Source organism: Rhinoraja longicauda, chromosome 22 (genome assembly GCF_053455715.1).
Source record: "Rhinoraja longicauda isolate Sanriku21f chromosome 22, sRhiLon1.1, whole genome shotgun sequence".
Lineage (NCBI taxonomy): Eukaryota > Metazoa > Chordata > Chondrichthyes > Rajiformes > Arhynchobatidae > Rhinoraja > Rhinoraja longicauda.
In genome coordinates, this window is record NC_135974.1 from 19,127,433 (window position 1) to 19,188,380 (window position 60,948).

The window sequence follows — 60,948 nt, forward strand, 5'->3', positions numbered from 1 at the left end:
TTCTTACACTCAGTATTCAATAGGATCATGTATGAATCTGTGCTTTTAGTTCCCTTTCCCATAGGAATTCTGAATCTCCTGCCCTATCAATGTGCAAATTCAGCAATGAGTATACTCAACAACTGAGCAATCATAATCTCAAATAAAGAATACAAAGTTCACAACCAAATGTAGTCAGGTCAAAGATGAACAGTAGAAGATGGAGGTCGAAAGTTCAGAGGGTATATAAGATATGTCATATTGCAGGAGAGAATGGTGACTACATGGCATTGAAAAGGGACCAGCAAATTGAGCAACTACATTTGGGAACATGAGAGGCAAACTAGGTATGAGATTGTTAAGAGTAACAACATTTTGAGTACTGAGAATGAGAGCTATGTTAAAGCTTTTTGCAAATTGTGATTTGTTATCTCTCTTATGCTGAATTAGTCATGTAAGGCTCATGGCAAGTGTAATCCTGTTCAATGGCCCACACTATTGGTCATTAGTGGATCAAGATCATGAGGGGAATAGATAGGGTGAATGCAATCTTTTACCCAGAGTAGATGAATCAAGAACCAGAGGACAAAGTTTTAAGCTGTGATGGGGAAAAATTTAATAGGAATCCGAGGAACATTTTTTTCACATGAAACGAGCAACAAGAAGAGGTAGTTGAGCCAGGTACGATAACAACATTTAAAATACATTGAGACAGGTACATGGATAGTAAAGGTTTAAAGGAATGTGGCCAAATGTGGGCAGGTGGGACTATAGTAGATGGGACATCTCGGTCAGCATAGGTAAGTTGGGACGAAGGGCCTGTTTCCGTGCTGTATGACTCTACGACTATGATGGGCTTCTATAAATTAAGGAGTATTGTTTAAAATATAACAATAGTACTAAGAAAAAGGGGGGCACCATAGTGCAACAGTAGAGTTACTACCTTACAGCGCCAGAGACCCGGGTTTGATCCTGACTACGGGTGCTGTCTGTACAGAGTTTGCACGCTTTCCCTGTGACCGCATGGGTTTTCTCCTGGTGCTCCAGTTTCGTCTTAGATTCCATTCCTAAGGAATGCAGATTTGTAGGTTAATTGTCCCTCGTGTGTAAGATAGAACTAGTGTACAGGCGATCATTTAATGGCGCAGACACAATGGGTCGAAGGGCCTGTTTCCACAATGTATCGCTATCTGGACCATAATAAGTATCTATACCCTGACCAAAAAGGAATATCGCCGTTATGTTCCCAGAACCATTACCCCATTGTGCACAACAAAAACCTTTGGTATTCTCTTTCTTTCTCGTGGAATAAAATTGCTCACATCTGTCCAAGAGCACCCTCTAATGGTCTTTGTGGGGAATCTGTAGCTCCAAGCTGAGCCATCTGCTCCAATGTTAATTTTGATTGATGGAAAGATGCTGCATGTTAAAAGGCCCTTTGGCCCACCAAATCCACGCTGACCATCAATCACCTGTTCACGCTAATTCTATGTTATCCCACTTTCGCATCCACTCCTACTGGGGGCCATTTACAAAGGCCAATTAACCTATCATCCCGACCGGGTGGAAACCCAGGCAGTCACACCGAGAATGTGCAAACTCCACACAGACAGCACCCATGGTCAGGATCAAACCCAGGTCTCTGGCACTGTGAGGCAGCAACTCCACCAATTGTGCCACTGTGCCGATGGCTTTTGATTTTTTATATGCTTAACGGAGTTGGAATGAATCTTGAAAAATATCATAAAATTTAATTGTGCTGAGTTTCCTGTTTTTATAAATCACCATGGATCAATAGTAAAAACAAGCAGAGCTACACAGATCATTTAATTAGTCTGGTTACAAAATTAAAGGTTATAAAAGAAACTGAGTAAAACACAGAAACATCACGCATATGAACCAATGAGTAACTTGCATGATAATGAGGACAAAGAGATCAATACTCCTCAGGACTCTGTGAGGACTCTGATCTCTTGGAAGAGTTTTTGTTATGCAGCTTACAAACTAATGTGTACAGAAGTGAATGGAAAATGTTGGGAGGGCGGTGAGATTGTTGAAGAGGAGGGGGGATTGAGGGTTTAAAAAACTATCTGTCTGGATGTGAAATGTGTGCCTATCGTGTATGCATGTGAAATGAAAATAGATTGTAAAAACAAGTGTTTGCGTAAATATATACATTGCAGAGATTTGCGAAGAGTCTGGAGAATGATGCAAGGGTCCTTGTCACGGTTTATCCCGATCAGCCTTGTAACAGTGGACTCTGATTTATGGACTGTGACATTCGAAGACAGACATCAAGTGTTGCTGGAAGGTCATGTAAGAAGGAACTGCAGATGCTGGTTTACACCGAAGATAGACACAAAATGCTGGAGTAACTGAGTGGGGCAGGCAGCATCTCTGGAGAGAAGGAATGGGTGAAGTATGATAGAAGAATAGGTGAAAAATGCCCTTTGGTCTGCCCAAAACGTGTTAATCTCCAAGCAGAATGAGATGTCCATCAGGGAATATTGCCGACTGGACCATTCCAGAATGCAGGAGTATGTGCTGAGGAACGCACTGAAGCTTGGTGCACCCAATGTTAAGGCTCTGTGGGGGAGGACCAGTCTAGGATCCTTCTGCTGCTGCACATTGTGGGGCAGGAGACATCCCTTCTCTTGTTTGAGGGGCATCACCCGTTTTATCTGCATTAAACTCCATGAATCAATCCTCTGCCCACTTGCCCAACTAATCAAGATCAACCGGTTCCAATTTATTCAGTAGACACAAAACACTGAAGTAGCTCAGCGGGACAGGCAGCATCCCTGGAGAGAAGGAATGGGTGATGTTTTGGGTCAAGTCTCTTCCTCAGACTAAAGAAGGGTCTTGACCTGAAATGTCACCCATTCCTTCTCTCCAGAGATGCTGCTTGTCCCGCTGAGTTACTCCAGCTTTTTGCGTCTATCTTCGGTTTAAACCAGCATCTGTAGTTCCTTCTTACCCAATTTATTCTCCATAACTCCTACATAATAATGTTGTAATCTACCTTACTCCAATTTAGTACCTTCTCCCAAAGTCCAGACTTATATCTATTCAAAACAATATTTAATTCGGTGGGCGATCTCTCCGGTAGGTCCTTTCTGAATGCAGCTGTGACATTCTCCCTGATTAGTAGGGCAACCCATCCACCTCTCTTACTCTCCCTTTCAGTCACATCTGAAACATCAAAAATCTGGAACGTTCAGCTACAAGTCGTATCCCTCTCGCAAACCAAGTCTCTATAATGGACGCAACATCAAAGTCTCGAGCACTGATTCAGGCCCCGTTCATCTCTGTTACCCACAAAACTCCTTCTGCTGAAATAAACACACATCAACTCATCAGCTTCGTCATAAGACTTATCCACTCCCTGCCCCTCATTCTTTTGAGAATTACTAGTCCGAGCCAGTCCTTCCATTTGTTGATCCTCTACTGTGCATTGCAGAATTAAGAATACAGAATAGAGCAGATATTATAAGAACCTAGAACCTGCTGAGATGTAATATTCAAACAAATGGATAAAGTGGAAAGAAGATAAATCATTAAAATACAATTTTTAATAAGTAAAAGTGGAACGAGGAAGGGAATTCTACAGGAAAGGATCAAAATGAAAGTGTTTTAAACACAGGAAACGTGATTGTAACCAAGACTTTAAGATTAGCTGGGAATAATATTAAATGTTTGGACCAGATATAATTTAGAAATCACTATATTTAATTACAATACTAAATATAATGTAAAATAAACAGGCTGACTGTAAAGTTACAAATGTTTATTATTATATCTATTGTTAAACATATAACTAAAGTGTTGGGATAGAATCTATTGCCAAGGGCTACTTACAGACAATAACTGTGATCACCCTCACTCAACCTTACCTAGTCCAGATGTTGAGTCTGTAAATTGTTGGCCCACAGTATCCTGGACCATTGCCACAAGGTTTTAATATGCCATTATTGACCCACTAATGTAGGTCTGCCCATATTTCTTTTGATAGCCTGTCACAATTGGTAAAACACGCTCTCAGATTTGTTGGCTATCAGTACTGTGACATTCAGAAGCATTTGCACATTATCAAAAATGAAATAAAGAATCTAAAAATATTTTAAATGAAATTAAGAATTATATGTTAAAATTGGAAAAATAGTTAAAATATTTCTAAAATCAAAATCATGGTGTTAGCTAAAACCATTTAATAACATTTTTACATAATTAATGATGTTGGAACAAAACACAAAACAAATAGAAAAAATAAACTTTACAATCTCCTTAGCATTTTCCCCAAAGCACTACAATTGAGATCAATGGGTTGGCAGATCCAGGTCAAACCTGATCTAGGATCTGCGAGTTGATACTTCAGTGAAATCCTTGGGAATCTCAGCGAGATGATATTCCACTGCTGGAATTTATAGGCAGTTTTTAAATGGAGCACATGGAAATGCATGTATGTTTGAGACAGGCAAACGCCTCCGCTGTCACGCTGTGAAAACGGAGAGGATGAGACGGAGCTTCTTCCCACAGGCCATCAGGACTGTCAACTTTGATAACCCCAGAGACTAAATTTTTGTCGACACTTTTGGTGCTATGTTTAGTAACTTATTAACTTTATTTATTGTAACTGTAATTATTTTTGTGCACAACCCGCAGGCATTGCCACTTTCATTTCACTGCACATCGAGTATGTGTATGTGACAAATAAATTTGACTTGACTTGACTTGACTTGACTGGAAGATCTGGACTTACTTGCATTTGCTGGGAAAATCTGAGCCATTATTTTTTTTTCTCATTCAAATGTAAGTTACAAATTACAGACACTCATAAGTGCACAGGCGAATCAGACCTTGCCAAGGCACTCGTTATGTCATTACTTTTCAACAGGCTTTAAAATGTCAATACCAAGTGTTTCAGATTTCTCCAAGAGTCAAGAGAGGCATTTCTTGCCTCTGCGTAGAGTATCTGGTGAGCCATTGGAAAATTTCCTGCTGGAATCCCTTCAAACATTTTCCACTGGCTTAACTATTTGTGAATCTTCTGAAAACTTTTATTTGTGGCTGAATTATATTCTTGCAGGGGTTTAGTTTCATCAGCAGCCATTGTTTGGAGAATACTAAACATATATTTATCCTACAGATACATTTCAAGTTGTGGGGTAAGTGTTGTTGAGTTGAGGACAACCTTGATGACAAATGCTTGTTTGGTTGGGTTAGTTACGAAAAGATTTTGATTGCATTGCTGGATATACATGACTATTAATCAATGTTTTACTTAGTGCTATACAAATCAACTCATAAAAGGAAACAGGGTAGCACAGTAAGTTTAAACATCATTCTTTCATTGGGATATTGGCCTGAATTCAGCCCAGAGCGATGATATCAATGTCTTTCCCATCTGTCCCCTATGAGAGAATTTAGAGCAGCTGGATGAATAATGAGGATTTTAGTTTGATTAGCTTTGGGATTGGGGAAAATTGGTGTGCAATTTTCCTTTGGATAATTAACTGGATGAAGTAAATTTGGAATAGGATTTGTGGAATAAAAACTAAAAAGTACTGGAAACACACAGCAAATCATTTAGAAATCTAAAAATTGTCGATTTTAAAAACCTGCAACAAAAGCATAAAGTACTGAAATATTCAGCGGATCAGGTAGCATCTGTGGAGATAAAAACAGGTTTAATATTTCAGGTTAATAACCTTTCAACTGAACTGAGGAAACTTAGAAATCACACGTTTTAAGTTGCAGAGAAGGGAGAGGTGAAGGATGGGCAGAAAAATTAGCAGATCTCTGATAGATGGGGGACAGACACCTCCTCCTACTAATCCTTGGATCATGATCCCACAGATAAGCACCAGGCCTTAATCTCAAACACCATTACTGATTTCATCACTGCTGGCTGTCTGTCTTCCACAGCCTTCAATCTTATCGTTTCACAGCCCCGCACAGCCCGTTTTTACCTTCTCCCCAAAATCCACAAACACAACCGCCCTAGCAGACCCATTGTTTCTGCCTGCTCCTGTCCCACGGAAATGATTTCCACGTACCTCAACTCCATCCTATCCCCCCTGGTCCAATCGCTCCCGACCTATGTCCAAGATACTTCACATGCCCTTCGTCTCTTTAATGACTTCCATTTTTTGAGCTCTCACTCCCTCATCCTTACTATGGACGTTCAGTCACTCTACCTCCACTCCCCACCAGGAAGGCCCTAAAGCCCTCCGTTTCCTCCTCAACCGCAGAACCATCCAATTTCCCTCAACTAACACTGTACTCCGCCAAGCGGAGCTGGTCCTCACCCTCAACAACTTCTCCTTTGACTCCTCCCACTTCCTCCAAGTCCAAGGCGTAGCTATGGGCACCCGCATGGGCCCCAGCTATGCCAGCTTCTTTGTAGGATACGTTGAACAATCCCTGTCCCGGGCATACGCTGGCCCTATCCCCAAACTCTATCTCCGTTACATTGATGACTGCTCCAGCACCCATGCAGAACTCATGAACTTCATCAACTTCACCACCAATTTGATTTCTACACTCAAATTTACTTGGACCACTCCGACACCTCCCTCCCCTTTCTTGATCTCCAACCTCATCTACTGTATCTGTTGTTCAAGATGTGAACTTTTATACATCGGCAAAACTAAACTCAGACTGGGCGATCGTTTCGCAGAACACCTTCGCTCAGCCAGCGTGAACCAACCTGATCTCCCGGTTGCAGGACACTTTAATTCTACTTCCCATTCCTACAGACCTCTCTGTCCTTGGTCTCCTCCATTGTCAGCATGAGGCTAAACGCAAATTGGAAGAACAGCATCTCATATTTTGCTCGGGCAGTTTACAGCCAAATGGTGTGAATATTGATTTCTCTCACGTAGCGTCAGCATTCCCTCTCTCTCTATCCCTCTCCCACCTAAGTCGCACTAGCATCTCATTTTCATCCTACAGCTTACTATGGCCTGTTTTCTTTATCATCCTTACTTTTTTGCACATCTTTCATTCATTGTTCTTTATCTCTCCACATCACCATCTATATCTCTCGTTTCCCTTATCCCTAACCAATCTGAAGAAGGGTTTTGACCCAAAACATCACCCATTCCTTCTCTCCAGAGATGCTGCTTGTCCCGCTGAGTTACTCCAGCTTTTTGAGTCTATCTTCGGTTTACGCCAGCATCTGCAGTTCCTTCTTACACCCTTTGGCCCAACTCCTCCAGGCACACCATGATGTCTATTAAGGTATCCCTTTTGCCTGTGTTTCACCCATATCCCTCCAAACCTTTCCTATTCATGTACTTATACGGTCGTAAGGTCATAAGTGATAGGAGCAGAATTATTCCATTCGGCCATCAAGTCTACTCCACTATTCAATCATGGCTAATCCATCTCTCCCTCCTAACCCCATTCTCCTGCCTTCTCCCCATAACCCCTGAACCCCGTACTAATGAAGAATCTCTGCCTTAAAAATATCCATTGACTTGGCCTCCACAGCCTTCTGTGGTAAAGAATTCCACAGATTCATCACCCTCGAAAAAAAATCCTCATTTCCTTCCTAAAGAAATGTTCTTTAATTCTGAGGCTATGACTTCTAGTCCTAGACTCTCCCACTAGTGGAAACATCCTCTCCTTATCCACTCTATCCAAGCCTTTCACTATTCGCTTTCACCATACTTATCCGAATTTCTTTTAAATGTTGTTAATGTACCTGCCTCAACCATGATCTCTGGCAGCTATTTCCATATATCTAATACCATCTATTTGAACAACTTGCCCCTTAAGAAGGTTCCCCATCTCACCATAAATCTATGACCATTCATTCTTGATTCCACATTTCTCTGGGGGAAAAGACAGTGTGTATTCACCCTTCGTGATTTCATACACCTTTGTAAGTCACCCTTCAGCCTCCTGTGCTCCATGGAATAAAGTCCTAGCCTCCCCAACCTCTCCATATAACTCAGTCCCTCAAGTTTTTATCAACATCCTTGTAAATGTTTCCTGCATCCTCTCCATATTAATGACAACTGTATTACAGCAGGGTGACTGAAACCGAACACAATACTCCAAGTGTGGCCTCACTAACATCTTCCACAACTGCAATATAACATCCCAACTGCTATACTCAATGCCATGACTGATGAAGGCCAGTGTGCCATCATGATTCTTCATCACCTGGTCCACCTGTGACACCACGTTCAGGAAACTCTGTACTTGTACTCCTTGGTCCCTCTGGTCTGCAAAGGTTTCGAGCGATATGGACCAAACATGGGCAAATTGGACTGGCTTCGATGGAGTATCTTGGTCGGCATGGATAGGTTGGGCTGGAGGTTCTGTTTCCATGCTGTGTGAATCTATGGCTCCATGACTCCCCAGGACCCTACCATTCACTGTGAAAGTTCTATGGTTTTACTTCCCAAAATGCAACACCTTGCACTTACCTGAAATAAACTCTATTTGCTATTCCAGCTGATCAAGATCCCGCTGTAATTCTTGAAAACCTTTTTCACTATCTATGGTACCACCTATTCAATAGTCAATAGTCAATAGTCGTTTATTTGTCACATACACATAAATGTGTAGTGAAATGAAACATTACCCGCAGTTGAACAATAAGACCAATAAGATTAATCAATAAAAATGCAATAACACATACAATCACAACTAACACCAAACAAAAAGAAACATCCATTTTGGTGTTACCTGCAAACTTAAAACCATGCCTTGTACATTCCCATCCTAATTGTTGATATAGATGACAAACAACCAACCCCTGAGATACACCAGTAGTCACAGATCTCCAGTCGAAAAACACAACCTTCCACCATCACCCTCTGCTTCCTACCATCAAGCCAATTACTAACTTTCCCTGCATCCCATGCAATCTAACCTTCCAGAATAGAAATACTATTTGAGGACCTTCCCCATCTCATGTGATTCCAGAGATGACACCTTTGGTTTCTTTAACCCCTCCCTACACACCCTCGTTCCTTTAATGTACTTTAAACATCTCTTTGGATCTTTGTTGATATTTTCTGCGAGTTTCTTTCCATCAACCATCGGGCTCTTGGACCATCTGCACAACCCTCACCACAACCCTACTTCAGCACTAACTATGGCATTTATATAAGATTGCACTAGTATAACTGATAATTTATTGTATTATTGTTTATTGGTACAATATTGTATATTTATTTGTTGTGTTGTTGCATTAATGTGCCCTTAAGATGCAGCAGGTAAGAAATTCATTGTTCTGATCTTGGTGCATGTGACAATTGAACTCTCTTGAAATACTGCCACAAAGTTTTTGTGAAAATTAGCTCAACTACTAACCCTGCTGGATAATGGTGGTAAAGCAGTCAAAGAAACAGCAGATTTAGTTACTAATTGCTTCATACATTTTGCATAAAATGTTGACATTTAAACAGAGGGGAGGTACAGTGCTTTGATTTACATTTCTAAGCAATACTTGTAATTATAAAGCAAAGGTTCACTATTATAAACACAAATAGCTTGAGCTGAACCTTACTAATAATGAATATTCCAAAAGAAAGCATCCGGTGTACTTATTAAGATGGAGCTTATATTTCATTTTCATTTTTTTAATTACTGCAGCTGGCTTCTTTATATCATGCCATGATCATTTCCTCAGACCTTAGGTTATTTGTTTTCCTGTGTAAAGTTTCTGTTAGAGATCCACAAAGACAAAAGCAACACATGGGATGTGCACACTATGAGAGTTCCATTTGTAATCTGTCGTAAGTTAACTGATCTCAGTCAAGTTGGCAACACAGATGCTACAATTACTCATGGTGTTGTAACCTGGGAAAGGATTAACGAGTGCCTTTGTTGTCATTCACTGATTTCAAGTGTGTCCTTCTATCTGCTTATTGTTGAGAGAATTGGTATTTTTTAATATCAGATCAGTATTAAGCAAGCAATTGAAAGTGATTAAAAAGCAGAAGGGATCCTGGATTTTATAGAGGCACGCAACACAGGAGTAAGAAAGTTATCAACTGCTCCACGTATGGCATTCATTTCCAGTCATTGCTTTTTTGGATAAATATTTGAGGTTGTATGAAGGACTTCAGTTCAAGGATAAAATGGAGAAACTGAGAATGTTTCCCATCGAGCACCAAATCTGTCCATGCCTATAAATGATGCTTGACCCACAAACTTCACTGTCACTGAGTTAAAGTCCTGGAACCTCCACCATAATAGCGCTGTAGGAATACTCAAACCTCACAGACCGCAGTGGTTCAAGAAAGCAGCAAACCATCACCTTCTCAAGGGCAATTAGGAATGGGCAGTTAAATCTTGGCTCAGTCTGTGAAGCCCATGTCTTATAAATGAATTTTAAAATTGCAATCTCTTTCAAATGGAATTGGACATGTAATTATCTACCTCATTCAGAATGAGCTCGGATGGATCAAGAGTCAAGAGAGTCAACCGTGTTTAATTGTCATATATGCCGACAAAGGAACAATGATATTATTATTTGCAGCACCATAACAAGCATGGCACACAGACAATATATAATTAGAAAAAAATTCAATAGATTAGCAACCACATTACTAATGCAAATAAACTCGCAGCCCTTAGCTTAGCAATGGTTCAATGGTTTCTGTATTATCATGTGTACCAAGGTTCAGTGAAATACTTTTTTTGCATACGGATCAGCAAAACTATCACCATACATAAGCACAATCCCCTTGTTAGTACAGAATGTACAGAACAGCCCACTGAGTCCATGTGCAAGAGGTGCCATTTTGGCACCATTTTATATTCCCAGCTGCAGCTGGCCTCAAAAGCCCGTTGCATCCGTCGCCTCAATTCCGGTCCGGTGATCCATCTTCCCTCTCCTTGCACTGTCCCCATCAGCCCTTGGTCCCTGGCAGCCTCACATAGCCAACCTTGGGGGCATGGAAGATTAGACCCCACCCACTCAGTTCTTCGTAGTTGGTCTTTTGACTAGCGTCCATCGCAGTCGGCGGCTCCCTCCACCCTCCTCTCTGATTCACAGTCATTAGGGGCTCATAGTGGCTGTGCTCCCCTCTCTGGTGGGTTTCCGGTTCCACAGCAGGTGAGCCAGGCCTGCTGTTTGGGGCTATAGCATGACCCTGGAAGTCCATAGAAGTTCATGATTGAGGCGAGTATTGAGTAGTGTTCAAGAGCCTGATGGTTACAGTAAGAAGAGTCGTACAGCGTGAAAACAGGCCCTTTGACCCAATTTGCCCACACCGATTAACATGTTCCATCTACATTTGGCCTATATCCCTCCAAACCTATCATATCCATGTACCTGTCTAAATGTTTCTTAAATGTTGTGATAGTACATGCCTCTACTACCTGCTCCGGCAACTCATTCCATCCACCTAATACATTTTGACTAAAAAACTTGCTCCTCAGGTTCCTATTAAATCTTTCCACCCGGCACAAAAGGTTGTGGGAAAGAAGCTATTCATAAAACTGATGGTCACAGTTTTCAGACTCCTGTATCTTATCCCCGATGTTTGGGGTAAAATGAGAGTATGGCAAGAGTGATGTGGGTTTTTGATGATATTGGGCACTTTTTTGAGGCAGCATCTCCTATAGATCCCTTTGATGGTGGGGAGGTTAAGGTTTAAGTTTATTATTGTCACATGCACAGATGTACAGTGAAAAGCTTTGTTTTGCATGCTCTCCGATGAAGTCAGATAATAATATACATAAATACAATCAAGCCAAACTCAAGTACAATAGGTAGAGCAAAGGAAAAGGAACAGAGTTCAGAATATAGTTCTCAGCATCTTAGTGCACCAATTCCAGAGACAAAGTCTAATGTCCGCAATGTAACAGAGGTGAATCCGACAGAATCCGAGCCTATGGAAGGACTATTCAGGACCTGATAACATTGGGGAAGAAGCTATTCCTGAATCTGGTGATTCGCGCTTTCAAGCATCAGTACCTTCTGCCAGGCGGGAGCAGGGAGAAAAAGGAATGACCAGGAAGGGACAAGTCTTTAAATATGTTGGCTGTTTTTCCGAGGCAACATAGAGTGTAAATGGAGTCAACGGTGGGAAGTTTGGTCTGTGTTAGATCTTCAACTCTGCAATTTCTTGTTGCCTTGGGCAAATCTGTTCCCAAATTAAACTGGGATGCAACGTAACAGTATGTTTTGTATGGTACATTTGTAAAAGTTTGCAGGAGTCATTGGAGACATGCCGAATTTCTTCAGGCTCCTCAGGAAGTAGAAGTGTTAGTATGCATTCTTGGCTGGCACATCAATGTGGTTGGTCCACAACAAATCATTTGTAATATGAAAGCCAAGGAACTTGAAGCTCTCAAGCATTTCCACTTTGGCACCATTGATACTGATTCAGGCATGTACTCCACCATTCTTTTTGAAGACAATAACTAGCTCGAATATAGACACAAAAAGCTGGAGTTACTCAGCGGGTCAGACAGCATCTCTGGAGAAAAGGAATAGGTGACGTTTCGGGTCGAGACCTTCTTCAGATTGAGAGTCAAGGGAAAGGGAAACGAGAGATATAGACGGTGATGTAGAGATATAGAACAAATGAATGAAAGATATGCAAAAAAGTAACGATGATAAAAGAAACCATTGTTAGCTGTGTGCCAGGTGAAAACGAGTTTTGACAATGAGACTCAACAAGACGACTTTGAAGCTGGCACGACTTGGGTGGGGGAGGGTTGGAGAGAGAGGGGATGCAAGGGTTACTTGAGGTTAGACAAATCAAAAGTCATACCACTGGGTTGGAAGCTGCCCAAGCGAAATATGAGATGCTGTTCCTCCAATTCGCGTTTGGCCTCACTCTGACAATGGAGGAGGCCTAGGACGGAAAGGTCAGTGTGGGAATGGGAAGGGGAATTAAAGTGTTTGACAACCAGGAGATCAGGTAGGTCCAGGTGGACTGAGCGAAGGTGTTCAGCGAAACAATTGCCCAGTCTACGTTTGGTCTCTCGGATGTATAAGAGTCCACACCTGGAATAATGGATATAGTAGATGAGGTTGGAGAATGTGCAAGTGAACCTCTGCCTAACCTGTAAGGACTGTCAGGGTCCCTGGATAGAATCGAGGGAGGAGAAACACGGATAGGTGTTGCATCTCCTACGGTTGCTGGAGAAGGTAGCTGGGGAATGGGTGGTTTGGGAGGGAAGGGATGAGTTCTTAGTAACTAGTTCCTTTGTCTTGCTGAGGTTAACGCCTTGACACTATGTAACTAGGTTTTCTATCTCCCTCCTGTACCCCGTCTCGATATTGTTTGTGTTCTGGCCCACCACAGTGGGGTCATATGTAAATATGTAGATGGAGTTGGAACTGAATTTGGCCGTACAGTTGAGAGTGTATAGGAAGCATAGTAGAGGACACATCCTTGCGGCGTACTGGTGTTGACAATTATTGTGGAGGCCATGTTGTCACCTATTCTCACTGATTGTGGTCTGTGGGTCAGAAAGTTGAGGACGCAGTGGTAGATCCAGGAGTTAGGAGATGAGTTTAGATGGGGTCATGGTGTTTGAAGCGGAGCAATAGTCGATAAATCGGAATCTAACATAGGAGTTCTGGTTGTCTAGGTGTTCCAGAGATGTTTTGAGAGCCAGGAAGATTGCATCTGCTGTGGACTTCTTGCAACAGTAAGCAAACTGCAGTGGATCAAGACTGGCTGAGAGGTTGGAGTTAATGTGCCCATCACCAGTTTCTTGAAGCACTTCATGATGATGGATGTCAGAGCCACTGGATGGTGGTCAGTCAGACATGCTACTGTACTTTTCTTTGGCACTGGGGTGATAGTGATCTTTTTGAAGAAGGTGGAGACCTCAGAATGGAATAGTGAGATCTAGTTAAAGATGTCTGTGAATACCTCTGTCAGCTGATCCACACAGATCCTGAGGACCCAACCCGCGACTCCATCCAGACTAGTTCTTTCCGCGGATTCACTCTCAGGAAGGCTAATCTTACGTCTGCCATAGTAACCGTTGGTACAGCGCACCCGAGACTCGCAGGGTGGGTGGTGTTCCTACATCAACCTTCTCTTCAAAGTGGGCGTAGTTGAGGCATATATAATAACAACATTTAAAAGACATTTGGACAGGTATGTGGACAGGAAGGTTTAAAGGGATATGAGCCAAACACAGGCAGGTGAGACTAGTGTAGATAGGGTATCTTGGTCGGCATGGGCAGGCTGGTAAAGCAGCCTTGCCCTTATATCCTTAACCCTATTTTCTAGCGACTGTACATTGGCCAGCAGAATGCAAAGGAGTAGGGTTTGTAGTCCCCTGTGCTTCATTCTTCAGGCTGCCCCAGGCACATTCCCAGGTGATTCCAGTTACTGTACCTGCTGTATGTGCAGGCTTCCATGGGATTTGGTATTCCCCTGCTATTTGGGATTCCCTTGCTGTCAGATTGGGTAGACAGCCAGAAAAGTTTTCCCGGGATGGAAAAATCAAATACTAGAGGACACAGTTTTAAGGTGAGAAGGGGAAAGTTTAAAGGAAATGTGTGGGGCAAGTTTTTTTACACAGAGGTTGGTGAATGCCGGGATGGTGGTTGAAGCAGATACGTTGTGCATATGAATATTCAGGAAATGGAGCAATATGGGTTATGTGCATGTGGATAAATGATGGTCTTGGCATCATGTTCCACACAGACATGTTCCACACAAAAGGTTTGTTCTTGTGCTGTACTCTTCTCTGTCCTAAAAACTACATATATGCTATATACATCGATCAGCCAAAACATTATGACCACTGACAGGCGAAGTGAATAACATTGGTTATCTTGTTACAATGGCACCTGTCAAGGGGTGGGATATATTAGGCAGCAAGTGAACAGTCAGTTCTTGAAGTTGATGTTTTGGATGCAGGAGAAATGGGCAGGAGTAAAGACCTGAGCGACTTTGACAAGGGCCAAATTGTTATGGGCAGATGACTGGGTCAGAGCATCTCTGAAATGGCAAGGCTTGTGGCATGCTCCCAGTCAGCAGTGGTGAGTACCTACCGACAGTGGTCCGAGGAGGGACAAACCACAAACCGGCGACAGGGTGTTGGGCGTCCAAGGCTCAGCGATGCGCGAGGGTAATGAAGGCTATCCCGTATGGTCCTAACCGACAGGTCTACTGTGGCGCGTCACAGAAAATTTTAATGGTGGTCATGGGAGGAATGTGTCACAATACACAGTGTATCGCACCCTGCTACGTATGGGGCTGCACACGGAGGACCAACAGCATATTAGGCAGGTGGTCAAAATGTTTTGACTCATCAGGTCATAATGTTTTGGCTGATCGGTGTATATTTAATATAAATATAATATAAATATTTAAATGTTGCCTGAATGGTAGAGGAAGTATGCAGGGCTAAGAGCCATCTAGCATTATAGAAGAAATATGTACGAAGGAACTGCAGACTCTGGTTTAAACCGAAGATAAACACAAAATGCTGGAGTAACTCAGCGGGACAGGCAGCATCTCTGGAGAGAGGAAATGGGTGACATTTAGGGTCGAGACCCTTCTTCAGACATAAGAAATCCTCCTCAAAGCTGACATCATAAAGCTCAAACTCAATGTTACCCTGCTGCAAATAAGAATTTCATTGTGCTGTTTTCAGTAGATATGACAATTAAACGCTCAAGACACTTGGTACAGGATGGAGCATAAGGGTGGGCTACTAACCTCTGCAGCAGGATATTTTAATTTAAGGTAAAGGTTTTCCGTGCTTATGCCTAAGACTAGGGAGGTTTATAAACAAGAATCTACACCATTTTTATAAAATGTCTTTTCATTACCAGATTCTAAATCCAACTCTTATTTTGGCATTTCACTTTGTATACGCACAATATAATTTCCTGAATCTGTACTGCATAGAAATCAGATCCCAACACTATGCAGTGAGGCATAGCAACCTTAAAAGGAATGATACTTACCGAACGTTTTGGGCCACTTGTAGGTCACTATTTTGAGCAGAGCTGTAGCAAATTGTAAAAACACGTTGAAATTACTAAATGTGAATTTACACCTCAAGAAGAGTGGAACATAAAAGTGAAGAACTAAAGTATTCTTGAACAGAAATTTGGTCAGACCACAACTGGAGTGCTGCACTATGTTTTTGGCACCAAATCTCAGGAAGGGATAATTTGCCTCGAGGAAGCATAGTACAGATTCACCAGATATCAGGGCCTAATAAAGGATACATTTATATGTTAATTTGCTTGGAATACCATTGCTTCACTGCTTTAAGAGGCAATCTAAACAAAGATTTAAACACAATAAAGGCATTTGAAAGCATAGATAATTGTGAGCCAGTTTCTCCGTATGGTGGGATCCTAAATAAGAGGATAATGTTAGAATAAGAACTGGTACATCTGAGACTGATGTTCACACTGTCTGGAAAACTGGAACTCTCCCCACCTAGAGGGGTGGATGCTGTCAAGATGGAATTCCTGTTTTTTAATTAGATTTAAAAATTCTAAGATTGAGAACACGGGCACATTTATTCAATTGATGCATAAATTAGCTGTAACCTAATTGAATGACAGACAGTTCAAGAGTCTGAATGGATTACTACTGTTCTGTTAACATCAATTGTAATTTTTGCCAACCAGTGTTCAATAAATATAACAGACTACTCAACCTGAATAGAATACAGGGATGTCTGGAATTTCTGATTCATCCATTAGGGTACACTAGATAGGCAGAGCAGTGTGGGCCAACAATCATTCTGGTTGTCAACCCAGGCTGCAAATTATAATTGAGCAACCCTTGTCTTTAACTGCCTCAATCCAACATTCCTGTTTAGAACAGAACAGTACCTTCTTAAACCTTCGAATCACCCTATCTTTTTCTTCCTCTCAAAAATACTCTTTAAATTTTTCATGTCGTTTTTCCTCACAATTTTATGGTTCAAGGTTGTATTTGTTCTTCAGCATGTTTGTAAAATACCTTTAAAAGTTATGCAAGTGCTAAAATGGCTGTATTAATGCAATTGTTTGTTGTAGCTGTGTTGCTGAGTATGTTGCTAATTCTTTATTTGCGTTGACAATTCTATTTCTTACATCCCCTTTTCTTTTCCTGCAACTGTCTTCTTTCTGTAAAAGTGCAAAAGATCTGATTAATATATCAGAGTGCACTCAGTTTAGGATGGGTTTAACATTTTCCCCCGCTCAGTTGCAGACTGACCTATTTTCAACCTATTTTCAGCTATTTCATATTTCCAATACAGGCCATCGCAGGTAACAAATACGTTTCATGTTTTTTCAGATTCAGATTAGTTTGTTGTCATATACTCAAAAGTGCAATGAAATTCCTCTGCTGCTCCTCAGAGCCAACACCCAACCAATTCTACTGCTTAAAAGCTTCCATCATATCAACAGAAATGGTGATAGTTGTGTAGCATGGCTACACAATCCACAATTCCATTCACATCTCAACAAATGAAGTGTCCACAGTTGCATGCAGCAGAATCTAGACATTAGGTAACAGCTGTTTTTTTTGTTTTTTTTAATTTCAAAATAGACTTTATTCGAGAAATAAGTATATACATGATCCTTACAAAACTCCATCCAACATTCCCGGAAGCTATACATACATTCAATACTGTTTACACAAATTACATAATTTCACCCCACACCCTTGCCACTCATGTGGCCCACTGGCGTGGAATCCCTTCCCTTATTTTGAGGGGCGTCTCCATCACATCCTGCCCCCCATGTCCAGCAGCGGAAGAACCTTAGACTGTGGTCCTCCCCCACAGAGCCTTGGCTTTGGCTGCACCAAGCTTCAGTGCGTCCCTCAGCACATACTCCTGCTGTCTGCAATGGGCCAGTCGGCAACATTCCCCCGACAGACATCTCGCTCTGCTGGGAGGTCAACAAAGCTCGGGCAGACCAAAGAGCATCTTTCACCGAGTTGATGACCTTCCAGCAGCAACATTAGGTAACTGCTGTTGTGTCAGTAATTTTCATGCAAGGGAGTTGAACAACCTGCCCTTCAGTTACTGGCAATAGCCTCCCCAAGCCTCCACATTTAAGGAGGGATGACAAATAATGATCTTCCGAGTGAATCCAACATTCAATTTGAGTGTTTGAAAACACAAAACTACACTGACACTCTGGTACAGGAAAGGATGCAGAGAAGATTTACAAGTATGTCCTCGATTGAACAGGATAGGACTTTATTTCTTGGAGCACGAGGTCAAGGGATGACTTTCTAGAGACGCATAAAATCATGAAGAGAATAGATAGAGTGAGTGCACGGAATCTTTTTCCCAGGATAGGGTAATCAAGATCTAGAGTGCATAGGCTCAAGGTGAGAGGGTAAACGTTTATTAGGAACCCGAGTGGCAACTTTTTCCTCCACACCATGTGATGGGCATATGAAACAAGTTACTACAGGAAGCAGTTGGGGCAGATACTATAACAACATTTAAAAGACATTTGGACAGGCACATGGATAGGAAACGTTCAGAAGGGCATGGGCCAAACACGGGCAAATAGGACTACCTTTGATGGGAATCTTGGGTGGCATGGACGCACAAAAGTGGGTGCACTACATTGTTTTTGATTTAAGATTATTTCACTTATCACTTCATTTAGAACATAAATCATTTCTCCTCACATCATAGAAAACGTTCTGGTAATTGAGCACCATGCTACTATCCAATTAATACTTAATTGAAACTAACTGGTCATTCATCTTAAGAATGATTATAGAGCATTAATAGCATTTAATGGGTGCAAAGTAAATAATTGTGCATGAATGCATTTTGCAATGTTATATTTACTGCAAAGCAATGAAAATATACAATTGCAAGAGAAAAAATAATTTGGCCACAATTAACTTCATATCAGCCATGATAAAATCACTTGGTGTCCTTGCTACTTTTACATCAATAACAATGGGCTGGAACCTCCTGGAAAATATCAGCAGCTCTCCAAAGTGCTGGTATATGTACAGGTTAGTGGAAGATTTCCTGATTGCATTCCAAGAGAAAAACACAAACTTGCAACATTCCCTCATTAGGGTCACGAATGAACTGAGTTAACTTATATTTAATTGTGTGGTTTAAATATAATTTTGTAATGATTAAAAATCCCCACTTCTGATCTTGTGTGAGGAGGGTCATTGGTCATAGCTGATGTTGCCTGGGTCCAGGACACAGCTCTGAGGAACTTCTCCAGCTGCACACTGGGCCTGAGATAATTCATCTCCATGACCACAGCCATGTACGTTTAAGGAAATTTCAACTCCAACCGTTGGAATCTTTTTTGATGTAGAGAATGTTTCCTCTTTTTGGGTTTTAATACTTTATTGCTCATTTTTTGAAAGTCTTTTACTACAGAGTTTTCTTAGGGTTTTGAATGGGCATGAAGGGTTACAGAGTAGATGTTGCCTGCATCTGATGTCTTTGAGCACGTAGTGCAATTTCCCACACTTGAGGGAAAAGAAAACAGATTCTGCGTTGATATAAACCTGCAACAATATTTTTTGTCGTTTAGTTCAGCGATACAGCGTGGAAACAGGCCCGTTGGCCTAAGCGGACCATCTGTCACCCGTTCACACTAGTTCTTTGTTATCCCACTTTCTCATCCACCCCTTACACACCTACAAAACAGCACTTTAGGGTGTGGGAGGAAACGAGAACACCCGGAGAAAACAGAGCAGCCGAAACAGGATTTCTGGTGCTGTGAGGCAGCAACTCCACCAATTGCTGCAATTTGATACATTTTAAGCTTGAGGCACAAATGCTATCCACAAGAAATAAACTGTAATATCAGTTCTGATCATAGGTCATCAATTTCAAGAGAGTCAAGAGTTTTTAATTGTAATATGTACTAATAGCAGAACAATTAAATTCTTACTTCCTGCAGCTTAACAGGCCTGTAAACACAGTAACACACAGATAATAGTTGCTGAGGATAGTGCTGTGTAGTACTCAAGAGTCTGATTGTTGCTGGTCAGAAGCTTCTCATGAATGTGCTGGTCAAGGATTTCAGGCTCCTGTACCTTCTTCCCAAAGGTTGTAGTGAAATGAGAGCATGGCTCGGGTGGTGTGGGTCTTTGATTATATTGGCTGCCTTTTTAAGGCAGCACCTCATATAAATCCCATTGATGGTGGGGAGGTCAGTACCTGTGATGAACTGGGCAGTATCTACCACCCTCTGGAGTCCTGTTCGTTCCTAAACATTCCAGTTGCCAAAGTAGGTTGGGAGGCAACCAGTCAGTGTGCTCTCCACCATACACCAGTAGAAGTTCAATAGAGTATTCATTGGCACACTGAATCTCCTCAAACTTCAAAAGTAACGGCGTTAAAGAGCTTTCTTTGCAATTACATCAATGTGTTGGGCCCAGGACAGATCTTCAGAGATATGCATGCCCAGGAACTTGAAAATGTTCACTCTCTCAACAGTTGTTGTGTCGATGAAGATAGGTTCATGGTCCTCAACTTGGAAAGTCAACAATCAGTTTCTTGGTATTGCTAACGTTGAGAGCGAAATTGTTGTTTGGGTACCATTCAATCAGATTTTCAATCTCCCTTCTCTACTCTGATTCATTATTTGTCCAACAACGAATCGCTTTGGAGTCGTGTCCTACACAGTTGAGCGTACAGTGCGAGTAGAGCAAGGAACTCAGCACACAGCCTTGCAGTGCTCCTATTTTCATGGTTATCAAGGAGGAATTATTGTTACAAATTCATACTGATTGTGATCTGCCGATGAGGAACTCGAGGATCTAATTACTTACAGATGACCAGAAAGGTTAACAATCTTACTCGTCCTCAGACGCTGCCCTATCTGCTAAGATATCCTACATTTTCTATTTATATTTCAGATTTCTAACCGCTGTATTTTTTGGGGGTTGTATTTAAAAATTCAATCCTGCCCCAACAATAATACCAAAGCAAGATGTCATTCAAAGATCTGAATGTACTCGAAGCATTTTCACCACGTTATCAGTAAGGGGAAAAAAAGCACAATGACCTTGGACTGTGATTGACATGTTGAAACAGCCATTGCCCTTAAAACACATCTACACGTCCCGCCCATTGTTTAAATTCACCTCAAGGTGCTGGTAAAACTAGTATGATCGTACATACTTCATTACCCTATTGAAATCGACTTTATACCTACATTTAATAATATTAATTAAAGTTATCTCACCCCCAAGCCGTTTGAGGCGAAGGGGCGGGGCTACACTCACGACCATCAAGTCTTCATCGAGAGATTAAGACGCCACAAGAGCACCACATCTTTGCAAATTAGAGACATTTCAATGCACCAAAACATGCATCTTATGGTCACGACAGCCGCAGTTTCGGGGTTTAATCCCCCCCCAGGCGGTTAGCCCGGAAGCGGAAGCTAACCAGCGGTCTTGGTTTGCCCGCCTCTCTCTCTCTCCCTCCCTCCCTCCTTCTCGGCGACGATGGCAGTGACTGCAGGTAATGCCGATGGTCGCGGGCGTCGGGCACAGCCGGCAGCAACGCTGCTTGAGCCCGGCGGCGTCGCCAAGCGGCCCCCCCGAGAGATCGGGGACCAGTGGCTCTCCCCCGCCCCTTCCACCACTCACCTTCATTTGTCTGGGGCGGGAGGGGGGGAAGGCCTTTTTCCTTTATCATCGTCACTTTTTTTGCATATCTTTCATTCATTTGTTCTACATCACCGTCTATATCTCTTGTTTCCCTTTCCCCCCCTGACTCAGTCTGAGAGAAGGGTCTCGACCCGAAACTTCCCCTATTCCTTTTCTCCAGAGATGCTGCCTGACCCGCGGAGTTACTCCAGTACTTTGTGTCTAACTAGGAGGAAGAGGAAGTCTGAGGTGTAAGATAGACGACAAAAAAATGCTGGAGAGAAACACTCGGGGACTGGCAGCTTATTTGGAGAGAAGGAATGGGTGATGTTTCGGGACGAGACGAAGGGTCCAATCATATATGCATGGCTATACTTCACTGGGCCTCTGCAAATTCTTATGGCCCTGCATGTTTATGATTGTGTAGGAAATAGGAATCATAACTTGTGCAACAGGCCAATATATGGCAGTGTCTGACCCTTATCGTCTAAATAAGCTAAAGACCTCTTGACTATCACAAGAATGTTCTGAACTATAAAGATTGTTATTTTATCTATTGATTAAGTGGAATGTGCCACTGAAGCTCATGGGAGACGTGGGGAAAAATGTGAGGATTTGATATTTTAAAAATGAAAAATTGCATAACTAACAAGATGAATTTCAATGTTTTTGCAAAAAATATATATATATTCTGGTCAACACTATCCTCATAAGCGAGGAGAGAACTCATTGATACCTACCGAATATGGCCTAGGTACTGTGGATGTGGAAAGGGTGTTTCTCCTAATGGGAGAGTCCAGAACCATGGGGCAGAGTCTCAGAATAAAAGGATGTACCTTAAGAATGGAGATGAGGAGGCATTTCTTTAGCCAGAGAGTTGTGAATCTGGAGTTTATTGCCATAGACGATGGTGGAGTTTTCATTGGGTATTTTTGAAGCAGAGATTGATAGGTTTTTGATTAGTAAGGGTGTCAGTAGGCACTCATTGCCTAATGTGGTATCTCACTGTAAGTTCAGCAAATAACTCATTTGCAATGTCCTTGCAAAAGATCGTTTGATAATCAAGTGCATTCTTTCATTACAAAGAGCTGATAAAAATATCAAGTGACTGAACATATTTCCCCAATACTGCTGATAACTAAAATATTTGAAGTACTCCGTACTAAAAGCAACACATCAGTTACCATTTTTGGTAATGGATGATAAATTCATCAATTTATGGATTTAATATTTTGGTTAATGTAATTCTCCACAACCAGTATAAACATTGCATTTTAAATGGTCTGCACGGATGGGTGATTTGCATTTCAATTATTCAACATTCATCAGGATAAAAGGCATAAAATCTATTTTCTGTGTGCAATCTAACCCTGTTGTGGTCTTTAATTGTTCTGTTCACTTTCACCTATTGTATATCATTGATAATGTCTTCAATGTCATTGTGATTAGTGCATGTTTATCTTCAATTTACATCTATCAATCGGAATAAAAAGCAATATAGCAGAAGACTAGACCTTCCTTGTCTTCACAGACCATGGTGCCAATCTAACTAATCCCAAATCCTCACATTATCCATAACCCTTTATTCCCTAGAAAGATGCAAAGATGGAGTAACTCAGCAGGTCAGGCAACATCTCAAGAAAAAGGATGGGTGGCTTTTTGGGTCAGAACCCTTCTTCAGACTCGACCAGCATCTGCAGTTACTTCATACTCCCTTTATTCCCTACCTGTTCTGTCTAAATGCCTCTTGAACATTGCTATTGTATCTGCTTCTGCCCTGACAGTGCATTCTAGCTACGCACCACTCTCGGAATTTTAAAAATGTGCGTCTTTAAACTCTCCCCCTCTAGTCTTAAAGCAATGCCATCTTGATATTTCAACCCTGGGGATGAAAAGAATCTCACCATTTGCTCTTTGCCTTTTCATAATTTTTCATACTTTTTCCGGTCACCCCTTCGCCTCTGCTCTAGAGAAAGCAATCTGAATCTAACCCTAACGGTAATCTGATTGTGGTAACCAGAACTGTGCATCAATGCTCTTTGGGGCCATCTTAGACCACCTCCATGTTCATTGAAATATAAATATTATAAACAGAGATCCCAGTACTGTTCCCTGCCGAACACTCCTCCTTCCCAGATCTCCCTCTATCTTCCTGTCTCCACCTATATCCTTCCTTTGTCCTGCCCCCCTGACATCAGTCTGAAGAAGGGTCTCGACCCGAAACGTAAAAACCCATTCCTTCTCTCCCGAGATGCTGCCTGACCTGCTCAGTTACTCCAGCATTTTGTGAATAAAAACCTTCGATTTGTACCAGCATCTGCAGTTATCTTCTTATACTACCCAGAGAGTTGTGAATCTTTGGAATTCTCTGCCACAGAAGGCCAATTCACTGGATGTTTTCATGAGAGAGTTAGATACAGCTCTTAAGGCTAACGGAATCAAGGGATATGGGGAGAAAGCAGGAACAGGGTACTGATTTAGGATGATCGTCCATGATCATATTGAATGGCGGTGCTGACTCAAAAGGCTGAATGGCATACTCCTGCAGCTATTTTCTATATTTCCATGGATCTCCATTCAGAAAGCACCTCTTCCCCACTACCCTGTTTTCTAACTGTAACTTTGACCCAATGACTCAAAAAAAGCTTGATTTGTCAACTTGTGGGGTGATCTCTTAAATATCACATTATTGAATTGTGCTGTTTTGTTTTATGGAGCAAATAAATATACATACAGTGGTGAGCATGTTCCAGAAAAGATGTGGAAAACATATTTTGTAAACTGCATGAGCATGATCCAAATTACACTTTTTTTCTTCCTTTTCAGGTTCAAGGATTCTGTTCACCTTTGCTCTGCTGACCTTTACTGAGGCCATCACTCTTAAGTACTATTTGTCAAATTCTGATTCTGAAAGATTAGCACAAACTTTGGAACAGCCTCTATTAAATTTGGAGAATGCATATTACACCATCGTGGGCTTGCAAAAGCTTGGAAAACAGGTAGCAGATGAAAAGGTAAGCAGTTCCACAAATGTACAAACTCGTAAATTTCATGAATACGTATGGTTTTCTCCCAGAACTGATTGGTTTCTCGTACACACTGCCTGAAGGAATGTTGAAGGCAGACTCTCCACAATGTTCAACTATGTAGATGAGCAATTGAATTACCAAACCATGGAAAATTGGGCTAGTTCTTGCTTGCAAACATGGACATGCTGGGGATTGACCAAAGCGTCCATCTGCTATGCAAGACTGATTCTTGTGAGGTAATACACAAAAGTTTGCACAGATTCAGTATTTATAGTGCAGAAACATTTGGCCTTATAGGTCTGTGGTTAAGTTTATATCCCACTCCTCATGTCGCCTTTGTCTAATTATCTCTGTTGCTTTTCCTTGAATGTGTTGTCCATCTCTATTCTTTCCTGTTGTATGGAATTTTACTTTCTAAGTATAAATATTTTCTCTGCATATATCTCCTCTCGATCTAGTCTTGTCTGCAAGTGAAAGCATCTTCTCTACTTCTGCAGTATAATGCCATTTGTTAATCCCAGACCATATGAGAAAAGGAATAGGTGATGTTTTGAAACCCCCTGACCAAGACTCCACAGGCGAACACTAGGCCACCAGCTCCCGGACCATTACTGATCTCACCACCTCACCACATCACAGCCTCCAATCTTGTAGTTCCCCAGTCCCACACTGTTCACATCTCTCTCCTTCCCAAAATCCACAAACAAGATTGTCCTGGCAGACCCATTGTTTCTGCCTGCACCTATCTCACAGAACCCATCTCAAATACCTTAGTTTTAAAGATGCAGTATGGAATCAGGCCCTTCGGCCCACCCATTCATACCAGTTCTGTTATCCCGCTTTAGTGTTTTGCTCTCTAATTAAACTAGTCTGATATCTTAACACTGAATGTTAGAGGTGAGAGTTCCCAGTTAATAAGAATTTGGGGACTCTTATAATCCAGCTGGATTAACATTTTTTTAATTAACAAATAAAGGTATGCTTTATTAACAAATACAAAAGCAGGAATGTTATGTTATGTCTCGTGAGTTCATTTTCCTGCATCTCTTTCCATCCAGGCAGCCTGTAACTTTTTGAAATCGCAAGTGGACATCACAAGTGTTGATTCCCTTTTTTATGCAGCCGAAGCAAGTCAAGCTCTACGTGATTGTGAGGTAATTTGGTTATCAATGTTCTTATAATAAGTGCATTGAAAATAATTCCAGTCATTTTGTTAGCTTCCTTGCTTTGCATGTAAGGCTGCAGAGCTTTATTCCATGATGTCTTTTGCCGTATTGAAACAAGGATAATTCTAAGATTGGAAGGAAGTTTTTTAGTACCAGGAAAGTGGTTATCAAATTGTATTTATACCATTTCACTATTCAGTGACATGAGTTGTTAGCAAATGGTAACAATGATTTTGGTTTGATAATCTGTTTATTCAAAGTAAAGGCATGGAATTGGGTTTCATGCTAGTATGTTAAATATAAGGAAGATTTATGTTGCAAGTTTATATTGAGAGTCCTTTATTTCTTTGAGTAGTGAACAGTTATGAAAGGAGGGATTGCAATCCTGTCCATCTGGTAGTGGTGAAAAGATGTCCATAAATTAATAATTTATTTCCTATCTGGGACAGTTAGTCAACATCAATTTTATATTTAAGGGTGAACAAATAACCTAAGGTTGGATTCATTCCATGAGTGTTTTCTTTTTTCTGAAAGATGGTGAAGGTGTGGTCCTAAATTGTTTGAAAAGTGGAAGATGCCTTGAATGCCAGACACAAGCTAATGGACGAATAAGCAGACACTAAATTCTCTTCCTCAATTTATTTACAGATTTCAGTCAACAATGAAACTAGAGATTATTTGTTATCAACTATGAGTGATGATGCTTCAATTACCCAAATTTATCATGCGGTTGGAGCTTTGAGCAATCTTGGCCTTCCTCTGGCATCTCAGGAAGTTCTCAAAGCCCTTACAACTCACATTTCTAAAGATGATGCCTCCTTGGGGTATGTAAGCTTTTTTTATTCTTGTTGTTGAATACCAATAATTTATCATTTGATATTACTTAAAGACTTGATATGAAGAATAAACATGCCCAGCTATCTTGTAAATAAACTACTTCAGCATTTGCATTTTCAAAAAAAAGGCTTTCATTTTAGCAAATTACATGGCACTGAAGGTGGCTTTTTGGCCCATTGTGTTTGTGCAGGCTCTTTGAAGGGACACTAATTATTTCCGCCCTTGCTCATCTAGTTTACTCTTTGGAGCTTATTGTTGATTTATACTTCCACGTTTGGATGATCAGTGCATGATAAATGGCTGTATTTCAGTGTATTTGAGTTGCTGGGCATGCATATCTCTGAAGAACTGTCCTTGACCCAGCACATTGATGCAGTCAATATGAGAGTCCATCAATGCCTCTACTCCCATCGGAGAGATTTGTTAAATCGCCAAATCCTCTCGAACTTCTACACGGGTGTACAGTAGAGTGCATTTTCACTGGTTGCATCAGGGCCTGGTTCCGCAACTTGTAAAAAGGAGACACGATCTCAAAAAGGCAGCTAATCAAGGACCTACAGCACCGTGGCCTCGCTCTCATTTCACTCTTGCTATCGGGAAGATGCTACAGGCAATCCCCAACGTGTAGTAGGCGTGTAGGTAAACACACACTCGCACTTGAGTAAATGATTCATCATAGGTGGTCCCGTTTCCGAAATGACCTGTGTTATTGCAACGGGAGGATGGCAAGGGCTTCCCGTCAGTTTTGTAGATATAAAGGTGTCACCTTGGCTCGCTGGTCTTCCAGTCTCGGCCACTATCAGTGCGACATTGGGGAGGCAAGCGAAAAAGAGGGAGACCAACTCCCGGCCGAGTAGCCGGCATCTTCCACAAGGTGTCCTCGGAGTCAAGGTGGAACGTGTCGACATCTCTGGGAGAGATGGAGGTGGCGGTGGAGGGGGAGCAGCGGAGTGGACAAAGCGACGGCCAACAGGAAGAAGCGGCAGCTGGTGAGGGGGAAGGTAGTCCCTGTCAGTGGCGGTGGCCTGAAGAAAGCACTGTAGATCAGGTGCTACGATGTGAGCCACAGCAGCCACGTCAGCCGGACAGCAGAGGGTGAGGAACTGATTGCTGGTGCAGACCAGCGGCATCGGCGCTTAGTTTTAATGTGAAATGACAAGTGCTGGAGTAACTCAGCGGACTGAATCAGTCTGAAGGGTCGCGATCCAAAACATCATCTATCCTCGTTCTCCAGACATGCTGCCTCACCTGATGAGTTACTCTGGCACTTTGACATTTTGTAGTTCTTTGTTTCCACCTAGTTTTAAGGTGATTATTATGACTTGCATAAGGCCGTTACAGAAGGTAACCCTTGGGTAAATCGTGGAGTGTCTGCATAGGAGTCTGAAAACTAATGTCAGGGTTCAGGAACAGCTTCTTCCCAGCGACCATTGGGTTATTGAACACTACAAACTCCAACGAAACTACGAACTGCTTCGATTGCACTCAGGTCTTCAGGTTTTGTTTTTTGCACTATATTGGGTTTTTATTTATTGAACTTTTTTTAGTTTGTTTACTGTGTTACCTATTGAGTGCTGTGTTTACAAACCTGTTGTGCTGCTGCAAGTAAGAATTTCATTGTTCCATTTTGGTACATATGACAAACACTCTTGACTCTCCAAATTACAACCCAGGCTTTTGTCAAATAAACCCTTGTCCTCCAGTTGCCAATCTTCCTCCTCTCATCACTGCATATATGCCAAAGACCTATTAGCTTCAAGATTCTTTATTGTTCGGAAAGGTTGTAGTTCATGGTGGCCAATGAAAGGTTTGTGTTTTGGGGGGGAAGATTCATTGCAGCAAAATACTGCTGCATTTGAGGTCGAATCTGTTGTGTTGAATATTACAAGCCTTTCCTGTTATACTCAAAGCTTTTCTTCCACTAGCTCTACCCTTGTGCAAACAAATTATACAAAATACAAGGTTTATTTTGCAATCTCAAGCTGAGAAGTTTAATAAAACATCAGTAATTCCAGAACTTCCTAGCCTTTTGACATACAGCAATAGTGCAGATATGTTCAGATAATCACTTAATTTTCCTGTTACTAGTGTATTGAGATTACGGAATCATTAAATGGAATGCTTTCTGATCCTTCTGAGCTTTCTAATGTACATCAATAGTGTGGTGGAGGTTTGCGCTTGTACCTCCCTTAATGTACATTAAAATTGAATGAAGACCATGTAAAATGCAGTTTCAATCTGTCATTGGCCTTTTTGTATGTATCCTTGTATTAGAAGGCTCATTATTTTTATGTTCTTTACAGAATTATAAATGCGTTGTTGGCAGCTTCTTACCTTTCTCAGCAGGCTGATCTGAGAAGCATTATGGAGGAGATTGAGGTAAATGCTGTTTGAGTTGAGGATACAACTCATTGAAACTAAATGAAAAATATGATTTTTTAAACTGGCAATCTCTGGACTAGATTTTGATGCTATATTGAAGGGATAATTAAATGAATTGGGTAATTTGAACTTTGATAATCTTTTTATTAGCAGAAGATACTTTGCCAGAAGGATAAGTAGTGAAAATAATTATAAAGATCATAATTTATCATGCATAATTTGCTTTTGTGTATATATCTGACCATTTAAGCAGTTTTGGGTTTCATAGTTGGAAGAATGTATGGAAGTTGAGAGGTCATGTTGCAATTATATAAGATGTTGATGAGGCCGCATTTAGAGTATTGTGTTCAGTTCTGGGCATCATGTCATAAGAAAGATGTTGTCAAGCTGGAAAGGGTGCAGAGAAGATCTACGAGGATGTTGCCAGGACTTTATTCCCTGGAACGCAGGATGATTAGGGGTGATATAGAGGTGTACAAAATCAAGAGAGGAATTGATCGGGTAAACGCACATAGTCTGTTGCCCAGAATAGGGGAATCGAGAACCCGAGGAAATGGGTTTAAGGTGAGGTGGGGGGGGGCGGGGAGGAAATTTAATAAGAACCCGAGGGAAAACTTTTTTGCACAAAAGATGGTGGGTGTATGGAACAAGCTGCTTGACGAAGTAGTTGAGGCAGTAACTATCGTATCGTTTAAGAAACATTTGGGCAGATTTAGAGCGATATGGGCCAAAGGTAGGCACGTTGGACTAGTGTAGATGGGACATGTTGGTCAGTATGGGCAAGTTGGCCAAACGGCCTGTTTCCATGCTCTATGACTATACCAAAAATTAATTTGAATACCAAGCCTCTTATTTGTTCCAAAGATATATTTATGATTCAGCAATAGCTATGTGATCTTGGACACGACCATATACATCTTGTTAATTCTTTTATATCAAAGGATACAAGTGCCAATCATTACTCTTCATTTTTTAAATATCTGAATTTGTAGATTAAATCAGTAGTACCAGCAAATAAATCACCTGCAGCAGAATTTGCCCCTCACTCAGTCGTTATACTTTTTGTGACTTAATCTCTTGAGCCACTTTCCCTATCCTAAATTCTCCAAAGTCCATTTTCAATTTCCAATTTGTCAACTTGGTTGTTTTTGATGGAACAGCTGAACTAATTAAGCTCCCTTAGCACCAGGTAGTCAGGTCTCTTATTTCAAAATCGAAAACTAATTTGGATGATTCATAGTTTATCTTGTTCTCTGGAGGCTTTGCTGTTCATATCTTTTGCAAATAAAGTAGAACTCTACTTTATGTTGAAAATGTCAGGCGATTTACTTAAGAAATTGATTATTTTCATGATTTATGTTATGCGTGAAGTTACAATATCAATGCTTCATCTCAAGTTTGTAGTAAAACTAAAATATTACACCTTTTGTTCAAGAACAAGATAAATTTAAAATGTTCAATCCTGACAGAATTAGGTCATGTATTTTGTTGTAAGTGTTTTTGTCTGTAGTGGTGTTTTAAAATTCCTATAACTTATTAAGTAGTTTTTATTTGCTTCAGAACTTGCAGGTAAGGCCTAGGTCCCCAAATGCCCTTCAGTGTTTTCACTTATCTTGATATTTAACCAAATTTATTGTAAACAAACCTTTTGCAGGTCATATTCCATGTCTTCCTAGTTTTTCTTTATTTTCAGAAGATAATTAAACAGGACATTGTGTTTTAATTACCAAGCAAATTAAGTTAACCATAATGGAGCAAGGAAGTAGTTCATTTTAAAGTAGTTCATATTAATTGGCAATATGTAACTTTTTGTTGATAAATCATGCTTTCATTTTTTTCTGCTTATTTACTGACTTTGAAAGTCATGACCAACTATCTTTTGCACTAATTTCTCTCACTGACCTCTGGTAGAAGAACAGGCAGACTTTGAAACAGTTGTTCGAACTTATCAATTTATTTGCCAAATTCAATAGCAGTTACTGATCAAATAAACGGCACATTTATTTTTAGAGTAACTAATAGCTAGAATTCAGGAAGACCATGGCAGTGTTAAATAATCCAAATTAATGTTAATTATTAATTAAATCTTGTTTGGGATAGTAATACAGACTTTTGGTATGGTGCTTCTGACAAAAGCAATTCAATATTTTCTCACTCCATCCACCGTCCTTCCACTGTGAAATATATGGCCCACTGGTTTAGGATGGTCAACATTGTAATCACTTTTTTAAGATGTTAACTGTTACCAGGGAAAAACAAACTACCAATAGCAATCTATCACATCAATGTTTAGTGGAAGACAAACTTTGAAGAAGACTTTCATTCCATAACTTAATGAAATTTGGTTAATTTCTTCAGACCACCTGATGTCAGATTTGTATCTCTGCCAGTAATATTTAATCTGCTGTTTAGTTTAAAGATACTGCGTGGTAACAGGCCCTTCAGCCCACCGAGTCTGCACTGACCAACGATCACCCGTACACTAGTTCTATTCTATACGCTCGGGAAAATTTACAGCAGCCAATTAACCTATAAACCTGCAATAAATTTTGATTCAAGATTCAAGAGATTCAAGATAGCTTTATTTGTCATCCAAATTGGACGAAATTCAGTCACCCACAGTCCAACAATAAAAGCATTAAATAAGCATTAAAATTACACAACCCCAAAAACACACAAAAAAAGAAACATCCATCAAAGAAACATCCATCACAGTGAGTCTCCTCCAGCCCTCTCCTCACTGTGATGGAAGGCCACAATGTCTTTCCCTTCTCCTGCCGTCTTCTCCCGCAGTCAGGCTGTTGTGGTTGCAGGCCGCGCCGGAATTAAGGAATTAAATTCCTCAATTTAATTTTATTCTGAATCTTAAACTTTTGGGTGGTGATTTGTGAATTCTGTAAGGGCAAATACAATACAATACAATCTATCTTTATTGTCATTGTACAGGGGTACAACGAGATTGGGAATGCGCCTCCCATAAGATGCAATAATTTAATTAGTTAGTCAGAATTAATTTAAACAACCCAATGAAACAAATTGTAACAGTTTTAAAACAGAATAAAGTGCAAGTAGATCTGTGCCGGATCACTGTGCAATGTGACCATCCGGCTCAGCAGGACCGGTTCATAGCAGCTATGGCCCTGGGGATGAAGCTGTTCCTGAGTCTGGAGGTGCGGGCGTAGAAGGCCTTGTATCGTCTGCCCGATGGTAGAAGTTCGAACAGACTGTTGCAGGGGTGTGAAGAGTCTTTGTGGATGCTGGTGGCTTTTCTGAGGCATCGTGTGTTGTAGATGCCCTCCAAGTCTGGTAGCTGTGTTCCGATGGTCCTCTGAGCTCTATGGACTACCCGCTGAAGAGCTTTCCTCTCTGCCTCCGTGCAGCTGAGGTACCACACAGGGATGCCATGTGTTAGGATGCTCTCTATGGTCTATAACCCAACCAGTTGTAATGCAGGGATTGTCTGTATAAGACTGTTTCAAAATGACAGATAGCTCTTTAGAATAAAAGCGAATTGGTATTTCACAATAGATAAATCTGCTTTTCTTTCCTTTAAAGGATCTCATTGCACGTCTTGATGATTTGGGAGGTATTTATCTTCAGTTTGAAGAGGGGTTAGAGACCACAGCAATGTTTGTAGCTGCTACATATAAGCTCTCTGACCATGCTGGAATGGAACCAGCAATCAAAGAGGTAAGCAAGGGGAAGAATAAACCAGCATTTTGAAGAACAGTGCCCAGTTTACATAAAAAGAAAAATCCATTGACAGTACCATATTTGAATTTGCAGAATTTATGAAGACCCTATCCATTTTTACTTTGCATGCTTTCAGGAGTGGGTTCCTGCATCTGGTTTCTGAAATATTTTGTTTAAAAGTACTCATTGCATGCAATATGTATGTTCTTGGAAGATGTATTTACAAATTAGTACTTACAAAATGTCATTTCATAATTATGCTTTCCAGCACCCTTCATCCAAAGAATTCAATTTTCTTCAGTGTAGAGAATCAGATTAGTGTTGACTTTCTTTTATGAGAAGGCTTCTATTATATTGTAGGGCCATATCCCTTCCGGGTGTTATTGCTCTTTTCTATCATTGATATACTATCCTCTAATTGCATCTCTAATGTCATCCAGCTTGATAGAATGGTACCTGCCTGAATCCATTTTTATTTATTCACTTGTAATCTGGGAAGGTGGGAAAAGAGGGTGTGGGAGAGAACAAAGATGGTGCAGGAGGAGACAAAGGGACACGGGGTGTGGGTTCCCTGAAATTGGGGAATTCAATGTTCATGCCTTTGGGTTGTAGACTAGCCAGGCAGGATATGAGGTGATGTATCTACAGTTTGCATTTGTCCTCGCCCTGAAAATGGAGGAGGCAGAGGACAGACAAATTATGGGAATGGAAAGGCAATTAAAATGGCTGCCGACCAGGAGATAAGGATGACCGCAGTCGACAAAGTGCAAATTCTTGGCAAAGCGGTCACTAATCTATTTTGCTCTCAACAATGTTGAAGAGGTCACATGGAGAGTTCTGAATTGAACAGACAAGTTTGGAGGTGGTGTGGTTAAATCTGTCTCACTTGAAGGGTTCTTTAGGTCTCTGGGTGGAGGCGAGAGAAGGGGTGTGAGGACAGATATTAGACTTCCTATGGTGGCACTGGAAATTACGTGAGGAGGGTTGGGTGCAGCGGGGTGAACGAACGATGAAGTAATGGAGAGATTAGTCCCTGAGGAAAGCGGTAAGGATTGGGAAGGGGATGATGTGCCCATTGGCGAGATCACATTAGAGTTTGCCGAATTTTCAAAGAAGATAATTGGGCAAAACTACCTTTCTTCTCTCTGTGAGGTAGGGTAAGTGTGGGATATAGAGGCAATACAGATCAGGGATTGGTCAGCTATGGTTGATTGGGTGCAGGAGGCAGCTCTCAGATATCCACTACAAACCCACTCTGTTATAGGCGATGATGTTCCCCAAGCTGGTGGTTAAGTCTGTTAATTTTGAGGACAATTATATTGAGGACAGATTTACTCATAAAAATTAAGGTTTATAGTTTTGATATTTTTGTGTACATAAAGATATGCAGAAAATTAATTTTGATTCTAAGCCTCATGCTTTTAAGGCACTAATGCAAATGTATTGTCAATCAACTTTTGTATGGTACAGCTAAATAGCTAACATTCTATCTTTAAATTTCAGGATCAAGTCATTCAGCTGGTTAATGCCATTTTCAGTAAGAAATATTATGCCACTCTGTCGGAGGCTTTTAGCATTGCTTATGCGGCTGCAGCTTTGTCTCAGAATCGTTATCACATTCCAGTTATTGTAGTACCGGAAGGATTAGCCTCTGTTTCCCATAAGAACAACTACTTGAAGGTAATTTCTATTACATCTGCATACTTTGAACTTCATTCAATTTGAGAACAATTTTGTTTCTCCAAATGCAGCAAATTTTCTCTGACTGAAATGTTAAAGATTTGAATTTGCTTTTGATACCTTTCCTGGTTTAAACAACTGAACCAAGAGTGCAATGATGCAACAGTATTTTAACTTTATAAACCAGCCATCCATTCATGTCCATGCCAATTGCAAGTGTGGGCGGCATGGTGGCACAGCGCTAGAGTTGCTGCCTTACAGCGAATGCAGCGCCAGAGACAGGTTCGATCCTGACTACGGGCGCCGTCTGTACGAGTTTGTACGTTCTCCCCGTGACCTGCGTGGGTTTTCCCCGAGATCTTCTGTTTCCTCCCATACTCCAAAGACGTACAGGTATGTAGGTTAATTGGCTGGGCAAATGTAAAAAAATTGTCCCTAGTGTGTGTAGGATAGTGTTAATGTGCGGGGATCGCTGGGCGGTGCGGACCCGGTGGGCCGAAGGGCCTGTTTCCGCGCTGTATCTCTAAATCAAAATCTAAAAAAAGTATATTTTCAATTTCCTCCGACTAACCAAGCATTCAGTTAAATTGCTGGAGGAACTCGGCGAGTCAGGTGGCATCTGTAGAGGTGATGGGCAGATGACAGTTCAGAGGGAGGGAGTAGGGGGAGAATGCTGGGTTGGGGGGGAGGTGGGGCCTGGAAAGGGTGAAAAGAGTTTTTTGACACTAGAGAATTGGAGAATTCAATTTTCAAACATGGGTTGTAAGCTACCCAACTTGAGTAACATAAAGTGCTGTTCTTTCAGTTGGCACATGATCTCTCCCTAACGGGGAAGGATAAGGACAAAGATTACTATGGGGTGTTAAAATGGTTAGCAACCAAGGGCTCAGCAGGCCTGGGGAGCAGGGCACACAAGCGTTCAGTGAATCGGTCACCTAATCTACGGTTTATTGGTCTTGCCGATGTAAAGGAGGCAGCATTGGGAGGACGGAATGCAATACTCAGAGGACGTGCTTGTGAACCTCTGACTCCTCTTGAAGGGCTGTTGGGAGTCCCTGGATGGAAGGGAGAGGAGGTGTAGGGACAGGTGTTCCATCTCTTAAGGTTTCTGGGGGAATGCAAGGGGATGCATGAAATAATGAACGAAGAACAGTAACAGGCCCTTCCACCCACAATGTCCGCCACACATGAGGCCAATGTAAACAAATCTCTCCCTGCGCATGACCCGTATCCATCCATTCCCTGCATATCCATATGGCTATCTAAAGGCTCTTAAATGCCTCTATCGTATCTGCCTCCGCCACTGGCACAAACCAAAGATAGGGAGCCAAGCTCATGTTTCTCCAATCTTGTGTCTTGTTATTGTTAAGTGGCAAAAGAATCAAAAGGCAATTGAGTATGTGAAAGGAAGTTACAGAGGTTCGGAGAAATGAAAGTTAGGGAATGGGAATGATCGGGTTGCTCTGCTGAGACTGGGCTTAGACTAAATGGTGAACTGTGCTTTCATAAGTAACCCATCATGATCTTGTACTTTCTATTAAATATCTCAGTCTTGTTTCCAGAGACCTATCCCCAGTTTCCCCATTCTAACGTTGATGCTGAAATTTCTCATCCCTGAACCAATGTTGACAATTTCTTCTGCACTCTCAAGACCACAGATAACACCCCAATAGAAATTAAATTAAATGACAGTGGAAACTAAATTTTGACAACGTTGTGAGACTGGTTGATTATTGTACCTCAAATTTGAAATCAATTTGGGGTGGCCAGTCCTGGGTGAGAATCTTGCCATCCCAACTAATTTTGGAGCAAGGTGATTAGGAAGAAACTAATACTTTTGGGTCAAAGAGTAATGGGCTTCACATTTTGTGCTTCAAAAGAAATATTTCTGAAATGCCAAAAGACAGTGCTTTTTAAATTGTGAATTAGTACTATTTAGTTAATCAATTGATTCTTAAAGATTGTGAATCCATCTATCGAGTAACTCATCAATTTGAATTTAGAAACTGTAACCACTTAATGAACGTGGAGAAAGAATTAGACTTGTTCAAGTTACTGAACAAAATTTACTATTTTTATACTGAAATCCTTAATTGGATATATTTTGAACTTTAGTTCTTGTTCTGGTGGTTGAAAAGATAGCAAATTTAATAGCAACAGCTAAACCTGTGGTCAAGAAGGTGATCAGCACACTGGCCTTCATGAGTCAGAGTATTGGGTTTAGACATTGGGAGGTTATGTTACAGTTTTACATGACATTGCTAAGGCCACATTTGGAGTGTTGTGTTCGGTTTTGGTCACCCTGTTGTAGGAAAAATGTTGTTAACCTGGAAAGGGTGCAAAGATGATTACGGGGATGTTGCCAGGACTCGAGATCCTGACCTATAGGGATAGGTTTTACAGGCTTGGACTTTGTTCCTTGAGCGCAGAAGGATGAGGGGTAATCTTATAGAGGTGTATAAGATCGTGAGGGGATTAGATGGGGTACATGTAGTCTTTTGTCCACAGTAGGGGAATCGAGAACCAGAGGACATAGGTTTAAGCTGAGGAGTGAAAGATTTATTAGGAATCTGAGGGGCAACTTTTTTACCCAAAGAATGGTGGGTTTATGGAACAAGCTGCCGGAGGAGGTAGTGAGACAGGTACCATCACAATGTTTAAAAGATATATGGACAGGTATATGGAAGATATAGGGTAGGTTTAGAAGGATAAATGCAGGCAGAAGGAATAGTGTAGATGGGGCATGTTGGGCAGTGTACGCAAGCTGGGCCGAAGGGCCTTTTTCCGCACTGTATGACTCTATCATTCGCTCATTAATAATCTGTTTAATAGGAAAAATTCATTTGGGTTTTAACTTAAGCATGGTTGTCAACAGTAGCGGCTTCATTTGCTTCAGATGTTAATGTAAATCATTTTTCATACAAAAAAAGTAACATAACATGGTGTCTGATGGATAAGGAAAAAAGGTTTGGATTACTTTGCTCATAGCATGTCATTGAAATCAACTTCATCTGAAATCTCTTCCAATGCTTTTTTCCTAGTTGCATGTGATGAATGTCATGTCCCAGAGTCTGACTTCAGCTGATGTTCAGCTTGAATATGCCAAATCTGCTTTGACAAAAAACACAATTCTTCAGCGGTCGTCCTTTGCTTTGAATGGGTAAGAATGAGATTTTGTGACACCTGCATACAAAACTTAGTCTTTGTGGGTGACATGAAATGAAAAATATCAATCTCATTGCATCAAGCCTCTGTTGTGAGAACTAAGTTGAATGACTATTTATAGAAGGCCATCCCATGGTTAACAAATGATGAGCGTTTGATGGTGCTGGGCCTATATTCACTGGAGTTTAGAAGAATGAGGGGGGACCTCATTGAAATGTACAGAATAGTGAAAGGCTTGGATAGAGTGGATGTGGAGAGGATGTTTCCACTAGTGGGAGTGGTTAGGACTAGGGGTTATAGCCTCAGAATTAAAGGACTTTTTTTAGGAAGGAGAAGAGGAGGAATTTCTTTAGTCAGACGGTGGTGAATCTGGAATTCTTTGCCACAGAAGGCTGTGGAGGCAAAGTCAATGGATATATTTAAGGCAATAGATAGATTTTTTATTAGTATGGGTGTCAGAGGTAATGGGGAGAAGGCAGTAGAATGGGGTTGGGAGGGAGAGATAGATCAGCCATGATTAAATGGCAGAGTAGATGATGGGCCAAATAGCCTAATTCTACTCGTACCTCTTTTGTTGACACTGAATTCCCTAACCACAACAGTAAATCAGGTTTGCAGGTCTCCTGACCCTGTATCTTGAAATAAAGAAATAATAAATGAGCTGTCTATTACAAAATAAGAATTGACTTTTTCAAAATATATGTATGTACACACTAGTTTTGCTGTTTTATTGAAACCACAGTTTGAAATGGGAAAAGCAAAACAATCCTATGATCAGGAGCACATCAGATATTCCTAATTCTGGAAGTTAGTTTTTTTAATCTATTATAACCTTTAAATATTTGACAGATGTTTTTTTTTTTTTTCATTAGTGATGTCTTTGAATTGAACTTTATGGAGGTAGAGCCACCAAATGGATATTATGATTTCTCTATTGTTGTGGAAGGTGATAACAGATTTAGAGGAAATCATGTGGAGGTATGTGCATCATCTTAAATGGCATTGCATGTAATCATTTAAAAAATCAAGTATAAAAGAGACTAATGGCATTTATTTCTGAATGTAGTGTTCACATTTATAAATGTTCTCCATGATTCCAAATGTTCTCCATATAAGCTCAACTCTATTACCAAGATGTGTTCTTTGACCCTCAACTCTTGTAATCTTTTTCATGTGGTAGAGTATTATCCCTGATATTGGTATATCATTGTTGTGTGTACCGAGATACAAGTGGAAAAACATTGTCCTTGCAGCCAGACCCATTGTGCACATAGCCATTTTTGGATAATTTCATACCTTTGGCTCTCTGCCTTTTTGTACTCTAAACACCAGTCATCCCTTTTGTTTCCTTCTGATAATTTTCATCCACACTTACCTCCAAACAGAATCCCGTGCTCTCAGATGAATGGTTTTACATTTCATTTGTAAAAATTCTCTGCCTGATTAGGTAAGCATGTGTAGCCCAACTCGTGTTGTTTCCCGAAGATAGACATAAAATGTTGGAGTAACTCAGCGGGACAGGCAGCATCTCTGGAGAGAAGGAATGGGTGACGTATCGTGTCGGGACCCTTCAGACTGATATCAAGGGAGAGGGAGATACATAGATAAGTAAGTGTAAGGTGTGAAAACAGGACAACGAGAATGGAGATCAAGGAAAATGTAGAATGGATCATTGTTAGCTAGGAGAACATAAAAACAAAGCAAACAGAGATAAGATGTAGTCGGAGACAGTCAGACTGGTCGAAGAACTGGGAAGGGGAGGGATGGGGAGAGAGGGAAAGCAAGGGTTAGTTGAAGTTGGAGGTCAATGTTCATACCACTGGGGTGTAAGCTGCCCAAGTGAAATATGAGGTGCTGTTCCTCCAATTTGTGCTGGGCCTCACTGACAATGGAGGAAGCCCAGGACAGAAAGGTCCGTGTGCGAATGGGAGGGAGAGTTAGTGTTTAGTAACAGGGAGATCAGGTAGGTTTAGGACTGAGCGGAAGTGTTCAGCGAAATGATTGCCGAGCCTGCGTTTGGTCTCGTGTTGTTTCCCCTCTTGCTACGCATCTTGTGCCATAAATGGCAAGGGTGGCAGTTGATAACATCAAACTCGCATATGAAGGCTAAACAGAGCAGTTTGAAATTAAAAGACGCAGCAAAAAATTCAGGCACGAAAAATATTAGACAAGTAGAGCTGTTTCCGTACTGCTTGTGCAAAAATGAAGGGAAGAAATACTCATTCAAATTATTGAAATGATATGGAAGTTTTTCCAAAAGCCGTTAAATGAAACACCACACTAGAAAGCTTTAATTCTTGTATTTATTGCATACTTGTTAATGTGCAAATACAGAATTATCAATGATCAATGAAGATCCTTCGATTAAATACGCCCCTTTGCATTGATTGACAGGTGGTCATTTATAAGATTTAAAATATTAAGCTGTGGGAGGAACAGCAGATGCTGAGTCCATTCCCTCCACACATGCTGCTTGATCTGCTGAGTTCTTCCAGAAGTTTGGTTTTTTTTGGTTAGGAATCCAGCATCTGCAGTTTCTTGTCTCAAACAAACAAATTTGTCTGATGTTGTCACCTCATTTAGCTTTTCAAAAACTCTAATTTACAGTCACTTTCTGAACTCCACATTCTTGATAGTTATTCTTGGTCGAGCTAGAACTGTCTATTATAGTTCTGTATATTATAGAACTGTATATTATGGGCGGCACGGTAGCGCAGCGGTAGAGTTGCTGCTTTACAGCGAATGCAGCGCCGGAGACTCGGGTTCGATCCTGACTACGGGTGCTGCACTGTAAGGAGTTTGTACGTTCTCCCCGTGACCTGCGTGGGTTTTCTCCGAGATCTTCGGTTTCCTCCCACACTCCAAAGACGTACAGGTATGTAGGTTAATTGGCTGGGTAAAATGTAAAAATTGTCCCTAGTGGGTGTAGGATAGTGTTAATGTACGGGGATCGCTGGGCGGCACGGACTTGGTGGGCCGAAAAGGCCTGTTTCCGGCTGTATATATATGATATGATATGATGATATTACACATCCTCTTCACTTGCTAATGTTTGTTATCATGAATTAATAGCCATGCTCACAGATTATTGGATACCATTCCATAGTGAAACACAATAAATGTATTATCTAAACAAACAAGTGAAAATATTGAATTGTTCTTTGTTGCTATCAAATTCTTTAATGTTGAAGAATCCAATTCTGGCATGATGCAACAGGAATCAGTGGCGTGGCAGTTCAAGTATAAACCATATTATTTTGTTTGAATCCAGCTGAAAATCAAGGTTGCCACTGAAGTTGGGATAGCAAATGTTGACGTTTCCCTAGTTGATAAAGATCAGAGCATTGCACCAAAGACAACGAGGTAAAGAATCGATTGTCTATTAAAGTGTTTCTAAAACTAACTTTTCGGGAAATAGTTTGAATTTTATAAATACTAATTTAACAATATTCTTCCTTTTGCCTTCAATGTTTATCTTGTTAGGGTGATTTATCCAGCACAAGCCAAGAGTGTCATTACTGCTGATAGTCACCAGAGCTTTGCATTATCTTTCCAGTTGGTTGATGTAAACACTGGATTGCAGCTTACTCCACATCAGGTATGTACTGTACCCTTACTGCTCTCTCCCTTTTACCTGTGTTATATTAAGGTACCGCGTTATATTAAGGTAACGTTATGTAGTATTTGAGTCAGATCTTGCTGAGCCAGACCTTTCCCCCCACAATCGCCTTACCCAGAATTGCCCCTAAACCTCCCTCCCCACCCCCCTCATGACCATACATATTTTGATTAGTAAGGGTGTCAGGTGTCATGGGGAGAAGGCAGGAGAATGGGTTTGAGAGAGAAAGATAGATCAGCAATGATTGAATGGCGGAGTAGACTTGATGGGCCGAATAGCCTAATTCTACTCCTAGAATTTATGAACTTATGCCAAGGCAAATTCTCACTGGCACTTTATCTTCAAGATTTTGGTCCTGGGATTTCAGCAGTATCATGGTCTCTGCTGATGTACTGAGGAAGCCTTGCCTCTAGCTTTTGACAGCCCAGAACCCCCTGCCCCATCTATCTATGCTGCTTTAAAAAAATCATGTTCTTATGAAATTGAGGTATATTGTCAATTTTGTATATTTTAGACATTTGTGCGGCTGTACAATCAGAAGACTGAACAGGAAGTGATATTTGTGGCTGAACCAGACAGTAAAAATGTATACAAGTTTGACTTGGATGTGACGGAAAGAAAGTCTGAATTTAATTCAGTCTCTGGATCTTATGGCCTCGCTTTGATAATTGGAGATGCAACACTTGAAAACCCAATTATATGGCACCTGGTAAGTTTATTCTCCCTTTGAGCATTTTTTTTTGTGTTTAATGGTTCCAATAATGGAAATAGCTTTGAATTTTTTATTTGAAACTTGTTCAATGTATCATTGGTCTGCTTTGGCTTGATCTTAGTGTTAATATGGTGGTTCCAATGCCTTTTTGATGCTGAGTTTAAAGTAATGGTTTGTTTAATCACAATATGGTTAATGTGTGCTGCTTAACCCAGCCCCAGTTAATGTGCCATGTAATTACATTTTTAGAAAAAGATCTGAATTGGTCACATGTAAGATTTAAAAACCTTCCGTTTGGCTTTCTAAAATCAACCTCTTCTATCAAACATTTGCAGGTGAAACATTTTAAACCAATAAATTCAATGACATTGTTGAGTTTGATTTCCCTAGGAATTGAATTTTTAACAGGCTTCGTTCATTATTCAATATTAAGTGTTTAAGTATTAATTACCATTAAAACTATTCGTAATTTCACCTTTTTGCTCTAAAGAACCAGAATAGTGTTCATGTGGCTTTTATTAAATAACGAGCGGACTAAAAATCACACAGGAGAAACAAATGTTCATTGATTTTAGGTGAATGGTGATCAAGGTCATTGTGGTCTCAGTGGATTGAAGGGCCTATTTCCATGCTGTATCTCTAAACAAAAACCTAAACAAAACTAATTATTGTCATTATAGATGAGGCTCTCACTAGGGTCTCTTCTACATCCCGCAGCTCCGCTCTTGCTCCCCCTCCCCCCACTCGCAACAAGGACAGAATCCCCCTCGTTCTCACCTTCCACCCCACCAGCCAGCGAATTTTTTAATTCGGACGAAACTAATTATTGTAATCTTCATGACAATCTATAACAGCATCAGTTGTTGCTTATCCAATTCTCTTAATGAGTTGACAAGGGGGAATCCAATTCAAACACATTTGATTATCTTGATCATAATTTAATGTGTGTATACTAATTTTCCGTATTGCATCACTTTAGTAACTTGCAATGGAATGCAAACTGTCTGGATAAAGGCTGTCTGGAATTTGGAGGGATATGTGCCAAATGCAGGCAGGTGGGCCTAGTGTAGCTGGGACATGTTGGTCGGTGTGAGGAAGTTGGGCCGAAGTGCCTGTTTGCACACTGTATCACTATGACAAAAACAAAAGCTGGACCATGAAGCGACTATGGTTTTAGTATGACTTTATTTTCGCGTAAGTTATAAATCTTAGCATTTAAAGATATCTGTTTTCTTTTCATGACTGTTGTAGGCTGATGTTGTAATTAAGTTTCCTGATGAAGAATCTCCAACCCCAGTACAATCTCGGAATCTCTTTGTCCCCAAACCTGAAATTCAGGTAGGTCCTTGTACAAGATAAAACTGCACATAATGAATTTGTTCTGATCACATTCAGCCCAAGTAACAATAATAACAATATTACATTTCCACTGCTGGAATTCTGTAATAAAAACAATATTTAATCATCCGCTATTCCATACAAAGCACTTATCAGAGCATTTTACTAATCTGTTTTGTTTGTGCTCAAGCTTCAGTCCTACTTTGTTCCACAACTTAAATGCTATCATCTCTAATGTTGCTTTCCTTAAGTAAGTATCTTGAAAGCTGAACCATTGACATTTTTACTTCAATACCTGGCCTGGATTGTTTCTGTATATCCTTTAACTGTTTCTAACCTCTTGTTAATCAAATCTGTTAACATTAGGGGTCTATCTGGCTATTTAATTGAAGTTTATATTTTTCTACGTGACTGCAGTTCGGAGACGAATGAAAATCACTCATAGGAAGTAAAAGTACATATTGTTTTAACTTTGATTTATTCTCTTGCATGATTAGTTACAACATAGCAAATGATCTTTTAACCCTAGTTTTCATATGGTAAATATTTAAACATGATTTCTTTGCAGCATCTCTTCAGGGAACCTGAAAAGAAGCCACCAATTGCGGTCTCAAATACTTTCACTGCCCTTGTTTTAGCTCCCCTCCTGCTGCTTATAATTCTGGTAAGTAGTCATTTTATGAAAGTTTTTAAGATGGTTGGTGCCATGACTGGAATTATGATTGCAGCAGTGACTGTTTTATTGGGAAGGCAAACTTCCAATATTTTGGCCAAAAGTTAAGCATAGCCATCTATTGCTGTATTTTGAACAATTATCCAATACTTGATATTCTGTCACCTGGCAGCTAAAGCATATCTATTTTCACTTTCACAATTTTCTCTTGCTTGATCCAAGGGAACAATTAAAAGTGAAAGAGGCAATTTCATTGTTGCCAGCTCGAATGCCAACTTAAGTTTGAACCGAGATATGGGTATCACATCCAAACCTTCTTGTATTCTAACCAAGTATTTGGATATGTACATACCATGAACCTTGCAGAATGGTGATAATTTGTAGTTGATCTACCTTTCTTCAGATTCTTGATGTTTGTAAAAAGAACATGAAATTAATTATGAAGCCCATTAAGAAATACCTACCAAGAGTTGACATCTGATCCTTTAACTGGTTCTGGGTATTTAGGGTGTAAAAGTGCAGTCAGAATCATTTGTATCCACATATCACTTGCCGGTCTTTGTCCCAACCCCACCTCTTTTCCAGCCTTTTCCCCCTGCCCCCCTCTATTCTCCCATTTTCTGTGTCATAGAATCATACATGGAAACAGGCTCCTTGGCCCAACTCGTCCATGCTGACCAACATGTTCAGTCTATGCTTGTCTCATTTGCCTATGTTCAGCCCATATCCTTCTAAACCTTTCTTAAGCACTTACCTGTCGAAGTGTCTTTTCAGTGCTGTTATAATATCTGCCACATCTAACTCCTTCGGCAGCTCACAATTCAATAATTATTCACTAACCTACACCGGTAGCTCTGTTCACCCTTCCCATCCCTCCCAAACCACCCTCTCTCCAGGTACTTTCCCCTGTAATTGCAGGAAATGCAACACCTGTCCCAATACCTCCTCCCTTGACTCCATCCAAGGACCCCGGTGATCCTTTCAGGTGAGGCAGTTCACTTACAGCTCTTCCAACTTCATTTCTGTATCTGTTGTTCTCAGTGTGGACTCCTGTATATCATACTGGTTTATCGTTTCGCTGAACAACTATGCTCAGTTCGCCTTGGCCTACGTGATCTCCCGGTTGCCAAACATTGCAACTCCCTTTCCCATTTCCGTACTGACCTTTCTGTCATGGCCTTCCACTGTCAGGGTGAGGCCATATGTAAATTGGAGGAGCAGCACCTCATTTGCATGGACCGCTTACAAACCAATGGTAGGAATATTATTTTTCAAATTTCAAGTAACCCTTGCATTCCCCCTCTCTCCGTCGGTACCATACCTTAGTTGTCCTGCTAGTTTCACTGTTCGTATCCCTTCATTGTCACTTCTTCCACAGCCAACAACGGACCATTGTGACCTCCACCTTTCCTTGGTCATCGGTGCCGGCTCTGATTTGTTCTGTACCTTTTCATACCTCTAGTTTCTCTCTCTCTCCCTCTCCTGACTCCCAGTCTGAAGAAGAGTCTCGAGCTGAATTGTCACCTATTCCTTTTCTCCAGAGATGCTGCCTGGCCCACTGAGTTACTCCAGCATTTTGTGTCTGCACTGTGATCTGTAATGTGAGTATCATTTTTAAATGATATTCGCATTGCAAATTATTTTTCTGACATGATGCAGGCAATGGCCATTGACAAAGACTGGCACTGAAATTAACACTGCCTTTGCAATGAAATTACTGCCAGCAATTAATCTGTTCTAATGGACTTTCTTGGCTTTTTTCTCCATTTCCTAGGTTTAAATATACCTGTCCAAATAACATTTTAAATAAATGCAATGTTGATCTTAAATTTTACCCATTTTTGAGATGTTTGTGTTATGCAAATTGCCTTTTAACCTTGTTTCTTTGCTTCAAAATTGTCTTCTCTTGCAGTGGATCAAATTGGGTGTTAACATCTCTAACTTCACCTTTTCACCAAGCACTCTCGTCTTCCATTTGGGTCATGCCGGTGAGTTCTAATGACTTGAGAAACTAATCCTAAGGAGGAAATTTAAGGGGGAAGGGAAGGGGAAAGGAGTTGTTTGTCAAAGTTACCTAAGATTGGAGGACACAATGTTCATATCATTGGGTGTAAGCTACCCAAGTGGATTATGAAGTGCTGTTCCTCCAATTTGCCTGTGGTATCACTCCGGCAATGGAGGAGGCTCAGGACAAAGGTCAGTTTGGGAATCTCCGTACAGACAGCACCCATGGTCAGGATCGCCCCTGGGTCTCAAGCGCTGTTTGGCAGCAACTCTGCTGCTGCACCACTGTGTCGCCCTAATATCCTCGTATGGAAACTCTCATCTTGGGAGCATATGCAGCCGAGACGGAGGAATTGAGAGTAAGGGTAGCATCTTTGCAAATGGCAGGGTGGGAGCAATTGTTGTTCAGATAACTGGGAGTCCGTAGGTTTGTAGTAGATGTCAGTCGACAGTCTGTCCCTGTAATGGAGATGGATCAAGATAGGGGAGAGAGATGTCAAAGATAGTCCAGATGAATTTGAGGATAGTGTGGAAGTTCTTGGTGAAGTTAATGAAGTCCATGAGTTCTGGATGGATGCAGGACAAGCCCCACGCTGACCAAACTGTCCTGGACCGCCTCTATTGCCAGAGTGAGACCACACGCGAACTGGAGGCACAGCACTTTATTACTAGGGTAGCTTGTAGCCCAACGGTATGACCGTTTAATTCTCCAATTTTAAGTGTCTTCTGCAACCAGCCCCCTTCCCTCTTCCTTCCCCTCAACACTATCCACCCACTCTCTTCACCTGAACCCTGGGTGACCTTGCACTGGTTCCACCAAAAATCTTCTAGCTTTACAGTTCACAAGTATGTATTTCTTTAGTGCTCACACATGCTTCTATCCAACAATCTGCCTATCAGGGAACCTCCTTCGCCTGAGGTCATCTGTTGCCAGTGGTGATTTGTCCGGCCCCCTCTTCGCTCTCGGTTTCTCCTGCTCCCCCCTGCAGTCTGCCTAAAGAAGGGTCTCAAACCGAAATGTCACCTATCCATTTTCTCCAGAGATACTGCCTGATATTCCAAGTTACTCCAGTATTTTGTGTGTATCTCAATGACTTGTGTTCAAAAGAACAGATCTGCACAGAATGTCCTGGAGGCTCTGAGCATAAAAAATACAGTGGATTCAGCCAGATGATTAGCTCAGCTGTGTCAAAGTTGTTTGTAACAATGTCTCCTCACTACCTTTTAGTTCGGTTCCTTGTACAGTTTGCATCCGATTACCACCACAAGGGGATCCCATAACCAGGCTTATTTGCAGAAGGCTGTTTAATTGTGGTGATGTAAAGTTTTCATCAGTTTAAGATGGTCTTTCACAGTGAAATTGCAGATTTGAGACTGCGGAGAAAATATTTTCTTTGTCATTTATTTCAAAAGAACCAGTTAAATTGTGCTACTGTTGATGAATTGAGAACACTTGGTAGGTGCATTGTGCATCATCATTCCTGCAAGGCCAGTTAATGGTATAAACTGCTGGAGTAACTCCACAGTTCAGACTGCATCTCTACAGAACATTGAAATGTGACATTTTTGGTCAGGACCCTTCAGACTGGTTTCAGGTCCCGAACTGAAACGCTAGTCTGAAGAAAGGTTCTGATCCAAAACGCCATGCATCCATCTTTCCTGACCGGCTGGGTTATTCTGGCACACTTTTGTTTGTATAAACCAGTATTTGCAGTTTGTAGTATCTCCAGTCAATGATACACTTCGCTATTAGTAGTTTTCATCCAATGTTTATTCAAGCTAGAAATTCTACCACTACCACGTTTTAGCCAGTGGTGGTCTAAATTTTCCCCTTTGTCCTCACTTCTAGGGATGTTGGGATTGATGTATGTATATTGGACTCAACTGAACATGTTCCAGACTCTGCAATATCTCGCTGTGCTTGGCAGCATCACCTTCTTTGCTGGGAACAAAATGTTAGCTCAAAAGGCTGTGAAGCGGTAAGTTGTTACTCAGCTCAAGTATTCAATGTATCAGTGTAATTGTATTTTTGTATTTTCCAGATTTACATTACTTTGTCACTGCAGAGATTAGTTTTTAAATACAAAGACATATGGCCTCTAACTCTCATCACTAAATTTGCAGGAGCTTGCATTCAATACAATTGAATCCAAATAATAATCCTGATTAAAATGTCCTGACCAGTAACTAGTCAGTGGTAATTTCATTGGTTCTCGCTGTACTTGGGGTTACCATTTTCTGATTATAATTTAACTATACCTAAGAATGTGGACAACGTGATCTCCACTAACTTTACCAAATAACCGATACAGAAGTTGAGCGAAAATGCGCAAGTTGATGTAATTTTGCACTTTATGATTTAATCTTAATGTTATAATTTTTATAAATTGAGCCCATTGTCATCAGAACAGTAGCATTCACTTCTTGGTATCACAATATAAAGTCCTGTTAATGGAATAGCTTTGTTTAAAGCACATCAGGTGCATGATGTGCAGAACCTAAAGGATAAAGTTGAGTGTAACATATTATGGACCTTCTAAAATAATTAAATGCAGCATTATCCCCAAGCTAAAAATTGAATCTGATGCATTTATCCAGAGGCAGTTTTGGCTTTTATTAAAGCTTGCAAACAATGGCCCAACATGAATGGCAAGCTGAAGAGATAACCCAGCATTCATCCTGGGTTGGCAGAAATCTCCCCAGCCATTTTAACTTCAATAACTAGCTTCACAAAATTAGACGTTTAATTTGTCACTGGAGGATTGAGGTACCCTAATCAACAATGTTGACACCAAACACGGGGTAACTTTGGAAAAAGTCTTTCCTGTCTGAAATAGAGCACAAAAGGCAGTATCGTGGGCAACTTTGAATTTGACTTAAGAGTTAATCATTTAAGTGCCCATTGCATATCTGTATATTTTTAATGATGGTATCTTCAGCAGTATTCAAGACTAATAAATATTTCATGGAAATTAAAACTAGCCAAAAATGAATTTGGTAAGTGTTGGTACTTATTTTAAAATGAAAACATTAAAAATATTTGCCTTGCAGCTATTTGCCATTATTATTTGAAGCTCTGAATGTATCTAAATGTGTTTCTAGCTCTCTTGCAGTGTAGGTATCCAGTAGCTGAAGTTAATAGGATTAAGGTCTACTACATTCATTTACTTCAGGAACTTCCAGAACAGATCCAGCTCTTCCCTTTGAGATGAAGGTGTCATTCTGATGGGATCCATTCTGGTGGGACTCTAATGAAATATATTAAGAATTAATACAGTCACTGATGTGCAAATTAAGAGGGGAGAAATTCTAGTGACAAAATACAGAATTCCTTTGTCTAGTTTTTGTATTGAGTAAGTTGATAACGGTTACAATGAAAAATATTCTGTTGTGTTAATTGTGACATTCCTCACCGTGACTAACACTTAGCAAGAGGGAAACAAAACTCAATCAAAACTGGATATTGAATGAAATTTTCATTGAAGCAGTGCATCTCATTCAGGGTCTACTGAATGTAATGTATCATTCTAACACAGCATTGGACAATACTAGGTAAATTGGTTGGCAAAACGTTCCTTCCTGGTATGGTTGTTTCTGGAAATGATTATAGAATTCAGCAGCTGATTGGTGTACCCTTTATTTGCATTGTCATTGTTTAGGAGCATATTTTAAAATGCGCGTGCAATAATTTATTTTTAAATATTGTTATTATTTATCACTTAAAACAGACAAAGTTAGGATTAACTTTTTACATAATATGTAGCACATTTTGACTATTGTTCCTCTTAAACCCTTTGCTCAATTTAATAGATATCCTTTGCTGAGCGCACTTGCTCACTGCATGGTACACACCATATTCCAAGCAGTTTCAAATAGTACTTGTGATTTCCATGTATTTCATACGTCATTTTAAAATAATCAGCATTGAAATCTGAAATATTTCAATTCATTGTTGTATTGAGTAATGTACACTTTGAAGTCTTCTATTGCATGATTTGTTGGTCACTTATGCAATTGGGTCCTTGCGATGATTTGATCTAATGAAATTCCTTAATAATTCCCTCTCTTTCCCCCCCCCCCCCCATGACTTTTAAAAACTGTTCACTTAATATTATCACTTTGGTCCAGCATCTCTGTGCATAATGCCCACATGAACCAAGTGACAGTGATATGCTCTTTGAGATATTTCAAGTGACATTCAGCAGTAATCATGCAAGTATAACTTGATTGGTATTCTTGCACTAGAAATGCCTAGTGTTCCCTCAATCAAAGGTGCTATCAAACCCCTGAGTATTGGTTAATTAGTATGCTGATGCAAATGTCATGGTCAACCCACTGTTTAGAGCTTTCCTGATGCACAATTGAGTAAAATGCTTCACTAGTGTACGGGGTGATTGTTGGTCGGTGCGTACTCGGTGGGCCGAAGGGCCTGTTTTAACACAGGATCTCTAAACTAAATGTGCCTACCACAAATGTCAGGCTCACTGGTCTCTAATTCCCAGGCTTTTCCTTGCAGCTCTTAAATAGTGTCACAACATTAGCCACCCTCCAGTCATCTGGCACCTCACCCATGTCAAACAATGATTGGTATCTCTCAGGAAGGGTTCCCGCAATTTCTTCTCTCGTGTCCCCGGATATATCTGATCGGGGGTTTTGTCTAAGACATCCAGCACCCCCTTGACTGTAATGCACGGTCCTTGTGACATTGAAATTAACTGTCCCAAGTTCCGTAGCCATCATGCCATTCCACTGTGATTATCTTGAAACTTGGGCAGTGACATGGGTAATTTTTCAATAGCTTGGCATTGGTTATTAAGCTTATACTGGAATTTGTACACAGTAAAGGTTTGGCGTGTATTTGGCTATTTAATCCACAAATGTTGACTCAGAAATAATAAACAGTTGAGGTTCAAGTTAATAATCACAACTGCATTTACATAAGGATCTAGGATTAATGAGGCAGCCATGGGTTCATATTTTTGAAAACATTTTTAATGCATTAACTTTGAATTGAAATCGTGCAGTCTGGTTTTAAAACATGAACGTTCTGACAAAACATTTCAAAATCTTAGTAATTAGTGATTTTAGTATTTGTTGGAAGTCCACAAAATATTTCTCGTCTTTTAATGTTTGTAATTTGAAAAATTTGCTGTTGAGAGATTTTCCCCTTCCCTTTTACCACCTCTCTTGAAGGCTATGATGTGGGAGAAACTGTCGTTCTTTTGCAAGTTACCATTCCTTGCTCTCAATTATAGCAGCCCACAGAGTTGACCAATTCCATTTACAGGCTGTAATATAAAAAGAGGAGCTGATTTCTGCTTTGGAGCACACACTGGGGTATTACAGCAAGTTGCTGCTCCACTTTCTGGGGAATCCACAGGCGGGCCACAGCTGGTAACTAACTGGTCATGCTCTACTGCTCTAAGTTCAGAACATGGAGCAGTACAGCACAAAAACGCCCTTCGGCCCACAATGTTTGTGCCAAACATGATGTCAAGTTAATCTGATTTTATCAGCCTGTATATGATTTTTGTCCATCTAGTCCTTGTACTTCCATGTGCCTAACTAAAAGCCTTTTTTATGCCAATATTGCATCTGCCTCCACCATCACCCCTGACATTCCAGAGAAAACTATCCAAATTTATCCAACCTCTCGTAGTTGAAGCCCAGGCAGCATACTGGTAAACCTACTCTGCACCCTATCCAATACCATCACATCTTCCTGTAATGGGGCAACTAGAACAACATGCACTACTCCAAATGCGTCCTAACCAAAGTCTTTTAGAGCTGCATCATGACTTCCTGACTCTTGTACTCAATGCCCCTAGCAATGGAGGCAAGCAGGAGTTTTCAAACTTATCACTCACAGCAAAGCTCAGTAATATCCAGACGATGGTATCCTTTATTCCTCTTGTCCCCACTGGTTCCTCTTCCACCTTCAGTGGACTTCCAGTTGCTAGCTTTATTACTAGTGGTAAATAGATTAACTGCTAATTCTAGTAACGCCCCTCTTCATTTTGAACATTTCTGAAATGTTACATGCTAAGGAGAATAAACCCAGCCTCTGTAGTTTGTCACAACACATAAATCTCTTATTTCCAGGATACATTTGGTAAGTACCGTAACCCTTCTCTATGGTCTGGTATCTGTAATCGGTCTTGATCTTCCAGCTGAGACATAGTGAGTGGTTTGTAGAGGTTTGGTGTATCTTATAATTTCTGTTTATGCAATCCTGGCTGGCATATACTTTGTCTTCTCAACTTATTCTGCACTTCAGTTTCCTTTGTTAATCATCATAAGCAAGCAGGGTAACTGAAGTCAGTGTTTGTTTATGCTGCAGGGTGCTTACAGATGACTGATCATATCATATTGATGAATTCCTGTTGGATATATAATTTTAGTAATGCATTTGAAGGTAGTGCACCTAGAAATAGATTACCTGTGTTGTCTCAGAGAAGCTTCTGAGTCATGGGGGAAATCTATTTTAAAGCATGTACTCTTTCAAAATAGTGCATAAATACATTTATTATTAGACTGTTTCCATGTTCCAAAGGGTTCTAATAAATCTCAGTGGTTAGTTCAGTGGTACAATAAAATAATGTTGTTTGACACTTTAGAAAATAAATCTTTACATAATAATGAAGTCCCAGTGATCAATTTGTTTGCTGTTCACTGCAGTGCCACTTGCTAGAGGGGAAAAAAGAGGTCTTTATTCTTGTCATTGCTTCCCTGTCAGTTTTTATGCATGGATAAATGCGGCAAGCTGCAATGTTTGATACCCCCAATGATAGAATATCTTACCAACAACCACTTTTTAAAACACCACCTCCTTCGGTGAGGTGAATGGGAAACCAGTTAAATTGGAGTCCAGTGAGCATCTTGTGAGCAGAAAAAGTATGAGGTCCAAAATGCACATTTATCCGAGAATTATCATGACTCCAAACTGAGGCCATACCTTTGAGGAGAAACATTTTGTCTGGAATTCACTTTTTGCTTTTAAATACAGTTTATTAAAATATCTGTAATAAATTACAAGTTTTACATTTAATTAAAACAGTAACTCTAAATTCATGTATGGTAAGAAAATTGTTAAAGAAAAAACAGTGGGAACATTGAAATTAAGAACAAACCATTGTAAAAAGCGAGTTCCAACTATTTGGTTTATGCGGACGTCAATAGTTTCTCTCTTGAATGTAGAGTTTTGAACTCTCAGCCTATCATCGGTGGCACTTCAATGAAGACGTTAGTTCAGCTTTAATTCTGAATGGTATTCCTCCGCTCTTAAGATCTTTTGTTTTCTCTAAATCTATATTCCTTTCTCCTTTGCCAGGATTGCAGCAGAACAAAGCAGTAGATTGGCAAAATATAGGACTCTTCGGTAGAAGGGTTTCTAATCAACTTAACCCAAGTAAGGGTTTTAAATGCATCAGCTGTGTGTATAGAAAATGACATTTTCTGATGTGCATTTGTCTCGTTAAATGTTTTTCATTTCTGTTGTGCATGGCAAAATATTTTTTTTAACGTTTATGGTAACGTTGTATTACTTTGTCAAAGTTACTGTTGTTGGGTTATTCAGACTTCCATTTGATGTAATCTGGATCGAAAGTTCTTTTTCTGCCACCTTAACCCTTATTTTGATATTCAATACTCCTTAAAAATTGAATTTATTTTATTAATCCAGTACCCTAACATCAAACAAGAGCTTGAAAACAAGAATATCTTGATAAATGTTTTCACCTATTGCTTTACATTGTTGAGAATTGGTGGGCTGTAAATTGTACTAATTTAATCAATAACTGGAAACGGCAATATTAAGGCTCGAAGGATTGGTATTTAACAAATACTCCTGCAGGTGTTGGAATTGGAAACAAAAATGGAAATGCTGGTTGAACTTATCCTGTCATGCAGCATCTGTCGAGGGTTTGCAGTTTTTAAAGCTGAGCTGGAGGAGCATAAAGCAGGTTTAAAACATCAGGTGATAAAGAGCATAAGTGAAATGCCTTGCTAATGGTTTGTAAAGAAACTGGGTGAGAAAGCGATACGTGTGAATAATTGGAAGCAATCAGAGCAGTTTACCTGAGGTTGAAGTTAATGCTCATTCCAGGAGGCTGCAAAGTTCCCATCCTGCACTTTGACAATTAGTTAAATTGAGATGAGGGCACAGTGGATTTGCAACTATTTAACCATATTTGCTTGATAAATTGTTCCAGCCCTCAATCCAGATTTCATCCAGGCATGTTCCACAGTTGACCAGAATTACCTGCATGTTGTGTTGCATGCTACATTTTTATGTTTAAATATTTTTGATTATTTATTGGCTGTTTTTATTTATTTTTTATTCCAATGGGATACAGTTATTTGGGAATAGTGACAATAATACTCATTCTGGCATTCATGCAGATTTGGTTGAATAAATCGCCATGTTCTAATCCCTTAACTCCCTGCATCAATTTTAAGAAAAAAAGCACTGGCATATTAAATGAAACTTAGAACAAGGATCATATTCTGCAAATCAAGGTGACTTAAACTATATTTAGTCTTTATCTTTCTTCAAAATTGCTTCAAGTTATATTTTAAATTTGAATGTAACTTTTAGTATGAAATGAAATGGCCGATGTGTACTACTTTGTAACTCTGAACCCTTTAAAAGATTCTGAATGTCTACACATTCTGCACATTTTAACGAATCTTGGCACTTATTTTTATAACGCCATTGCGATTAAATTTAAATCATATTAACACAAGTTAAAATTGCTGGCCTCTTCCATTTTTCTTAAATCTTCATTTCAAATGTATTACTTTGGAAAATTTGAGATCTGTGAATAAGGATAATTGTTCTCAAAATGGATTCTGTTTAAATTCCAATAATCTGGCACTCCTGCACCAGCAGATTGTCCAAACAATCGAATGTTATTCCTTCTAATATCCAATGGCAATTTAAATTTGCAGTCTAGTCCATAGGAAGTGTCTTGACCTCAAACTATTTATTTCCCTCCAGAGATGATGCTTGCCCGCTGTGTCCCTACAGCAGTTGTTTTTTGCTCAAGATTCCAATCTTGAGCAGTCTGCACTTTTAATTTGCATTTTTAAATGCTGTGCAGTATTATAATTGTAATTTCTAATGAGCGTGTGAACCCAGGCTTTGTTTGGTGAATTGAAAAGGAGCACGGGAATTATCAGCTGATGACCCAGAAGAAAGCCATCAGAATTTTGACATGGCAGATTATTTGCATTTCACTGTACTGGAGTTGGACAGGCCTGTGTCACTTGGTTTAATCTTAATTCATAATTACACTCAGATGATCTTTCATGAGAGAATATTATTACACCAAGTAATAAATTCACAAAGTTTTGCTTGGTAGGCTGCTCTGGATGGTTAGATCGTATGGGATCTAAGGAGAGCTAGCCGACTAGAAGAAAATTGACTTCATGGAAGGATGCAAAGGTGGAAGGTTGTTTTTCCAACCAGAGGCCTGTGACTAGTGGTGTGCCTCAGGGTTCGATGCTGGGCCCATTGCTGTTTGACATCTATATCAATGATTTGCATTGGAACGCACAAGCCATGATCAGTAAGTTTTCAGAATGCACTAAAGTGGATGGTATTGTAGATAATGAAGATGGTTGTCAAAAATTACAGCAGGATTTTGAACGGTTGGGCAGGTGGGCTGAGGAATGGTTAATGGAGTTTAATAGAGAGAAGTGCAAAGTGTTGCATTTTGGGACGTCAAACCAGGGCAGGACCTACACAGAGAATGGCAGAGCTCTTGGGAGTAATCATAGTTTCTAAGTACAGTATAGCACAGACCCCACCAGTCTCTGTTAATTTTTTTAAAACTTGCCTGGCACATCTCCATTAAACTTTGCCTCTCTCACCTTAAAGCTATGCCCTCTAATGTTGGACATATCCCCCCCCCCCCGCCCCCGGGAAGAAGGTTCTGTCTGTCTACCCTAGCTATGCCTCATAATTTTATATACTTCTCTCAAGTCTCCCCTCAACCTCTAACATTCCAGAGAAAACAATCCAAGTCTATTTCAACCTCTCCCTGTAGCTGAAACCCTCTATTCCAGGCAGCATTCTGGGAAACTTCCTCTGCACATTCTCCAAAGCCTCGACATCTTTCCTGTAATGAGGCGATCAGAACTGCCCGCAGTACTTGAAATAAAGTTGAGGACTAGAGGGATCTAAGAGAGTAGGAACATAGTTCCTTGAAAGTGGCATCACAGGTAGATGTTGGTCAAGAAGGCTTTTCGCACATTGGCTTTGATCAGTCAGAGTATTCAGTACAAAAGTTGGGAGGTCATGTTACAGTTGTACAAAATATTGGTGATGCCACATTTAGAATATTATGTTCAGTTTTGGTCACCCTGATAGGAAAGATGTTAAGCTGGGCCAAAGCAATTGGGAGAGGTTGGCCAGGCTTGGACTTTATTCCTTGAAGTGCAGGAGGATGAGGGGAGATCTTGTAGAGGTGTATAAAATAATGCAAGGTACAGATAGGGCAAATGCATAATCTTTTACCCAATGTAGGGGAATCAAGAACCCGGGGGGGGGGGTTAATAGGTACATGAGGAGCAACTTTTTTTTACACAAACAGTGGTAGATATAGGGAACGAGCTGCCGGTGGAGGTAGTTGAGGCAGATACTATCACAATGTTTTAAAAACATTTGGTGCATAGATAGGATAGGTTTAGAGGGATTATGGGCCAAACGCAGGCAAGTGGGACAAGTGCAGATGGGCCATGTTGGTCAGTGTGGGCAAGTTGGGCCGAAGACCCTGTTTCCACACTATGATTGACTCCATAAGTCTTTGTCTTTGTTAAAGTTATCTTGCGTAAATGGTATGTGAATGAATTTATCTAACATTATTGCTTTGTGGATCTCACAATAGACTGGCTGACCTGCAACTGCAGATTTGGCCAATAAGACATGAGGCAGCTTGTGGGGTACTGAGCTAAAGTAAGAGCATTAGATGTGCAACTGCTCTGCACTGAAACCTTGCCATCATTCCCCTCAAAGTTCACCAGGCATCTCTGCTAGTGATGAGTTTCAAAAGACTTTGCAGAAGAAAAGTTAAATGGCCATGATAAGGGTATCATTATTTCTGTTTAAAGATGTCATTCATTGTGTGCAAGTCATTGGTAAAGGACTGCATGAGCACTTGTGGCTTCATGCAGAATTCAATGAGTTCTCGATGAATGAATCATTGCAAAGGCCTATAGTTGTGCTGCTCTTGTTTGAGACTTACTCTCTAATTCCTTTGTTGCCCTAAACACAGATAAACAGAGTATGAACATGCCTCCTTCCTCTGTAGATTCTACGCTGATCCTCTTGTCTGCTTTTTCTCAAATGATTTGCAAGTCCCCAAGTTACAACTCAACTATCCTTGCTTTAAAAACAGGAAATATTGGAAACATTCGGCAATGGAAAGTAAAATGGTCAATATTTATGGTCAGAAATGAGTGGGAGCAGGGGCAATCTTGGATTGTATGACTGCACCTTTCGTGAGTGGCCTGTGAAGGGTTGGTGCTATTTTACTACATGGCTTGCAGGACACATGACAACCTTGTGAGATGTGAATTAGATCTGAGTCCAGTGATCAAAGTCTGATTCCATTTCTCACCAGAGCTGCTGTATCATTCTTTGCTTCCTTTATCATAGTAACCTACCTAACACACAAAAGGTGAAGAGAAACAGAGGTGGTTGGCATGTGTAGAAAGGATGGGTAGAGTAGTGGAATATTGTGTGTAATTCTGGTTGCCCCGCTGCAGGAAGGATGTGGAGGCTCTGGAGAGGGTGCAGAAGAGGATTATGAGGATGCCGCCTGGATTAAAGGGTATTTGCCATAAGGAGTGGTTGGACAAATGGACTGTTTTCTCTGGAATTTCAGAGGCTGAGGGGAGACCTGATAGAAATGTATACAATTGTGAGAGACGTAGATGATCAGAACCATTTTCCCAGGTGGAAATGTAAAATACTAGAAGGCATAAATAAGATGAGAGGGGGAAAGTTTTTTTCAGCGATGTACAGGGCAAATTTAGATTAATAAGTGCCTGGAACGTGCTAACAAGTGATGGAGAAGGCAGATACAACAGTGTTTAAGACGTATAAGAAAATAACTGCAGATGTTGGTACAAATCGATTTATTCACAAAATGCTGGAGTAACTCAGCAGGTCAGGCAGCATCTCGGGAGAGAAGGAATGGGTGACGTTTCGGGTCGAGACCCTTCTTCAGACTGAAGAAGGGTCTCGACCCGAAACGTCACCCATTCCTTCTCTCCCGAGATGCTGCCTGACCTGCTGAGTTACTCCAGCATTTTGTGAATAAAAGTGTTTAAGACGTCCTTGGGTGGTTGAATAAGAGAGGCAATGGAAGGATATAGATCATGTGCATGTTGAAAAGGATTTGTTTAATTGGGCATCATGTTCAACACATGTTTTTCCTGTCTTGTTTTAGAGCCGGTATAAAGGGAAGAGGGGGGTGAGGTGAGACAGAGACCAGTAGGTACCAAGGAGAGGTGATGAGGTAGGTGGGTGTTGAGCTGAAGCAGGGGGGGGTGGTCTTGGGTGGAGCCAGGTTGGGGGAGGGTGAAGGGCGGATAGAACTAAGATGTGGTGGATGAAATGGGTCAGTTATAGGCAAATAGAGCAGGAGGCGGACAAATTGAGGGGTTTATGGGAAATAGAAGAAAAATGTGAGGATTACAGGTAAATCAGAAGTTACCTGTAATTGGAAAATTCATTCATAATATTTGGATTGCAGACCACCATCAGAATGAGGTGATGTTCTTCCACTTTGTGATGAGCTTCACCTTGGCAGTGATTGACAGATAAGTCTGTGTAATGGGAATTACATCCTAATGTATTTTAACTTTCCTACCCTCATTGAACATCTTCCAGCATTGAATTGCATGCAGCCTTGATGCTGCCTTGTTTGTGCCAGGAGATAATAATGTGACGGTGACAATTAGCTCCTTGCATGAACTTAGAGCATCCAATATCAAATCCAGCGAAGTGTCATTCAAGTAAAATGCAGTCACTGAGGATTTGCTCTTCAAATTAGGATCTTTTGAATTTGTGGTCAAAATCAATACTTCCATATCATTTGTCATAGCTTAATGAAAATTGGTTGAAAATGTGTCAATGAGGAATCGCTGTCGAATACAGCAATTTAATCCAGGTATCCGAAGTTCCATCAGACACTCTGCCTCTCAAACGTTTCCTGTTTCATTATGTTTAAAACTTCAAATTCAGTTTGGCTTCAAATTCTGCAATAATCAGATTTGAAAGTTTTGCTTTTCTTGCTGAATGAGCAATCTGGTTAATCAGTTTTAAATAAAGGATGGGTAGAATGTTTATGAAGTGGTTTCTCTCAAAGACTTTCTGAAGGCAATCGCAATTTAACCTCTGACACATTGAAAAATACCTCAACAGAGACTTTTTTTAAAGTTTATGGTGTCTGGTTTGATAACTATGAAGCAATTGGGATAATTATATGCAAAGTGTTTGTATAACCGTTTTAAAGTTCTGGCCATACCTAAATTCCTAAGATTCTGTAAATTATTATTAAGATGTGATTTGATTAGTAGGTTCTACTGTTCAAGAAAAGATGCCTCACGGAAGTGTTTTACATGAGTTATGATATGCAATACACACAACCATTTGTGTCATAAAAGGATGGTTGAGAGTTGGAGTCAGAATTTGATAAAACTAAATGTGGAGTAGAAAAATAAATTATTTGTTTGGAGGGGATGTTTCTCAAAAGGATATGCTACATTTATTGGTTCAAGACAGATAGTTTAGTCACAGACCAGAAAACATGGAAACCTAACATATTATAATTTTGTGCAACGTGTATTTGTATGGTATGAACCAACAATCTAATTTACAAAATCTGATTTTCTTTTAGATCAGGGAGTCAAGTCAATAGGAGCACTTGAAGAAGAAAATCTGAAGATAAACTTATTTCTAAAGCCTGCAGTTGTGCCACCAGATTTCTGAAATTTGATTGTAATTTCCTTTCTCGGAGTGGTGAAGGTGTTTTTTTAAATGAACTGTCACGTGAGGCAGCCTCTGATATTTCTTCACAAGTAATCGGCTGCACTTCAGTGTTGGCTTTCCTTTGGTTGTCTCTGATGGTACATGTGTGATATCAGTTTGTTTTCTGCAATAAACATGAGCAGAAAATGAAATTGTCAACTTTATTGAGATCTCCAATAAGCTTTAAAGTTTCTTGAGTGTGTGCTTCTGAAGGCTGTTATCATTTCACAGCATAGTCAGGTGGTTGCTAGCCAGTGTTCGCTCGTTCTTGGCCTAAGAGCATCACTAGAAAGTACAGCTTTTATAGCCCCCAATCACAAATTTCCTTTTGACGGTTGGGATATTCCAAAATCAACCTGCATAAAACAATGCACATGTCTGCTCAATCCACCCAGTGACAATTTGTTAGAGGATGGTTTGTGTTGGCCAGCAGCAAGTGGGATAACAAATAAGTCGACATGTTTATTAAAATGTCTGTTTAATAAACTTGCTACTTGTACGTCTCTGCTTAATGGGTTCACCATCAATCATAAGGCATTTTTGATCCCTGATCACCAGCACACGGTATATGTTAGTATTTCCCAAAAGATTACAAAATGCGCTGCAGTTATTCACCTGGCTCCACCAACTGCTCCCAAACTCATCAGCTCTACCACTGTGAAGAAGAAAGATAACTGGCACCTGGGACCACCACTAACTGCACATTTGCCTTCAATTTGAACACCATGCTGATTTGGAAATATAGATGACGTTTTGCGGGGGGTGTTCATTATTGCTGATTGTCTGCTGTAACTGAGTAAGGGGATGTTAGTTCATATTTTAAATGTTACATCTAAGGTAGTATATGAAAGATAAAACAGATACTGAAAGCACGATAATAAAGCCAACTTCTGCAGTACACATATTTCATCATGGATTGCATTGTATTTGGAAACAGTGAAAGTAGCTGGCACAATTCTTTATAAATTAGTGTTGTTGCCCATTGCCACCACCGAGCAGTCACTGTTGTGTAATTGAAATCTATTATAAAGAAGTCCATAATAACAAGGGTAGATTGTATGTCATTGATCCCAACATCA

At 40.4% G+C, this 60,948-nt stretch overlaps 1 protein-coding gene across 2 annotated transcripts; it reads left to right on the top strand.

Annotated features, from left to right (window-relative positions):
- Positions 1-21,278: 21,278 nt before the first annotated feature.
- rpn2 (ribophorin II) lies at positions 21,279-60,358 on the top strand. Of its 2 annotated transcripts, XM_078418916.1 has the most exons (18): positions 21,279-21,405; positions 24,360-24,547; positions 25,621-25,716; positions 26,377-26,552; positions 28,869-28,944; positions 32,503-32,637; positions 34,144-34,320; positions 37,362-37,480; positions 38,358-38,463; positions 40,757-40,848; positions 40,969-41,083; positions 41,619-41,813; positions 43,068-43,154; positions 43,723-43,818; positions 45,740-45,815; positions 47,681-47,810; positions 53,162-53,239; positions 59,739-60,358. In XM_078418916.1, the coding sequence occupies exons 1-17, from the start codon at positions 21,390-21,392 to the stop codon at positions 53,211-53,213; spliced, it is 1,932 nt and encodes a 643-aa protein (XP_078275042.1). In that variant the 5' UTR covers positions 21,279-21,389; the 3' UTR covers positions 53,214-53,239; positions 59,739-60,358. The 2 variants fall into 2 exon arrangements, with proteins under 2 accessions (XP_078275042.1, XP_078275043.1); XM_078418917.1 differs by lacking the exon at positions 53,162-53,239 and having other exon boundaries at positions 21,280-21,405.
- The last annotated feature ends 590 nt before the right edge of the window (positions 60,359-60,948 follow it).

Bases quoted from the DNA above. Each gene is read 5' to 3' on its own strand.
- rpn2 (XM_078418916.1), top strand. The intron at 26,553-28,868 runs GTATGTAAGCTT...TGTTCTTTACAG, and splicing joins AAAGATGATGCCTCCTTGGG to AATTATAAATGCGTTGTTGG. The intron at 32,638-34,143 runs GTAAGCAAGGGG...TTTAAATTTCAG, and splicing joins TGGAACCAGCAATCAAAGAG to GATCAAGTCATTCAGCTGGT.